Here is a 72,089-nt window from a genome sequence, read left to right as displayed (position 1 = left end):
TGACGCATGAAAAAATAACTGGCATGATGAAATGTTGTGCGACTGAAAAAAATGTTTCTGCTTTAGTGCTGGGAACATCTAGTGGGATACATCATCCATGTGCGAGCTTGGATTCCAGACTGTATCCCCCACATCCAACAAAGTCTTCATAAAAGAACGGGGTGAAGTCTGAACATATTCTGAAGTCTAAAGTGTTACTGAGGAGGTTTTTCTCACAGAGACAAAACACTCAGAGGACAAGGTTTAGCATCCATTTTTATGACACGACTCTGGTAAGAAAAACGAAAGACTTATTTCTGAACAAATAAAATCTTTAAACCCCCAAAAGTATTGACAACTATTCCATAGGCTAGCACTTAATCAAGCTACACCTGTACAGAGTAAGCTAACAGGATTGGTGACATGAAACATTTTTCTATCTATCTGTCTGTCTGTCTGTCTGTCTGTCTGTCTGTCTGTCTGTCTGTCTAGCTACCTGACTGAGAGATAAGTGGCAATTTCTTATTTTATAAAAAAAAAAGAGAGAGGGAGAAAAAAGTGAAAGGAGCAAAACAACTAAATAACAAAAATAAAAGCAGAAATAAATGAGCTTATAATATTATGTGTGTACACACAGAGTTGGAAATATTTAAATGGTTAGATTTTTATTAGAAAAGGTCAACTATGGCACGTTCTTAAAAAAAAGCCAGACAACTACTAAAACCCCCAATCTTTCCACCAATAGATTTTCTTCCCTTGGCGACATGGAGAGACTCCAAGATGGTCAAAAAATGAGAATTAATCACAAACGTGCAAACCATGAAGCACCATGTTTCACTAATACACCAGCTACCACAGCATCCTGGCTTTATCCCCACGGATAATCTTTGGGAATTCCTGCCAGATGCTTTACTAAAAGGTCCAATTCTCCACATATCAAAACAAGATGTTGGTGAAAAACTAATGACATTTTAGACTTAAATACTGTACAACTTCTGCTGTTGCAAAAACTTCTTAAAAGAAGTTGAGGTAAATGCAGGGCAGAGCTAAAGGTGCTCCAGTAACATACATTTGGGCTCGGCAGTGAATCTCTGCAGACCTCATAGGCCATTTTCCTCTAGATCAGTGGTTCCCAAACTTATTTAGCCGCGCACCCCCTTCTATGTCCCGACCATGTCGACGCACCCCCCCCCTCCCACGTCGGGGCATGGCTCTCTCTCTCTCTCTCTCTCTCTCTCTCTCTCTCTCTCTCTCTATATATATATATATATATATATATATATATATATATATATATATATATATATATATATATATATATATGTATATATATATATCAGATGTCAAGCTAAACAGACAGGGTTAAAAAAATTCCCCATCACTTTCATTTTTTAAATAGTAATTAATAAACATTCGATACATTACAATTTCCTTTGATTTCATTTTAAATAAATATTTAGAGTGCCCAGGTAGCACATCAACAATGCAATTTAACGGTTTTCTTAAAGTAGGAACGTTTAACCTGTGCGGCCAGAGCGCTCTCCTTCCTTCTGCTCTGCATAAACCTGAGCTGATCACCTACTTGTGCGTAATCAAATGTCAATAGGGGACAAGATATAGCCACGATGTTCACTTTTACCTCAGACCGACTTATTGCTGTTTTATGGTGTGGCTGAATCTGTGATCCGCTGTCATGCGGACTGGAATAACAAATGCTGCAGTAACGTGAGATGTGGTCAGGTTCATGAGGAGTCACTGGCTGGAGCGGACCCGACTCATCCCAGAAGCTAATATCTTAATTTGACCTTGAATGAAAAATAACCTCTTAAAAGTTTTTATCACGGTGGAGGCAGCGTTCATTTCTGCCTTCAGTCTGATGGCGCGCCGGAGTTAAAGCAGCATGTGCGCTTATTGAATCTGTGTGTGTGTGTGTGTGTGCGCGCGCGCGGCACAGCCACTCAAGTCACCGCGTCTCGCGCTATTTAAACCAGTGTTGTAAAATGACTTCTGCCCAGCCCAGATGTGCTCACTTGTGCACCCGTGAGCCGTGGTTCAGCCGGAACGCGTCTGACCTCTGACAGACGCACTCTGAACTTCAGATCGTCAGCGCGCTGTTAATAGCCTGAATGGGAATCATTTCTTGTTATTTTGTTACATCCACAATGTTCTGTGTGTGAGGTTTACAATCAGAACACCTGCATGAGACAGGTGTTAATTACAATCTGCCAGAATGACTCACCACCTTCAGATTTCTCCAACACCGTTAAAAATGATTAAATACGGAACATATCGGCGTGCGCAGGCCAGAGTGCTGAAGCTCGGCGCATTGTTATTATGAAGCTAGGGAACATGTGGAGGACACGCACGCGCACACGCAAAAATATACTTGTTTTCAATTACATTTATTGTGCCCACTTACTTTTTCTTAGGCCCACCCACAAATGAGTTTCTACGCTAATGGTGACACATGACAGACTTCTCTGAGCTCCGCAGCCATTACACTTTTCACCTTGCGCACCCCCTAGCGGCAGCTCGCGCACCACACTTTGGGAATCCCTGCTCTAGATCAACTGTTTAGCTCCACCATGTAACTGCAGCAGCCACTCGTGTGTGTGTGTGTGTGTGTGTGTGTGTGTGTGTGTGTGTGTGTGTGTGTGTGTGTGTGTGTGTGTGTGTGTGTGTGTGTGTGTGTGTGTGTGTGTGTGTGAGCAAGAGAGAGGGAGAACCTCAGCCAGATTTTTGATAGCGAAGGATTAATTCCGTATCTGAACAAAAAAACCATCAAGGCTCAATCCCCGATCGTCCCGAGCTCTCTGGCCACAGCTGAGTGGCTTCCTGCTGTGTGAAAAAGGATTAAACTAATATGACAAATCTTTTAATCATTTATTTTCTCTCTGGTCAATTAAACTTAAAGCTCCCTCACAAGACAAAACAAATCATATCCTAGCAATGGATCATAACTCAGGAGACACAGATTAGGATTATGATGCTTTTGATCTCATCTGATACTTTCTGACACGTTTCTCTTATTTTGAACTGAGTTTCAGCTTTGCCATCTTTTCCTTGGATCCCATTCTCTGAAGCCACGGGCCATGTGTTAATGGATTACTTTGATTAAATATTTCAAAGTTTCAACTTGACTAAGACTTTAAATGACTTCTGCAGCTACAGGCAGAATCATATTTTTCACTGCTGTTGGTGCGTTATCTAAACGCCTGGCATTCTTCTGGGCTGGAAAATCAATTTCTATCTGATGGGGTCATGTAATATGATACTGGTCAATTATCAGCACACGGGTATGATTAGCATCATCATTGTTAACCTCTCAGCTTTCAGCTGGTGGGAAAACGCCAGAAATGCATTGAATATTTCAGTAGTGTGCCACAGAAATGCAAGGGGAAAAAACTCATTTAACTTCTTACAAAGGGCCATATCTCACTTTCTCTGACACTGGATTTGATGCTCTAATTAAATATTGAGACCACATTACACAGCTCACATACTACGGTGAACCACCTGAATACTGTTATTATTGCCCTGCTGATAATATGCATATTAGCAACAGCTTCTCAGTTTAGGAAGATGCAGATATTATTATTTAGCATAATGGCATGAATAAACAAAACTATGGGAATAATAAAAAGGATGAGGAGGTGAATTTGAGGTGAATAGAAAATGTTTTTTTTTTACACCGAGTAGTAGGGAAGAACATAAGATTTTTTGTGGTTATAGTGAGCGACTGATCATTTCTGAGCAAACAAATAAAAAATCTGTTGTGTGAGAAATATTAATATAAAAATGCTACTAAATCATGAAAATGATTAAAGGTATTGAAGACGTGCTTAAATCAATACATTAGCAGTGGTCTCTGGTAGGAATGAATGCCTTGTAAGTCGTACTCAGGAGAAAAAAGTCTCACATGTGCCTGAATCAGGAAGTACAAGTCAGCTGAAGGAGAAAGTAGCTTCAGAATTTGGAGTCTTATTTCCGGATATTTGGACATCTCACCTCAAATTGGCTAGGAGCAACACGACTCTACCACTGACTCCATTTGCTTTTTGATGTTGATGTTTCATCTCCACAAATAACACAAGTACGAGTGAGTTCTACAGTATGATGGAGTTGTCAATGCTAACGATTAGCTTCCACTAGCCGAGACATTCTCTGCTGTTTCCTTGGCGCTAAACCAACAACAGCCCTACCCGTCGTGAGTCAAGATGGGTGAGTCAATGAATGTTAAGTGACAGTGTGATGTAGATCTGACAGGATTTTCTAATCCTAGAGTTTCACTGTGTTTTTTTTCTATCAGAAGCTAATGCAGGAGAAAGGTGTAGGAGACTGTTTTCATGTTCTGCATCAGGTTAAATACAGAGTGAGCAATTATAATCAGAAATTATTATAAAAAATGTTTATTTTTGGTGTTTCACACCTTTAAAGTACATGGAGTAAGAATAACATGAGGTCAAACACGGTTACTGCAGTCCAAGTATCAAAACAAACAAGTCCGCTCCTCATGCCAGGAGCCAGAGGATTCTAGATGATAAGCAAATAGTCATACAGAGCAAGTGGATAAGTATAAAAATACATTTCACTGTAATATCAAGTTAGTAGCTTGAGATATGTTAGAGCCGACTACTTTTTTCTATTTCACCGTTAGCATTGTTGGCTGCTGCTCTTTGATGACCAATGTTGAATTATACGCACAAATTTGGCAACCTCACAGGGTCACATAAGTCTTTTTTACAAAACAATGCTATCAATTTGCCACAACGCCGTAGCGGCATCAGGGAGCTTCAGGTCATTTATAAGTGGTCAGACCGTGGCGGCAGTGTTGCGCAATCGTGTCCTTTTAACAAAACATTACGCAGTTGTGGAATAAAGGGGGCATGGGGCGGAATCAGTGCTGCCGCGGACTTCTATTTAACTTGGACATAACTTGATTTTTATTGCGATCAAAGCCTCATTCATTAAATTTTTTTATTTAATAAATTTTGTCCTCCACAATCCCTGTGCAGTCTCTGGTGATCTGACCTCCAGCTCTAACGGAGAAAAGCTCCAGATCATCATCTCCACTGATTCTGTATACAAAAGCAAAGCTTGACGCCCATGTTTTCATTTTCAATATAGTTGCAGGCCGGAGTTCTGCAGTAACTCCCCACGTGATTATGACACCACCCTCTGTTGAGCTAAGGTGCAATCGCCGTTTTAAATATTGCTACCAAGCAAGGAGGAATGTCGCAAAATTTGCGCTTCACTATGCCGGGACGTTTAGAAGACACACTGTTGCGGTAATATTACGCTGATTTGCTGGCATGGTGTGTCTTGTAAAAAGAGCTATATAGAAAGGAGAAAAACTGAAGAAGATCTGTTTTAGTGGACCTATCCTTGCCACATGATTGAGACATTTTACTTTTTTAATGATGATTTCACTGTAAAAGTTGTACTTATTGCACCTTTAAATTTATAGAAAATATTTCTGCTTTTTGTTATGTTATGTTTAATAATAGTCACCCAGTTCTTGTGCACTGTCCTTGGTTCTGAAAGATTATAAAATGGTTTTTGAAGTGTGGAAATAAATATTCAAATTTTAAAACTTATGTGATTATGTTCTTTTAAATTTTTTTTGTGCAGACCAAACACAAGTGTTAGTATGAAAATAAAAAAAAAAACCAAGGCAGCCTGTATATTGTTCATGAATAAAACGTATCTGTTGAATCTTGTCTTTCCATTCCCAGTGTAGATGTTTCTAACGGCCTCTGCCAGCTTCTCAAAGGAAGCTGTTATAGCTTCAACTTTTATGCATGTAATGAAAGCCTTACAAATAAAGCTTTTGAAAAATGACACATTACCCTGTTCAACAAATCTGACCTTAAATTTTAAGCTAAACTTGTAAAAGTTTGAGAATAAGATGATTTGATGAACAAAAAGCATAAAATATGCTCTATGCAACGTTTGACAAATGTGATTGAATATTTCAACCAAAAACATTTTCTAACATAGACAACGAGCCTCCTACTGTTACAAATAAAGCCTTTAAACTCCAAATGCACAACTATGACTCAGTGATCTCTATTATTCTTTAATTAAGTGATAGTCAGTCTCAGTTCTAAATGGGGTTTTCAGATTTTTGCTGGAATTGGCCCAGATTAGGTAAGTGGTGAAGTATATGAAGAACATTCTACCTTTGCCAATGATGCATCAGAGTAATACAAAGGAATCAAGGCTGGACCTTTCATCGGTGACAAACAGTGGCCATAAAACACTTCTTCACAGGGTAATGAATCTTTCAGGGGTGGTTAAACTTCATACCAGTGTTTAAGTTTAAACGAGAGAATTCAATGAAATTCCTGACCTCAGCACATTCTTGCTTTCAGTAATTCCAGAGTGGGGTCTGGAACAATAAAGAAAGAAATCTGACAACACTCAAAAAGAAAAATGGGTAATACCGTAAGTTGTTTTGCTGACCGAACGGCTTCTTGTGTTTCCGCTGTTTTCCTCTGACCAAAGTCATCGAACATCATGCTGCGAGTGAAGCTGCGTCCAACTCTGAACATTTCTGCCATTGCTTTTCATTCATTATTCACCACGGTTATAAAAGTGTAAAATGACTGCTCCTCAACCGTTTTCACACAGTTCTACTCAATTCTTTTACCTTTCCCTGACCCCAGTTCAGCTGTCGGCTCTGGTATAGTTGTGGCACAGGCTGTGTTAGAGGTGCTAAATTTTCTATGTGGCATATCACTGAAGGTGTCTGGTGCCACTTAAATGTTCGCACCTCTCAATGTCATGGTGCACTTCAGTCTTTTCCCACCAAAGGGAGAAGAGGAGAGGTCAAAGGGAATCGTTGTCCTGTTTACAGAGAAGTGACGCCACCCCTGTGTAGCCTCAAACCGTGAGCCGCAGAGAAAAGTCAATACAAAGTCATTCACCTGAAGAGTTAGTCGTGTCAACTTCAACGAGGGCTTCTCCACCTGCTATCTTTTTACTGCTTTATAAAGCAATATGCCTCTGTCAGCCCTACATTTTACTTTTAGAACATCCGATTAGACTGCAATAATAATAAATGAAGTTAGTCAGGCAGAGTTTAATGTGGTTGTGTGGCTCATTGATATTATTTTGTTTACTCATGAAAACCCTTTCACGTGACTGTGTACGTTTAGATCAAAACACTGGTTTGCTGTGATATAAAAGGCGTTTCTATAGATATCCAAAACACAATTCACGTATTCTTTTAATAAACACTGCCATCAACAAGTCTCCTTTTCAAAAGAAGATACATTTTTAATCCATTAAAGGTGTGGTTAACTGAAAAAACAATTTTAATGATTATTTCAGATTATACTTGTTAGGGCTGGGGGTAAACGATTATTTTTAAAACGATTATTCTGACGATTATTTTATCGAATAGTCGACTATTCTAATGACTATTTAGAAAATTAATCTAATGATTATTTTTCTATTGCACAATTAACAAAAACCAGAAAATCTCAAATAAATTCCTCAAAAAAATTGATAAATTCTTACTGTAAGAGAATAAACACTACAGGCCTTCCATTTTGTATAACACTGCTTTTATTGTGTTGGTTGGTTATGTTCTGGTGACGTGTAGAACTTGGGAGTGCAGGCTGCTGCCTGAGAGGTGGTAGAAGATGGAGTGTCTCCATGCTGCTTTGTTTTGGTCACTTATGTGCGTGAGGCGAGTGGTGTTACGGGTTAAACCAAACTCAAGGTGATATTTTACACTAAACCGAAAACCCACAACACTCTAAATGTAATAAAAGGGAGATCTACACCACAAAAAAGATGAACTCTAAACCAAAACTTAACAGCTTATCCCAACGCAAGAAGCTGTTAGCGAAGATGCTAACAGTAGCTTTACCAACGTTAAGTTCAAGTTACCAAGTTTAAATAAACCAAAAACACCCAGCAGCAAACAGACCAGCACGGAGGAGAGACTGCTACCACCAAAACAGCTCTCCTCATGTCTGAAAGAAGCTCCGTTATGAAGGGAGAAACGCTCCCGGTGATTTTCTACATCTGCAGTAGACACGAAGCAGCGCATCTGACCCCGGAAGTTGTTGTCCGTTGCCGGGAGACGAAGGCAGGCAAAACAGGAAAATAATCTAGTAGTGGACGGACGTTGTTCCGGGTCTTCGGTATTTGGCGGAGATGTTAGTGAAGGCGGAGAAGAGGGCGAGCTAGAGGAAAAACAGGCAGATTCCTCCTTATTTACAAACTCCTGGGGATGCAACAAGTGGGCGCGGTGCGTCGACTTCCGGATCTGACGTCGACAAATTTTTAGAATCGAGCCGTCGACGTAGTCGAGGCTTCGCTACAGCCCTAATAATTGTCTTCGTCTTCGTCTTCGTCTTCCTCCGCCTATCCGGGTCCGGGTCGCGGGGGCAGCATCCCAACTAGGGAGATCCAGGCCGTCCTCTCCCCGGCCTTGTCCACCAGCTCCTCCGGCAGGACCCCAAGGCATTCCCGGACCAGATTGGAGATGTAACCTCTCCAACGTGTCCTGGGTCGACCCGGGGGCCTTCTGCCGGCAGGACATGCCCGAAACACCTCCCCGGGGAGGCGTCCAGGAGGCATCCTGACCAGATGCCCAAACCACCTCAACTGGCTCCTTTCGATCCGGAGGAGCAGCGGTTCTACTCCGAGTCCCTCCCGAATGTCCGAGCTCCTCACCCTATCTCTAAGGCTGAGCCCGGCCACCCTACGGAGGAAACTCATTTCGGCCGCTTGTATCCGCGATCTCGTTCTTTCGGTCATTACCCAAAGCTCATGACCATAGGTGAGGATTGGGATGTAGATCGACCGGTAAATCGAGAGCCTGGCTTTCTGGCTCAGCTCCCTCTTCCCCACGACAGATCGGCTCAGCGTCCGCATCACTGCAGACGCCGAACCAATCCGCCTGTCGATCTCCCGATCCCTCCTACCCTCACTCGTGAACAAGACCCCGAGATACTTAAACTCCTCCACTTGAGGTAGGACCTCTCCCCCGACCCGGAGGTGGCAAGCCACCCTTTTCCGGTCGAGAACCATGGTCTCAGATTTGGAGGTGCTGATCCTCATCCCAGCCGCTTCACATTCAGCCGCGAACCTACCCAGCAAGAGCTGAAGGTCAGAGCTGGATGAAGCTAGGAGGACCACATCATCCGCAAAAAGCAGAGACGAGATTCTCCTGCCACCAAACTCGACACACTCCACACCACGGCTGCGTCTAGAAATTCTGTCCATAAAAGTGATGAACAGAACCGGTGACAAAGGGCAGCCCTGGCGGAGTCCAACCCTCACTGGGAACAGGTCCGACTTACTACCGGCTATGCGGACCAAACTCGTGCTCCTCTGGTAAAGGGACTGAATGGCCCTTAACAGAAAGCCACCCACCCCATACTCCTGGAGCGTCCCCCACAGGGTGCCCCTGGGGACACGGTCATAAGCCTTCTCCAAATCCACAAAGCACATGTGGATTGGTTGGGCAAACTCCCATGCCCCCTCCATCACCCTTGCAAGGGTATAGAGCTGGTCCACAGTTCCACGGCCAGGACGAAAACCACATTGCTCCTCCTCTATCTGAGATTCAACTATCGATCGGACCCTCCTCTCCAGTACCTTGGAGTAGACCTTTCCAGGGAGGCTGAGGAGTGTGATCCCCCTATAGTTGGAACACACCCTCAGGTCACCCTTCTTAAAGATGGGGACCACCACCCCGGTCTGCCACTCCCTAGGAACTGCCCCCGATGACCACGCAATGTTGTAGAGACGTGTCAACCATGACAGCCCTACAACATCCATAGCCTTGAGATACCCAGGACGAACCTCATCCGCCCCCGGGGCTCCGCCGCTGTGTAGTTGTTTGACTACCTCAGCAACTTCTGCCCCCGAGATCGGACAGTCCATCCCCAGGCCTCCCAGCTCTGGTTCCTCCTCGGAATGTGCATTGGTGGGATTGAGGAGCTCCTCAAAGTATTCCTTCCACCGTCCGACTATAGCCTCAGTTGACGTCAGCAGCTCCCCATCCCCACTGTAAACAGTGTGAGCGAGTTGCTGCCTTCCTCTCCTGAGGCGCCGGACAGTTTGCCAGAACCTCTTTTGAGCCGATCGATAGTCTTTCTCCATGGCCTCACCAAACTCCTCCCACGCCCGAGATTTTGCCTCGGCAACTGCCACTGCTGCACCCCGCTTGGCTATCCGGTACCTGTCTGCTGCCTCCGGAGACCCACAGACCAGCCACGCCCTGTAGGCCTCCTTCTTCAGCCTGACGGCTCCCCGAACCTCTGGTGTCCACCAGCAGGTACGGGGGTTGCCACCACGACTGGCACCGGCCACCTTACGACCACAGCTAGCAACAGCCGCCTCGACAATCGCAGAGTGGAACAAGGCCCACTCGGACTCAATGTCCCCCACTGCTCTCGGGACGTGGTCAAAGCTCTGCCGGAGGTGGGAGTTGAAGACCGTCTTGACAGGTTCTTCTGCCAGGCGTTCCCAGCAGACCCTCACTATGCGTTTGGGTCTGCCAGGTCTACGCAGCATGTTCCCTTGCCATCTGATCTAACTCACCACCAGGTGGTGATCAGTTGACAGCTCCGCCCCTCTCTTCACTCGGGTGTCCAAAACATACGGCCGCAGGTCAGATGATACGACTACAAAATCTATCATCGACCTGTGACCTAGGCTGCCCTGGTACCAAGTGTACCGGTGGGCATCCTTATGTTCGAACATGGTGTTCGTTATGGCCAAACTGCGGCTTGCACAGAAGTCCAATAACAAAACACCGCTCGAGTTCTGATTAGGTGGGCCGTTCCTCCCAATCACACCCCTCCAGGTCAAGCTGTCATTGCCCACGTGAGCATTGAAGTCCCCCAGCAGGACAATGGAGTCCCCTGATGGAGCACTATCTAGCACTCGTCCCAGGGACTCCAAAAAGGGTGGGTACTCTGAACTGATATTTGGCCCATAAGCACAAACAACAGTCAGGACCCGTTCCCCGACCCGAAGGCGCAAGGAAGCTACCCTCTTGTCCCCCGGGGTAAACCCGAACACACAGGCAGAGAGTCTCGGGGCTAACAAAAAGCCAACCCCAGCCCTCTGCCTCTCACCCGGAGCAACTCCAGCAAAGTAGAGTGTCCAACCCCTCTCCAGGTCTCGGGTTCCAGAGCCAATTCAATGTGTCGAGGTGAGTCCGACTATATCTAGCCGGTACCGCTCAACCTCTGCCACAAGCTCCGGCTCCTTCCCCGCCAGCGAGGTGACGTTCCATGTCCCAAAAACTAGTTTTCTTGTCCGGGGATTGGACCGCCAAGGCTCCCGCCTTGGTCTGCCACCCGATTCGCATTGCACCGGACCCTTCATGTTCCTCCTGCGGGTGGTGGGTCCACAGTTGGACGAGCCCATGTATCCGGTTCGGGCTGGGCCCGGCCGGGCCCCATGGGCGAAAGCCCGGCCACCAGGCGCTCGCTCACGGGCCCCAACCCCAGGCCTGGCTCCAGGGTGGGACCCCGGTAATCCTCCGGGCCGGGTACTCCGACTCTTCGTTTTAACCGCCATGAAAGATCCTTCGAACCGTTCTTTGTCTCAACCTTCACCTAAGACCAATTTGTCATGGGAGACACTACCAGGGGCACTAAGTGCCCCAGACAACATAGCTCCTAGGATCATTAGGGCACTCAAACTCCTCCACCACGATAAGGTGACGGTTCAAGGAGGAGAGATTATAATTGGCCATTCTGAATTTTGCTTGGAGGCTGAACATGAAAAATGTCTACCTATCTCCTGCGTTTGCTTCTGATGGAAAATAGACAGAGAAATTCTCCCATATGTATGTCACACTGTGAATTTGCATTCATGGCCTCGCCCATATTGGCTCACTTCCGCCCACATAAGGCTTTCTTTTGTTGCAGCGAGGAGAGAGAGCGGAGAGTGGGTGTTTCTCAGTGCCAAGGAACCTCGCCTTGATGTCTTGGCCCCGCCCCGGTTGCCTAGGAAATACGTCATCAGGAACCGCCAAGACGTGTTCCAATGTTCATGTTCTACCACGGCGTATGTTCTCCGTTTGTTAGCCGTTTAGCTAGCTGAGAAAGGATACACGGGAGGTGTCTTGTAGCCTAGCCTTGGTCAAAATTTCCCAGAATACAGGTATTTTAAAAAGGATGGCAGATCTGAAGCCGGCAGCTACTTGGGGGGCAAATTTCAAGTTTAAAAGTAAGTCAACTAATTAAAACGATTTTTTTTTAGATCTGAAGAAGTTATCTATGGTTGGTTAGTTGCTTATTAGTTGCAGCTTCGGTGGCTAGCGGGTAGTAACTTGCTTACATATTTAATTTAACAAACATACACAATTTAAAAAGTAAAATGCTTGTTATATATTTATATTGAAAATAATACGTATAAAATTTAACGTTATCTCTCGTGTCACATGGCATTACATGACCACCATGGAAGCCGCGATCACGTGATGCAAGTCTGTTCCATTTAACCGTTTTCTTTGACCAAGGAAGGACAGTGTCCTCGCAAGGCCAGGCGCCTTGACATTGAGAAACACCCAGTGTCTTTGTGATAGTGACTTTGCAACATGGCTGAACACATTCTGTTATCCAATCAGAGGAGAGGTGTGTGCATATCATAATAATAATAATGAGTAATCCTGCTGTTTTCAGTTCACTTTTGCACCAGCAAACTTCTGCATCTCAGAACAGGAACATCATAGACTGAGTAGGCATTGATTTACATTAGGGCTCTTTGACAAATCATTGGAAAAGTAAACTAATTGCATAAGGCTCTCTGAATAACTCCATCTAGAAATATATTTGAATTCAGATGGGATTGATGAGCTAATGGCTAGTTTGAGTAAGGCTGAGATCAAAGTGAGATTTTTGAGATGAAGTTTAAAGATGGGGAAACAAACTGTTTATGCAAATGTTTATTAATATTAAATGGTAAAATGGTAAATTGCCTGTATTTGATATAGCGCCTTCTAGAGTCCTGGAACCCCCCCAAGGCGCTTTACAACACAATCAGTCATTCACCCATTCAAACACACATTCACACACTGGTGGGGATGAGCTACAATGTAGCCACAGCTGCCCTGGGGTGCACTGATAGAGGCGAGGCTGCCAAGCACAGGCGCCACCGGTCCCTCCAACCTCCACCAGCAGGCAACGTGGGTTAAGTGTCATGCCCAAGGACACAACAACAGCGACAGACTGAGTGGGGCTCGAACTTGCAACCTTCTGATTACAGGGCGAGCACTTAACTCCTGTGCCACCATTGCCCAGGTCTGTATTACCTTTTAATCATATTGCACAGGTGGTAACATAGGATTTTGGTTTCTTTGCAAGCAACAGTTGTGGCATAAGCAGCAGCTAGTTGTAGCACTTCAGGTATAACTGGCAATTTCCGCAAGAATTTTCTAATATGTTTAATCAAGGATGGTAAATGCTTTCAAGTCAACGTTCAAATGACCTACTCTGGAACTTTGAGGATTAAATCTGTTCAACACCTTTGGTTTTGCCCTCATTTGGACTAGCTGTTAGCTTGTCAGTCTGGTCATAACCAATTCTTTATTTTCCCACACTGAGGCCTTCAGATGATTTGCTCATCGTTAAATAAGGGTGCATCATCAGAATAATAATAACAAACACATAATTAGTTTTCATTAATATTCAATTTTAAAATAAAAGCCTTTATTACATTTGAAAATAAAGTTCAGTGAAATTATTTCAGGTTGTTAAAAAAATCAACTCATGCATAATTATAAGAACAAGAAGTTGAATATATTTAATGAAATGAGGTTAAGAAATTGGAAAATGTTACATTCAGGTAAATGAGTGACTGCTTAACACAATAAAACTGTTGAATCAACAGAATGTTTTGTTATTATTTTATCAAAATGTTGTTTCCGTCTGTAGATCAAAAATTTAATGGACAAAGTTGAACCTACCGAAGCCAAATTCCTTGTAAATGTAATTTTACTTGGCCAATAAATCTGAAATCTTACCTCAAAAATAAACAGTTTAAATAAACTCTGAGATCATTTTCTGAAAAGCAATCAAATACACTTAAACTCCCCTTCATGTGAAAACTGAGTTTGCAGCATTCTTGGACCATTTTCCTTTAACCTGTCCTGCTAGTTGTGTTTATTTATTTATTTTTTGCATTAATGAGTTTTTTTCTCAGTTTCAAAACTTCTCTCCAGAATGAAAACACCTCTTTTTATTAATCAATCCAGCTTATTAAATGACATTCAGCTCCCATTTACCCATGTTTAATTAAAAGGACTTCTGATATTTGCATGGCTCCAATCACATACTCACATTTACCAATATTTATTTATATACTTATGGTCTGGTGTAAAATACTTTTATAGATGTGCATAAAGAACTTAGTTAATGAACATGTGTTTAATTTATGTTTATTCTTGTGATTGTTAGAAATAATAAAGTTCTTAATTTTTTAAGATTATTTACCTAAATTAATCTGGAATTACAACAAAAAATGTAAAAATAAGATTATTAATTTAAAGGCTTTGAATTGCATCAATTTCAAATGAATTGGCAAATTATGCTTATAAATAAAAACAGAGGTTTTTGTTCCCATGATGACATTAATTTCTGCATGGCACACAATTCCATGACTTTCACAACCAATGGAAAAGGGGCTGTAGATGTGAGTGCACAATCCTCAAGATGAACTAGATAAACTAGATTCCAGTACATCAGCTGTGGAATTTCAACTAAAATTACAAAAAACGTTTTAAAAGAACTGAATAGAAAGAAAAATTATGTGGCCTAAAGGTTTGAGTGCATAAAATGTACAAAAGACCGCTCCTTACTAGAGACTGGACCAGTGAGGAATCTATCCATCTAAAGCAATAAATTATTCATTTCACTCTGTCTTCCTGCAGCCCGGTTACAAGACAGAAGCTCTCTCTCTTGGAGTCGCGGTTGAAATCGAAGAAAAGTTCTTCCCTCAGTCTTGACATCTTCCGATGAAGAGCGGGTACAGGTCTCTAATAAGCCTCTGCTGCAGGAGCATGACCTAAACTTACCAGAATAGACTGAACATCTATTAGTCAACTTAACGACTTGAAAGGAAATATATGCTCAACTTTGCAAAGTGCTCCTAATGATAGTAGGTTCAATAGACACCATAACTTTGCATCAGCGCCTGAAAACCAGAAGCCTAAAATGTAGGACTCAAGCAAATTTCTCCAAACGGATCGATGCGAGCCCACGGCGGGTGAAACACTGCTGTATTATTCATGAGAGATAATGACTGCTCAGGCCTATCATGTCAAGCTTGCAAAATATGAATTTATGTTACGCTGCACCTCCTATCAATCAAACAAGAATAATGATGCTCATTGCTGCTCATCGTCAGACCGCCCACTTGTATCTGACACGAGCGTGCTTTCACAGTCAGAAGCCAGTGGTCATTATCTTAACCGCCACCGAACTCCTCCTCACGCCGATCCTGCTGCTGCTGTGGACATGATTAACACAGCCCTGCTGGATAATCCTTAATAGATGAGGTGCTTTGCTTTGTCATTGTTGTGGGGAAGCAGGTGAGTCCAAACATGCGACCGAGAACTTAACGATAATCAGACGAGACATAAAAGTCATTCCTACTTTAATTGGCATTTCAGACAGAGAAGTTAATCCATTTTCGGAGAGACATTAAAGCTTTCCAAGGAATTTTTTCTTTCTCTATAGTAACAGGGCTTCACCTGATTAAAACTGACTGGAGATATTAGCAGGACTGTTTACTCTTGAAAGGGAAATTAGTCACGAGCACTTCTGCTTACTTAGGATAAAAGGCAAATGATCACCATTTAAACTCCCATGCTGTATGTGAAGTATTGGGTGCTGTAAATACGACAGTCAAAAGCATCCAAACATTCCAGAGTTGATTTGGTTACAATAACAGATAAAGCATCCCTCACTCATTGATTTAGGCCATCAGGAAGCTGGAGAGTCTGAAAAACAAACCTAACATTCTGGCGACTTTTAAAACCAATCATACTCAGACAGAAACGGGTCATCCACAAACAGAAGCTGGGTGCTGTTATGCATCGAGTGTTTAGACCTGTGTAGAGGAGATACCCAAAAAGCACAGTGGAGCACACGCGCATCAGCTCAGGCAAAGACTCAGCTGTCCACTGATGTCTCAAGAACAAGAGAAACTCTTTTGAGGACAGTACCGGCCATATTTTGAGAAATCAATGTTTTAAAAAGCCGTTTTTCTCAAACAAACAAAAAAGTTACTTATAAGTGTAATGTTAGATAAATAGTATGTTTGGTTAAGTAAATTGCTTAAGAGCTATTTATATTATTAACACTACTTGTGACCAATAAGTGGTGATACTCTATTGAACTAGAATATCACCTGCTTGGTCTTATTGTTTTAGACAGAAGATTCTAGGATTCTTTTATTCATTAAGGGATCGTACACACTTCGTTTGATTCAAGAAACTCAGGTTTATAACATTTAAGAATTTGTTTTACAAACAATTAAGACTTGACAAATTGGTTAAACTATTATACTGTGAGTAGATGGAACTAAGGATGGTGTCTGGAACTTATGTGTGAATATAATGTATGCAGAATCTCCATATTTCAGAAATCTGAGTTCTGGATGGAAAGAATTTGGTTTGCAAGCTAGAAAGATGTTATTATCAAAACCACATACAGACACTATCTCGCTGTGTTCTACCTCACCCGTTCTGAAGACCCCCATTTGGATCCGAGATGTCAAGGAGCCCACGACCTAGGGATGGGTACCAATTCGGTACTTTTTAAGGTACCGACCGAATTCCATAGTACCGACCGAGCACCGATTCACGTCATTTCAAACGGTGCCTCGTTTCGGTACCCATCCTTCATAACGAGAACTTGCCTAGACAGCTGCGCATGCGCAAGAGCATTATGCCGTCGGTCCCTGCGAGCGAGTTGTAAACAGAGCAGCATGGGTAGAAAGAACGCACGCTAACGCTTGGGTCCACTTCACTAAATGTGATGGGTAACTGGGTGATGATGAAACCAGCAACAGACAACGATCTAAGTGAGACATCCTCATCTTAATCTGCTCCGGTAGGTAAATAATATGTTTAAGATAACGTTACCTTGATATGTTAGCTTTCATTTCACTAATGGTGCATTCACTTTCTCCTCGGAACTCCGAATTTCCAGCTAGAAGAACATGAACGTGCTCTAAAGTTTGGCTTCACTTTACTAAATGCGACGGGTGATTGGGTGAAGATGAAACCAGCGACAACGATCTAAGTGTGAGGCATCATTATTTTAATCTGCTCCAGCAGTTAAATAAACTGTTAAAGATAACGTTAGCTTGATATGTTAGCTTCCATTGCCACCGTTGTTATCAGCTAATGGTGCGTTCGCTTTCTCCTCGGAAATTCTAACTTCCCAGTAGGAAAAATCAAATGAAAAAAGACGGCAAAAGGAATGAAGATACACAGTAAATTTAGTTCACAGTAAAGATGTTTGCTTCAGTTTAATTATCAGCTTATAAAACTACAAGGACGATGTTAAAATACAAACAGTTAAATGTTATTTATCGTGATATTTATCAAATATTGTTATATATTGAGAAAAATATATATTTAATTATAAAAGAGAATTAAAATAATAAACACTCAAAAGTATCGAAAATTGGTACTGTTAAGTACCGGTATCGATTCGTAGGTACCGGGAATCAGTACCGGATCGATTCAAATGTCAAAGGTACCCATCCCTACCACGACCCCACTGCACGTGATTCATAGAAAAAACCTTGATGCGACCAAATCAGTCTTGGGATGTCTCCGGGTCACAACGATGGATGAAACTGAGCGTCTTAAAAATAACTCTGAAGGAGTTCGTGTTAGCTTGTACTGCAGATACTATCTTGTTGTTCTCAGCTTCGCAGGTGCAAAAAAGGTTTAAGGTTTTGACAACGTGTCAAAATCCTTCTGGTTAAAGAGGCTTTCGCTCAGATGGCCGGTCTGAAGCTTTTCTTTAGAACCCACGAACTGTTGAACTGTTCGAACTGAGGGAAAAACCAGAGCTGGCTAGTTTTAATAGATTGATGTTATGAATGACTAGCCAACCACAGGTTGACAAGTTTGAAGATATTACCAAGCATCTCAGAGAAGCGTAAAAGGTTAACTGTCATGCGCTAACTAAACTTTACTTTGTTTTTCTATGAGTGTGCAACTGGTGATGACCTCATCCAGTAAACATGCTAAGCATATATCATTAAGCACAGATCAATGAACATTTCATTGTTTATAATAATAAATAGCAATATTTAATGATTATCTTTAATTATAAAATCTTCTTTCTTCTTCTTCTTGGAATAAAGGAGTTTATTTAAAATAGTTCCTCTGTGATGGACCTTGGAGGAGAATGTTATTGTTTATGTTTTATGTGCTGTGCTGCTTCTGTTGTTAGACCTAACAGCAGCCTTCGACACAGTTGACCACGCGATTCTACTCGATCGCTTGGAACGATGGGTTGGGATCAAAGGGTCAGCTCTGGATTGGTTTAGATCGTATCTCCAAAACAGGACATTCTGTGTTAAACTGGGTGATGTTTTTTCTTCTTGGGAGGGGCTCCGCTGGGGGGTCCCGCAGGGGTCGATCCTTGGTCCTCTTTTGTTTGCCATTTATCTGCTACCTCTGGGGTCAATCTTTCGTAAACATGGCCTATCATTCCATCTGTGTGCTGACGATTGCCAGATTTACTCTCCATTGTGTCAGGAGAAAGGTCACTCTATTCAGTCCTTTGTCTCCTGTGTTAATGAGGTGAAGTCTTGGCTAATGTCCAACTATCTACATCTGAATGAGGGAAAGATATAGCTCATTGTTTTTCACCCCAACAGCAGGAATGTGGATCGTTATGCTGATCTTGGCCCTCTTTCTCCCTACTCAAAACCAGTTGTTACCAGTTTGGGGGTGAAACTTGATGCTGGACTTAAATTTGATGCTCACATCAATTCTGTGATCCGGTCCAGTTTCTTTCACCTGAGACGCCTTGCTAAAATCAAGCCTATGCTGTCGAGAGCCCACCTGGAGCGGGTACTGCATGCCTTTGTTATTTCTCGGCTTGACTACTGCAACTCTCTATATGCAGGGTTGTGTCAGTCAACACTGCATCGCCTACAGGTTGTGCAGAACAGCGCTGCCAGGTTCCTGACTGGGACCAGGAAACGGGACCACATCAGTCCAGTTCTGGCCTCTCTGCACTGGCTTTCGATTTGCTATCGCTCACAATTCAAAATCCTCGTCTTTGTTTATCATTTCTTCCAGGGTGGTGGTCCCCCCTATCTAGCCTCACTCCTGAACAAACATTCCCCATCACGCACTCTGCGCTCCTCTGACCAAGGCCTGCTCGCTGTCCCTCGGTCTAGGTGTCGTACCCGTGGGGACCGGGCTTTCTCAGTCCTAGCACCGTTACTCTGGAACCAGTTGCCACCCTCAGTTAGGCTGTCCCCTTCTCTGCCAGTCTTTAAGAATCACCTAAAAACACACCTCCTCCGCTTGGCGTTTCCAGAACATGTTTGATTTTGGCCCTCTATTATGTTGAAACCATTCCACAGTTTTCATTGGTACACTCAATCCATCCACTCAATCCAAATGTGTTTCACACATTTGTCCTTTACCAGAATGTTTCATCTATCTTGTAATTTCCATTTTGTATTTTGTAATTTGTATTTTGTAATTTGAATTTCTTTTATTGTTGATTTATTCAATATATTTACATACAACTGTACAATGTTCAGCGCTTTGGGCTTCCTGACAGGGTTGCGGAAGGCGCTTTATAAATAAAGCTTTGATTGATTGATTGATTTATTATGTCTCATAGCTGCAGTCCAGCTGGTGTGAAGAAGGCAGGCGCTGATTAAAGGGACTATGTGCAGACTTCCAGTCTCCTGTGAGGGGAAAGTCTTGTAGGTTGTGTCATAGCCAGGTTAAGTTGACCTGGCTGTAGATCTTGACCTGTGGGATCTCAAAATCAGGCCATTTTGTTACGTTACATAAGACAAAGTCTCAGGTTTAAACTTTACAATGATGGCGTATGCTACAGTAGCTAAAATTGATCATGCCATAAAGGTGCAATGCATTGTGGGATGTAGCCCTAGACAAGCATGCATGTATTTTGCATGCCTGTGTAATACCTGTGGATCTGAGTCGCTCTGCTCGTTTCAAAGTTGTCTTTTTGTCTCCTATGTTCAAAAGGGAAGAACCTTAGCACCGCTGTAAGGGGAGGGGCTAATAGAACTCTAGATACCAGAGGTGTGGACTCAAGTCACATGACTTGGACTGGAGTCAGACTCGAGTCATTATTTTACTTGACTTGATAAAATCTACAAAGACTTATGACTTAACTCGGACTTTAACGTCAATAACTTGTTACTTGAATTGACTTGCATCTGTTGACTTGATGACTTGAGCATTTTTGATATTTTAGCACAAAAGTGGCATGACATGAACAAAAATCAATCATTCTTCGTTCTGGGTTTGATTTTGTACTGCTGAATGCAGCAGCACTTTGTTTATAATCAAGTTCAGTTTCTGCTTGTTTGAGCAAATAAATTAAACTTTTAGAAGCTTTAATTCTGGAATTTATTTATTATCACTGTCATTAAATTGAAATTGGACAGATGACTTAATTATGACTTGAAAGTTCAAAATTAAGGACCTAGACTTGACTTGGACTTCCACATCATTGACTTTGGACTTGACTTGGATTTGGTTGTCTTTGACTTGGACTTGACTCAAGACTTGACTGGAAAGACTTGTGACTTACTTGAGACTTGCCAAGCAGTGACTTGGTCACACCTCTGCTAGATACCCAGATCGGATGTCAGAGGGGACGTTTTTTTAATCCATTTTCCAAAGTCTGTGACAACATGAAACGGGCCAAGCTAAATACAGAAAAGGCAAAGCAGTGGCAGTATGTGTAAGTGTGGATTTTCACAGTGAAGAGCAGATCAACAGGAGTGAGTATCAGTGGCGGCTGGTGAAAAATATTTTTGGTGGGGCTGTGCCATTTTCTATTTTTAAACAAACTTGTGCTTTCTGAGCTTTGTGCACTACTCCACTATTTCCTGAATTAAGCACAGCTCTTTTATTTCCTGTCTTACGTCATTGGACAAACTGATTCATCCAGGTGTGTCTGACTATTGGCACGCTGCCTTGCGGATCAAGGTTGAAAAATACTGCATTAAATTGCACATAAAATAACGTGACCATAAATGGTAAATAGGCAATGCAAGAGGCAAGTAACAAAAACATTTTGTTTAATTTCAACATTTGAGTGAACACGAAAAATTATGAGCAGGTCACTGTTGCAGTAATGGTAGTAAACACTACTTAGACAAAATGCCAGAAATTTACACAGTTAAATATTTCTGGAGTGTTTGCAGTGGTTCCCAACCTTTTTCCCAAGGGACCCCGTTTTTTACCAGTAAAATTTTTGATGACCCCCTCCCATTCTCTCTTCCAGTACAAACAGTATTAAGAAATAATAAAATTGTTCAAGCACATTTTAATATGCTTTGATTTAATATATAACAGTAATAGTAGGCTCCAGTACAGAACAGTCATTAACAAAACCAAACAGAGCATAATGTGCTTGACAGTTTGTATTACTTTTCTGAACACATTGTTTCTTGTAAACACTGACAAATCAATCATTCCTTTCAATAAACGTTTGACGCATAAAAATACACTGAGCAAAATGTACTTAAATGTGTTTATTACTGTTTATACTAGATTATTTACTATAAACGCTGTGATTAATCAACCAGTCCTATCTTTAATGAACTTTTGACACTTGAAAATAAAACAGTGAGCTGAGCAAAATGTTCTTAAAAGTGTGTTACTTTTTCTGTACTAATTATTTCCTGTCTTAATATCAGTAAACTTTTCACTCATGAAAAAAAGTGAGCAAAATGTAGGCTATAAAAAAGTAATAAATGAAGTTTTAACCCCTTAAAGTGGAGAGGTCCTGGCGACCCACTGAGAGGCTTTGGCGCCCCCTTGTGGCGGTCGGGACCCCCAGGTTAGGAACCACTGTGCTAAGGTCAACTTTATACAAAGATCAAGTGGATGCATTTGTGTGTGTGTGATACCTCATTTGTACAGAAATTTTGCCCTTCTGTCCTTCTGAGTGGCAAAGCTCTCGATCACCTTTTTATTGAAGTCAGGAATGTTTGTAACAAGCTTTTTTTTCCATGGAGAGCATGGCAAGAGCATTCAGCCCATCCTGTGTCATGGTGTTCCTCAGGAAAGTCTTAATCCTCTTTAAAGTAGAGAAGCACCTCTCTGATTCGGCTGTGGTCATGGGTGTGGTGACAAGAATCTTCAAAAGAGTGACAGTCTCTGTGAACGTGCTTTGAAGATTGTTCTCCATGAAAAACTGGAAGAGAGTCAGTGCACCACTGCAAGCCCTGAACTCATGGTACTCATAGAGGAGGGATAGCGCTGTTCTGAGCTTAGCTTTGTTCAGCATGAGGTAGGCCTCTACAGTGGTCGCCAGTGCTGCATCTGGGAACTGTGCTGTGTGTTGCACAAACAAGTCACTTTGTAGCAGAGTGGCAGTAACGAGGTGCTTGGTAAAAGAGAATTGCTCTTTGCATGGCTCAGGATGGTGTCACAAACCTATCATATGATAAATAAAAAACAACAGATAAGTACATAGGAAACACTTTCATAGGGAATAATGTCATCAGTATCCTCTTACAAATGTCATATTTCCCAGTTTATGGGAAAATAAAACATTTCAGATTCTCAATGAGATGTTTTTACTTCAAATGTAAAAACATCTCATTGAGAATCAGAAATGTTTTATTGTCCCAAAAGCTGGGAAATTTGTTTGCTGCAGCAGAAGTGTAACAAGTAAAATGGAATCAGATTGATGTATGTACAAATTTACATGAAATACACATTTACATGATTAAATATGTATGATAAGTTTGTGTGTTGAAATGAGTTTGTACAGTTATTGCACATTAAACATGTTATTAAACAAATGTCCCTGTTTGTGGGACAACCAAGGACTTCTGATTCTGATTGTCTTGTTCACAGAAATGTAATGTACAGCTTACCTCTTCACCCAGCTGCTGTTGTTCTCCCTGTCCAAACGTCCTCCGTTTCTTCCGTTTCCCTCGTCGAGCTGCATGGCAACGTTAGCTCTGCCTAGCATGGCTAGCTTCACTGTGTTGTCCATGTGTGCCCGGGATGACTCGTGTGCTCCAGTGGTCAAGACCGTCGTGCTCAACCCGAACATCAACTAACAGCCTTGGGCGGTAGCTCTATCGCTCTTCGGGCTTCCGAATCGACGACGCTGATTGGATGCATTCCCATTCCTATGAGTTTGATTTTCTTGTCAGCAACTGGCTGGCTGCTTCACTGCCGTTTGGGCGATCTTTCTGTCGCCTCCACCGCTCGGCAGGGAGCTTCTCACCAATGATATATATATATATATATATATATATATATATATATATATATATATATATCATTGGTGAGAAGCTCCCTGCCGAGCGGTGGAGGCGACAGAAAGATATATATATATATATATATATATATATATATATATATGATTTGTTTTTGTTACAAAACACACAATTAACTTAGAATATGTGATTATTGTTAATTTTATTTATTTATTTATTTATTTTAATAAAAATTAAAAACACTGGGGAAAACTGGGGGGGCAGCACCCTATCGCCCTCTAGTGGCCAGCCGCCACTGGCGAGTATATTTGTTCCACACACTTTGTCTGTGGGAAAGGGTCCTGCGTCCGAGAATAATGAGCCGATACTAACAACACTCTCAGATGTGGAGTTATCGAGGAAGCAGTGGTGTAAAAGACGGGCTCCAGCTGAACGTCTCATTCCAACAGCATCCAAACATGGGTGAAAAAGACTTTAGACCAGAGGTGGGTGGTGTGTTAAAAGTAGTGACACAAAGAAAAAAGGGACTTAAAGAAAATGTTACTTGACTGGTTTGTTTGATTTGCACTAGCACCTCGCAGCGCTTGCATAAACTGCAGAACCCGTTATTGAAATGTGGGTTTGACCGAACTCCCCAAATCATGTGGAGGAAGAATTTTTCTAATGAGATGCAAACGTCTTTAAAAACAAAAAGAAGTCCATGAGAATGAATGTTAGATGTGTTTGGGCAATTTTCACACTTGATGAAGAACGAAACATAGAACACTTGATTTCAGTTCTGCCCCTAAACCAAAAGATTATATTAACCTTCTCTGATTCTCCTGCTATAGATGAACTTCACAAATTTTAGTTGAATCTTTAAATTATTTTGATGGTCATGAAAACTTCTGTAAACTTCAGCAATAATTTACACAAGATTAGGTGAAAAAGTGCCAGGCAAGGAACTGTTTTCTTTCCTCTAAGGTTTGTGATCATAATTAGTCATTTTAATGTGAGATGAATTAGTTATCTCTGTTGGATTAACGCTAGACTCGTAGATTTCTGCCATTTTCCCTTTTTATCTGTGTGTCATGTGAGCTGGAACATCCGTATCATTCCTGCTGATTCTCGGTCCTTACTGACTGCTTGCATAATTTATACACGTTGTGGTCAAATATCAGAAAACAGTGTTTAATCATTGAAGGGTCATTGATTGCAAATCACTGCGGCTTACGTTTAATGAACTCCATCCAGCTATTTTAAATGAGATGTGGTTTGTGATCGTTTTGCATGTTGACTACAACAGCTGCTTGCAAAGGTCATCGTCAGCTCAGTCATTAGTCTTGGTTGTGGACAGTAATTGATGCATAACGTAGTCCACGACTGTTTTGACCAGCCAGTTTCAAAAACCTTTACTAGGCAGTTATGGGCTCGACACACGGGAGGCGACGTCGCCTCTCTTCCATTCATTTTCAATGAGACAAGCGCGACAAAACGATAATCACGTGTCTCCCTCCTACTAAGGGAAAACATGCGTGTGAAATTTTGCGCTCGTGCACGTGTCGTGCACAGGCGACCCAACGACGCGATCCCAGAAAGTTGAAATATTTTCAACTTTTCATTGCTGTCACTCGGACGAGGACCAATCAAGGGAGGTTTCATTCACTGACCAATGAGCGGACAGGATGCTCCGTACACCTCCGAGCAAACATGAAGGAGAAGTTGATTATTATTATGTTCTATATAGTAAAATCAGAAGTAAGATTTCACATAACTCTAGCAGCACCTTGTGAAACATCCTATCTACAACTTTTTAAACTCTGAACCGCTTAAATAACCTTAATTCCCTCCAACCTGACACAGCCAAACAAAACAACGGAAGTTTCGATTTCGCCATGGAACAGAATGCGTAGAAGGCTTTGCCGCTGGCCGCTGCCGCGAATCGCCTCCTGTGTGTCAGGTAATAAAAGCGATGGCGACAAATTTTGCTGATCGCGGTCGTTTGTTGTCTCCCGTGTGTCAAGCCCTTTAGACTCCTGCAACATTTCAACTGTCATTGTCACAAACGAATGAATGATTCCAGGTTTGAGATGTTCATCCAATGCCAAAACATTTATTTAGCTATGCTGGTGGGTTTCAGGTGTGATGACCAGCAGTTTTTGAAAGCACCTCCTGCAATAACAAAAACAGTGACTCAAATGGATGTAAAGATTACATTAAATCAGATGGATGTGCTTTTTTTGTCATTCAAAATTGACATTATATATCCATTTGTCCATCCATCCTTTTGCATCTGCTCATCCAGGTCACTGGGTCAGCAGCCTAAGCAGGGAGGTCCAGACTTCCCTCTCCCCAGCCACTTGGGCCAGCTCCTTCGGGAGAATCCTAAGGTGTTCCCTGGCCAGCCAAGAAACATAGTCCCTCCAGCATATCCTGGGTCTTCCTTTAGGTCTCCTGGTTGGACGTGCCTGGAAAACCTCACCAGGATGGTGCCCCGGAAGCATCCTAACCACATGCCCGAACCACCTCAACTGAATCCTCTTGATGTGGAGGAGCAGCAGATCTACTCCGAGCCCCTCCTGGATGACCAAGCTTCTCATCCTATCTCTAAGGGCGAGCCCAAAGCTCGTGACCTTAGATTATAGATCAACCGGTAAATCGACATCTTCCCCTTCTGGCTCAGCTCTGTCTTCACCACGACAGACCGGAGCAAGACCCACATCACTACAGATGCAGCACCAATCCACCTATCGATCTTGCGCTCCATCTTTCCCTCACTCGTGAACAAGACCTTGGGATACTTAAACTCCTCCTCCCGACCTGGAGAAGGTATTCTCCAAACTCGCATTTAGAGGAGCTAATTCTCATCCCAGCTGTTTCACACTCTGCTGATATTATTTCATCTTCTTCTGGCTATTATAAAACATTCTCTTTCCGTGATCTAACGAAATGCACCAAGCTGTGGCTAGAATGAAGAGATGTGAAAATGGTTTTTGTTCTCAGTGTGAAAAAAACAGTAATGAGCAGGATTGTGCATCAGCCTTTTTACATGAGGATGTCTCTGTGAAGAAGAGAAGCTGTTAACTCTGCATCTACATCAGTTGAGGAACATTAATCCAGATGGATTTACATGCAGGAGCCATTACAAGTGGATTGTCGTTGATTTAACAGTAAACCAACCAACCCTACACGTTGCTTATTGCCCTTGATGGGACATTAGGAACATTAAAAGAGATTATTTTGTTTGAGCCTTGAAATGTGGAACTCGGCTCTGGTTTGACAGGTCTTTCCTCCAACGCCTGACACTGTCAGTGCAGGTTTTTCATCTACGCATCTGCTCTGACACACCGATAGAAATGCATATTTTTAGGACTCATCAACACTTCTCCTGGATCCAGGTTACAGGATCACACTTTATGCAGACCCCCAACCCTCTTCAATTAGTGACCTCTGCAGGCTCTCCGAGTGGAGTGCTGAGATTCTCTTCAAATCCACATGATCAAAAAGTATGATTAATGCTCGCTATCCATCGCAGCTAGGACTAATCATCCAAATATTCTCAAAGCCATTAATACCTCTCAAAATACTGGCTGGAAAATCAGCTTTACAGAGCATTTTATTAAACCCTAAGAGTTCCACAGCCTGACTGCAAAGCATTTCATTACAGACACAGCCAAGCAGTTTTGAGCTAATTGAACCTATGTCTTAGCAGCTCTGTAGCATCTAAGTTATCAAGCTTTTTTTTAAAGAACCACAGAAAAGGCTCATTTAAGGAGGAAAACCTATCTATTTGATGTTGCCATTTCTTAACGTGGGCTTCGATGGTTGAATTTAGCAGAAGAAATGAAGATCATGCACTGAGAACATGAGTTACAGTTCTGGAGGATCTGTGATTGCAGTCCTCATTTTTCTTCTGGGGGCCTAAGGCTCCATTTCATTTGGTGAAAGAACAGAGTGGCCCTCAGAACACTTGGACTAATCACCCATCTGTGGCCATTGTCTACAAGAACCTTGTGTGAATGTGATTTTTTTAAATAATAATGAGGATGAAGATAAGTAGCATTTGATTACTTCCTCACAAACAAAGCAGAGTGCTGCATGTGTCCAAGTGCTTGCAGATGACGCTGTGCACAGATACTGAATAGTAACCCTAAGCCATCCTTCCTTGACAAAAAAAAACACTAAATAAAAAATTAAATAACACTCGGACATCACTGCCATGTAATTTACACAAGTATGAGAGAGTCTCAAACTGAAAAAATTTGAAATCCCCTTTTACCATCTAATTTTTGCTCCAGATGTGATTTGCTCTTTCCACTGCTTCTATTTTCTCCTCTACTAGACTTTTCCCCAAAGGAGTACACAACCACAATGGTTTTCCATTGCTTTGTTCTATAAGGATTCTCTACAGAGGGGAAAGTTGCATCTGAAGAAAAACACTACCCACTGTGAAGTATGGGGGTGGAAACATCATGCTTTGGGGCTGCTTTTCTGAAAAGGCGACAAGACGACTGATCTGTATTAAGGAAAAGATGAATGAGACCATGTATCATAAATTTTGGGGCAAAAGCCTCCTACTGAGAGCCCTGAAGATGGAACGTGGCTGGATCTTCCAGCATGACAATGATCCTAATCACACCACCCAGGCAATGAAAGAGTGTTTAAAGCATTGTAAGGTTCTGGATGGCCTAGCCAGTCCCCAGACCTCAATCCAATAAAGAATCTGTGGGGCAATTGAAAGTTTGTGTTGCTCAGTGACATCCCCAAAACATCACAGCTCTAGATAAGATCTGCAATAAAGAATGGGCCAAAATACCAGCTACATGGTGACCTACAGGTAATGTCTGACCTCTGTCATTGCCAACCAAGGTTACATTACAATACAAAGTATTGAGGCGAACTTTTGCTATTGACTGTGACAGTGGATCACTGCCACACCTAAATACTGGACAGCTCTACTGATCTTATACTTATAATTGGAATGGGACACATTCATGAGGTATTGAAGGTGTTTATTTGTATATTGATTAGCAGATGACCCGGTAAGATGGGAAGTATGGTATTTATTGACGGAAAGAACTGAACAAGGAAAGGGCTGTGGAACAAACATTTGTATTGTGGGTGTATGCTTACCTTTCTTGTTTCCTGCCAGCAGGTGTGAGCAAAATAGTCCTTGAGGGCATGTGGATCTTTTATAGGTTCCAGAGGGATATACCAAGAGGAGGATTGGAAGAGTGATTGGGTTATTTTAATATGGTGAGAAGTATTGATGTATGTTAAGCACTGGATATTTATAGAAATGAATGTGGAATGTAGATATTTTAAAGTAACTATAATTGTGTATATATTTATTAGCTTTTACATTTAGTGTTGAGGTTTTAAGTGATGGCTTATCCCAATTAGAGAGATGTCTAAAAGCTGATGTTTTCACTGAGAAGAGGTGAAGTGTGTGGGGGATGTAGAAGTCTGCGCAGCAAAAAATAAAGACAAGAACACCATTCTCATGTCCTCTGTGTAACGTGATGAAGGAGCTATTCCTCCAAGGTTATTTAACCTTTTCCACAGTTCCCTTTGACACAGCGCCAGAGTGCATGAAACAGCCTCAAGATCATGCATTCGCTTCTAAACTGTTTACTTTCCAGCAATGAAGACAGAAGACGAAGAGACTCTTTTCTTTTATTAAATCAAAGAACTCTATTTTCAATAAAGCTAATCAAAACAACTGTTAGTCAATAATACAATGTGACCGATCTGTGAAATCACAATATTATGATTAATATGTTTTAATAAGTAATATGACTTAATCTAGTTCACTAGACACACTGACACACGTAAGGAGAACAATCACATGACACATTGCTGTACTGATCCAATCAGAACCTTCCTAGTCTGAAGCGTGACAGAGTCTCTGTTGTGTTTATAAATCTGTCGGCTTTGATTCGTCCAGAATCAAAAACATCCAGATTAATAAAACAGTTCCAACGCCATCTTAATTTCAGTTCTCAAGATCTCGTTCTCAAGATCCCATGAAGTTCACCGCATGTTAAGTGAAGTATTGGACCGGCCATCTGTACTTTTCTTTTTAAGCTGAGAACCATTCAAGCTGGGAAAATTCTGTTGTTTTGTTACCAACCAAGCAACAGTACCTTTCAGAATAAAAGCTGAACTCGCTGATCCAAGGAGGGTGCCTTTTTGACGCTGTCAACCACCTGTCGCTTTTTACCTGGAGACAATACAAGGACTAGTTTGTCGTGCTGTGATGCTGGCTCCAGTACCGTAAGGAAGGTCAGAGGACCTGGCATTATGCATCCATCGTGGAGGTCTCACTAAGGGTATGTGGATGCGACATAAATGGCGTCTCATGTGTTTATGACTACGAGTCTCAAACTCTGATCAGTTAGGAGCAAAACATCATCTCCCACTCAGACTTTGTTTCTCCGGATGCGAGGGTTCTGAATGACACTCATTCACATACACCAACCATCTCACACCTCATTCAAACAGAACATCCATCATTAAAGAGTTAGTATTGTTAAATTGTTTAAAATTATTTAGAAATAAATTTCCTTAAACGTTTGAAGGTCTCTCTCTCTCTCTTCTCTTGTCTCTCAGTTAATACAAAGTGTTATCTAAATCCCTGCAATAAAAAGATCCAATCTTCTGATTTAAATAAACCAGTGTCCATAAGATGGAATTCATACTCGATATGGTTTTTTTAATGTCTTATGGTCCTTAATTAAACGTAATTGACACTTCATTACATCTGGTTTGTGATGTTAACCTGCTAAATGGATTGCTTCTAAGGACCGGTCGGCCAAGATAGCACTGACCAAATACACATTTTCTGCACCATTATAGAAATAATAAATGAATTTAAATGACAGTGTGATTTTGGTTCAGATTCTGAATGTTTTACCCAATATAGTGTGTATATGACCAAAAAGGTGACATACTGTTGTATTTAGAACATCTTGGAAACATCAGTTATTAACAAAAACTCTATATGTTGAAATTTTCTCTACATTTTGCATTTTAACACCTTTACATCACAGAATTTTCCCTTATGACACACGTCTGAGATTATTTGCAAGCAGCAGCAGCTAGCTAATGCATCTTTTCAAAACAATGGTGCAACATGAAATTGCATGAACAATGATGAATTTTGCTAATTTGAGCTATTTTTTATGAAGCCCAGCTGTGCTTAGCTGCTAGCTTGTCAATCCCAGCAGGACTAATCTCTATTTTGCTTAATTGTTGTTCAGAGATATTCAAAACAGACACCTGATCATCTCTACCCATTATACAGAGCCCCACTTAAAAACATGTGTATGAAAATCAGCAACAAGAGATCTGCAGTATGTTTAAAATACCAGGAGCTAAAAGTAGCATAGCACAACTGACAAGAGCATTAAAGTCTTTGTTTCATCATGCAAAACTCACTAGGCAGATCTCTGAACAAAGTACACCGTTTCTTCTTGAGCTGATTAAAACTGAATGTCACCATTGTCACTCTGAGGCTCAGAAGACGCCCATTAAGGATATCCATTAAGGTCTGTTTTCATTGAATCTGGAAGATGCTTTTATCGAGAGAGATTTAAATGTTAAGACACAAAGATGAGTCGTATATGTCAGCCACTTTAGGGCACACGGTGCACCAAGTGTCAGAATAAATAGCTCAGAAATAATATTTACTGTTGTTTTTCCGTTGTTTCTCCTCGAGGAGCTTCGAGGAGATTCTGGTCCACCATCTGGCACCTCAGGGGGAAAAAGCAGTGCACTACCAACACTATCTATAGTGGGGACGGTGTGCTGCTGACCTCTACTCAGGACGTTGTGGATCGGTGGGCAGAATACTTCGAAGACCTCAATCCCACCGACACATCTTCTAGTGAGGAAGCAGAGTCTGGGGACTTTGGGTTGGCCTCTCAAATCTCTGGTGCTGAGGTCACTGAGGTGGTTTAAAAGCTCCTCTGTGGCAAGGCTCCGGGGGTAGATGAGATCCACCCGGAGTTCCTTAAGGCTCTGGATGTTGTGGGGCTGTGTTGGCTGACGCTGCTCTGCAATATCGCATGGACAATGGGGGCAGTCCCACTGGACTGGCAGACCGGGGTGGTGATCCCCTTATTTAAAAAGGGGGACCGCAGGGTGTGTTCCAACTACAGGGGGATCACCCTCCTTAGCTTTCCTGGTAAGGCCTATTCAGGGGTTCTGGAGAGGAGGGTCCGTCAGATTGTTGAACCTCAGATTCAGGAGGAGTGATGTGGTTTTCGTCCTGGCCGTGGAAAACTGGACCAGCTCTATACCCTTAGGGGGATCCTGGAGGGTGCGTGGGAATTTGCCCAACCAGTCTACATGTTTTTTGTGGATTTGGAGAAGACATTTGACTGCATCCCTTGGGGGGGAACCTGTGGGGGGTTCTCCAGGAGTATGGGGTACCAGGCCCTCTGATACGGGCTGTTAGGTCCCTGTATGACCGGTGTCAGAGCTTGGTCCGCATTGCCGGCAGTAAGTCGGGCTCATTCCCATTGAGAATTGGACTCCGCCAAGGCTGCCCTTTGTCATCGATTCTGTTCATAACTATGGACAGGATTTCTAGGTGCAGCCAAGGTGTGGAGGGCATCCGTTTTGGTGGCCTGAGGATCAGGTTTCTGCTTTTTGCAGATGATGTGGTCCTGTTGGCTTCATCAGAACATGATCTTCAGCTTTCGCTGGAGCAGTTCGCAGCCGAGTGTGAAGCAGCTGGGATGAGAATCAGCTCCTCTAAATCTGAGACCAAAAAATAAATAAATTCTGAGACCATGGTCTTGATTCGGAAAAAGGTAGAATGCCTTCTCCGAGTCAGGGATGAGGTCCGGCCCCAAGTGGAGGAGCTTAAGTATCTCGGGGTCTTGTTCACGAGTGAGGGAAAACTGGAGCGTGAGATCGATAGGTGGATTGGTGCTGCATCTGCAGTGATGCGGGCGTTGTACCGGTCTGTCGTGGTGAAGAGAGAGCTGAGTCAGAAGGCGAAGCTCTCGATTTACCGGTCGATCTACGTTCCTACCCTCACCTATGGTCATGAGCTTTGGGTAGTGACCGAAAGAACGGGATCACGAATACAAGCGGCCGAAATGAGTTTTCTCCGAAGAGTGGCTGGGCTGTCCCTTAGAGATAGGGTGAAAAGCTTGGTCATTCGGGAGGGGCTCGGTGTAGACCCGCTGCTCCTCCACATCAAGAGGAGCCAGTTGAGGTGGCTCGGGCATTTGGTCAGGATGCCTCCTGGACGCCTCCCTGGTGAGGTTTTCCGGGCAAGTCCAACCGGGTGGAGACCTAAAGGTATCCCAGGACATGATGGAGGGACTATGTCTCTCACCTGGCCAGGGAACGCCTTGGGATTCCCCCGGACAAGCTGGCCCAAGTGGCTGGGGAGATGAAAGTCTGGGCCTCTCGCCTTAGGCTACTGCCCCCGCGACCCAACTCCGGATAAGCGGATGGATGGATGGATGGATGTTTTTTCTCATTTGAAGTGCATTACTTATCTAGAAACGCTTTGAGCTCAAACCTCTCAAAATTTCACCGCTCCTCTTCATCCAAAATGGCCATCGAGTTGTTTTTCATCAAACGATTCAGTAAGACTCAGCCAGATAGCTGGAATGATGGCAGATCAGTCTTCGTTAGGGACCAGCACAGTGTGAAATGAAGTGTTGTTGTTGGATGCTACAGCATTTAATACTGTTCTTGGCTGCTAACCTCTGTTAGCTTATCAAGTCATCATAAATATTCACATATTCAGTAATAATGTAGCATGAACATAGTGAGCGATGATGTTAGCATGTGAAGCCGTCCATTAATGTGTTCTCGGGAAGAATGTGGCCGTTTGTTGGTGCTTGATTAACAATAATACTGATTTGGAAATTATTAGTATTCATATAACATATAACATTCAGTATTTTTAAATAGTCTCTTAAAAATCCCCCAAAACATGCTCAACTCATTTAACGTATGTAGGTGTTCAGAATATTAAAATTAATCAGCTTTATGAGCTTGGCGGAAATGTGGAAAAAAATATTTTTAAGGTTAAATTAGCCCGGGGAAATCTACAGCTCATTACATTATGATGTCAATAATCACAGCAGCGGTCAAAGCAGCTGTTGATTTTTATTTAAATTTCTTTAAATGATAACTAGAATAAAAAGGGTGGCATCAAATGCTTTTAATCTGAAGAGTAAAGCCAACACAACTCTTAAGAAAATATATTTATATTAAAGATGAATTGCATTAAATTCATCCACATTTTCCTGCATGATCTGTAGATAATCTAAATAAGCAAACAGCCACTGAGATTAAAAGTATTCCTGAATGTTGTAAACATTTATTAATCAACATGATGCCACATGATGAAATAAATATTAACACAACTATTCAGCTGCTGATTTAATTCAAACATTAATCTTTAACATTCATGGACTCACCCATATTAACTCGCGATGGGGAGGGCAGTTGTTGTTTTAGCATCCAGGAAACGAGCGTCTCGTCTGGAAGCTAGCAGAAGTTGACCGTCAGCCACTTCACCACACAGCAGAAACTCCTCCAGGCTTGTATTATTTGTGGAGATAAAACATCGATGTTTCAAGTCAGTGGTAGAGTCATGTTGTTGTTAACCAATCAGAGACTAGATGTATCATATTTGGCCCACTTTTGATCAAAAGTAATAAAATACTAGCCTTTCCCGCTCTTTAATTAATAAAAAAGTTTCTTTTTCATCAGAACGGAGCTATGGTGCTTTAATTTTGATAGTGGGTTAGCTAATTAGCATTTCGAAGATTGTGAAGAGTAAAACCCAAAACACACAGCAAAATTTACAGTTTACACACGATCATTTACAATAACAGACAACTTTATATTATTTTATTTGTATTTCTAATATAAAACATTACAGTTATGAGCTTTGTCCTCTACCGTTCGGAGCTTAACGGTTTGCAACGTAATGTGTTATGAGAAACTTTGCTTTCCCAAGTCCGCAGGAAGATGCATCCTCAACAATGGTCGGAGCACGAACACATCCGGGATCTTTGAGCGAACTTTCCTTCACGCATACCTAGGACTGGAACGGTCCTTGGGCTATCGTTGATGACGTTTCACAAGGACGCGAGCACACAAGTGTTGTGAAGTGGCTTACTTCTACTTACTGGAAATGCTGCACTTTTGCTTTTTGCCCCTGAATATGACTTACAAGGCATTCAATTCTACTAGAGATCACTGCAAATATATTAATTAAACAAATGTTCCACACCTTTAACACATATTAAAGTAGCTTGCCCTATGTGATAAACATAATTACATACATACATTTATTTCTAGGTTTAAGCAGCACAGTGAAAGCTTAAAGCACCGTTGATGTTTTAAAGTGAACACAGCCATTCTTCAATTTGTGGAAAACAATTTTCTCACTTCTATTGTAAGAACTTTTATTATAAGAACGACTATATGAGCAGATGTGCTCCAGAATGCTTCTTGTGAGTTACAGCAATTGAATAAAAAGATATAACTTTTTTCCTGAGGATGTTGAAAGTTTTAGATCCTACCTTCGCTTTTGAGACGCGTATATTTAAAATGTCACAACTGCACTCAATACAATACATTTATAGCATTTTATTAAGCTTAGAAAAATGTACAGAAGCAAATGCTTTTGCTCAGTGGTATGCAGACAAAAGGAACCAGGAAGAGACGTAGGAGAAAGAAAAGCCTGAGCTAGCTCATAAAGTTGGCAGAGGGAAGAAATATAATCTCTTTTGTTTAATCTCTTCAAAAAAGAGCATTCCCATTCATCTGAAACTTAAGGGAGACAACATTTCACACAAAAAAATGTCCAACTGAAAATATACAAATGAACTATATGCAAGTACTTCAGCAGTTTTTTTTATTTTTGAACAATTAAACACAAAGTTGGACCTTTTGTTGGGCCTCATGTTTATAAAACCATGGGAAAATGAACACAGCTTTTAAAAGTCAGAAATCTGTAAATATTTAGCTGCTCACATCAAAATTTTACTCTGCAAGAAGATTCATTCTTCATGTTAAAAGCAGTAAAATTTAGTGAAATGATGAAATGACAGCTTTTGCTTCTGCTGATTCAATAAGCATTTATAATGTCTCTGACTCAAATCACCCAGCAGTGACAGGAGACGCACGCAGATTCAGAAATGATCTCAAAGGGAGACTTTTGGGCAGCAGGTGGACTCAAAGTAGAACTTGAGGTCAGGAAAATAAACAAGACTTTGCAAAAATCTTCTCTTGAGCACAATTATATAGAAATCGAGTATAAGAGCTGTAAAGACAGCACCTTTGTGCATGTGGAGAACACACACACACGAATAAAAGACACACACTGTCTTAAAAAGAAGCTCGTCTTTCACAGATATGAAAACATCATCTGACAGCTGTGTTGTTAGGATATTTGCCTGCCATACATGTAGGAGTCACCGAAACACACAAAGACTTAGAATTTATGAAAATATAAAATCACACTCTGGATCAAAGCTGCTAAAAACCAACATATTAAAGTCGTGGTTCACTGGAAAACCATTTTAATTATTATTTCTGATTATAATTGGCTACTGAGTTTAACATGCAGGCGGAACATGAAAATAGTCTCCTACACCTATCTCCGGCATTAGCTTCTGATAGAAAATAGACAGTGAAACTCTAGGATAGAAAAGCCTGACACATCTACGTCAAGTAGTCACTTGGACTCACCCATTCTAGCTTGTGACGGGAATCAGCAGAGAACATCTCGGCTAGCAGAAGCTAACTGTTAGCATTACCAACTCAACCACACCTCAGAAGCTCCTCCAGACCTGTGTTGTTTGTGGAGATGAAACATCTATGTCGCAGAGCAAACAGATTTAGTGGTAGAGTTGTGTTGCTGTTATCCAATCCAAGGCAGGATGTCCAAATATTAGGAAATAGGATTCCTGCTGTGTTAAACTCTCCTCTGACGTGGCGGACCTGTCCGTGCTGATGTAAGTGTTTCTGTGCTTTTTTTGCCCCAAGTACTGTTTGCAAGGCATTTATACTTACCAGAGACCACTTCAAATAAATTGATTAAACAACACATTTTCACACCCAAAGCGGTTGAAACTGACGAAGGGTGACCAAGCGTTTGTTTCTCCAGAGCTTCCCTTTCCGACACCCGCGGTAAAACAGAGATTTTAGCGAATTGTGACCTTTACACTTTTACTATTTAACTTTCCCCTCAACCCAATCCTAACCTTAACCCACTTGCGCATGCAAAACTTTGTTTGTCGTGTCGTTCCTCTCAAACACGGTAAACGGGAATTTTATAAAGAGAAACTGGGTTAAGGTTAAGATGGGGGTGAGAGGAAGGTTAAATTGCTAGAGGTTAGATGTTAGATGTCGTCTTTGGTGTGTTCTTACTGTGTCTAGTTTCTAATTCCATTTTTGGTTCTTTTTAAAACACAGGAAAGGTTTCTCTTTACCTTGATAACATTTTGTTTGCTGACTGCAAAACATCCTCAGAGCTGACGCTGATGATGGCGTCACTTCCTACTCAGTTTATCTGCTGCTGCCTTGCAATAAGAAGGCTCCGGGTCCGGGTACTTGGGCCTTCTTCCCACAGTCCATAAACATGACTGTTAGGTTGATTGGTCTGTCTAAATTGTCCCTAGGTGTGTGTGTGTGTGTGTGTGTGTGTGTGTGTGTGTGTGTGTGTGTGTGTGTGTGTGTGTGTGTGTGTGTGCGCGCGCGCGCACGCATGGTTGTTGCCTGTGCTGTGATGGACAGGTAACCTATCCAGGGTGTGCCCCTCCTGTTTGGCTGGAGATGTTGGAGATCCCCCACAACCCAGTGCGGATAAACGGACGGTTGGACAATAATTATGGGGTTATGTAGAAGGTGCTGAAAATTCTTGAGCAGCAACACAGACTGGCCAACAGTAATCATCATGGAATCATCAAGCTGCACACTGACGGACCACAGACCATCCCAGCCGGAAAAACTGTTGCCTTGGAGGGGTTAATTTTCGGACGTTGTCTCCAGGCCAAGAAGGCTGTGTTGGTGGAACATCCGGCTTCATTGCCTCTGCCAGGTGGCTTAATGGTCCCGTCTTGTGTCATGGATTTCCTTTCTCATCCGCCGTACCACTTACCCCTTCTTTCCACCGGAGCCGTCGGCAGCACGTTACTGCAGCAGCACATCCTGCTTGCGTAAGCTGCTGCTTGGCCCTTCCCACGAGACGCGAAGCAGCAGGGGAGCAGCTGTCACCGACAGAGCACGAAGTCACATGAGTGACTTTGTCAGTAAACACAACAAGCAAGAGAAAACTACAACATGGTTTGTGTTTTATGTTCTGTCCGTTTTATAATTGCCAATACGAACCTGAAAAACAAAGGAGACCGCTAGCTAGGTGATAACTTCTCACGGGGCCGCACAGTTAGTAACTTTTTTTTAAAGTAAAGCAACCGGAAGGCAGTACGTTCTGAATTCTGAAAATCTCCCGCGTCTGATTTCCTGTCTTTCCTTCCCCAAAAATGTCGAACTTGACCCGTTTCAGAGGCGTCGCACGTAGAAAATAGAACCGGCGCGTAAGGGCCGCAACATGCTGCTCCTGAGACGCGGCCGACTCGCGCTGCTGACAGCTCCGGTGGAAAAGGTTCTGTTGACCACAGCGGTTCCAGCAGCTATGACATGCTGCTGCAGTAACGTGCTGCTGACGGCTCTGGTGGAAAGAAGGGGTTACCTGTGGTGATCTGCAACCAGTCTGATCATGATGTAACCCTCCCAGCCAAAGCCATCATTGCGGAGATCAGTGCCATTCCATTCAGTGTCAAGAAAGGAGTCATGACAGTATGCCTCCTAACCTTGTGACTTCTGGATTCAACTTCGACTTTGGTAACTCCCCCTTAACACCGGAATGGAAGAGTCGTATTACTGAGAAGTTAAACGCCCTCCATGATGTCTTTGCCAAACGATCTGGACTTTGGGAAAACCGACAAAGTGAAACATCCAATCAAGCTCTCTGACCCTACTCCCTTTAAACAGCGCCCAAGACCAATCCATCCTCAAGATCGGGATGCCGTGCGCCAACACCTGGAGGAGCTGGTTGACTCTGGGATCATCAGAGAGTCGGACTCACCATTTGCGTCACCCATTGTCATGGTGCGAAAGAAGAATGGGAATGTGCGGCTCTGCATTGATTACTGGAAACTAAATATGCAGACCATCAAAGATGCATATGCATTGCCAAAGTTGGAGGATACCTTTACAGCTCTCGCTGGATCAGAATGGTTTTCAATCATTGACCTTAAATCTGGTTATTATCAGAATGAAATGGAGGAGGAAGACAAGAGCAAAACAGCATTTGTATGTCCACTTGGATTCTATGAGTTCCACAGAATAATAATTTATAAATAAAGCTTTGCTTTGATTGATTTGATGAGTTCAACAGAATGCCCCAGGGAGTCACAAACACACCCAGTACCTCCCAGCGACTAATGGAAAAGTGTATGGGAGAAATGAACTTGAAAGAAGTCTTGGTCTTCATTGACGACTTGAAATAGTTCTTTAAGGAGCCCAGCTGGTGTGAATGATGAGACCAAAGACTACAATATCTTGTGGCAAAAATATATTGAATAAATGCACAAATACAAACACAATAGTTAATATAACATACACATAAATATATGACCAGAACTGAAAATAAACCAATGTGATCTTTCAGTGCATTCCTTTTTGTTAAGTCTTTTTTTGTTAAGAGTCCTTTTGGTCCTTTGTTAAAGTTTCCTTTTTTTTCTTTCTTTCTTTTTTCTTAAAGTTAACTTTTAAGGTATTCCTCCTTAAGAGTCCTGCTTCATACAATGGGGGAAAAACACAAAGAATGGTCCTACCAGCGCGCCACTTCAATATGAAGAAGATCAGTTCAACATGGGGAAAAAAAACCTGACCTGTAGGCCAAAGAAATGTTCATTAGCGCATCAAGTTCGATTCAGTTTACCGGTAAACATATCACAAATGTACAACAGGTCAATTAATTAATCATCTTGGCTACGTAGCTCAATCTATACATTCCAGTAGCGTTTGCAACAAACAAATACAAAAACAACAATAAAGGAAAACAACTGTCTGACAGACAGCATAGCCGAATTCAAGGCAACACATTACAATAATCATTCGATTGCTCTTGGTTTCAAGTTAAGCCCATTAAAGTGCTTAAGTAAATGTTTCAAAAACAGCGTTTTTGAACCGGAGTTCTGCTCGCGGTGGGAACTCTGCCGAACAACGTCATTTTTTATAGCTAAAACGATCGACTGGTCACTGACAATTAAAAGGGTGTTATTGGTAGATGTTAAGGACACTTACCGCTGAGGTAAAATGAGTGTATAAATAAATTGAGCGGAGAAAAACGCTTTGTTTTCCAACGCCGTTCTACAAGCAACAAGCTTACAGCCACAGCAGGAGTCAAACCCGGAAGTATTCCCCCACAGCCGGCTTTCATGGTTGCCGCGACGTGGAAAGAGCCAATCAGGAGAGGGACCTCAAATCAGCTGACGTGGGTCATATGACAGGGAGTAGTTGATATGGGTTACAATAGCATTCCTTGAATGAATGCATTTTTTTTATTTCTTACCAAAGATCATTTCATGTTGACAAACAAAGGAAAAACACCTTTTTTTGGTTCAATTTTAAAATAAAGGTAAAGTTTTATGTTTATGTGTTCTAATCATCTCTGATCTACAACCACAACAAATGTTTACTCAATAAGTTTAAAACTGACCATCTTTTGTGTTTCCTTAGACCAGCTGGCTGTGGCAGCCATCTTGAATTGGAGTCAGCCAGTTACAGATGAAGATCTAGTTATTAAATCATCGTAGAGATCTGTACATACACGCACGCTCGCACGCACGCACACACACACATACACACACACACACAAGATTAAGGGGAAATTTTTTATGATTTTTCAGTCACTTTTCAGCTGAGACAGAAGTTTCAGTGAATAAATTATTTACTGTAATAAAGAAACTAGTGAATAAACTGACATTTCTGTTTGGTAACAAATCCAAATTTGGATTATTTTTTATACGGTTGTCTTATGTCCATGTTGGCACCAGCTGAGAGATTCAATTCAACCTTTCCACACATCTTCAAGAGTGTGTTTTGTTTTGATTGTGAGGAGGAAACCGAAAACAAGCTGTTCATCCACGGCGTTACCAGCAAGATTCTGTCCTCGGCATGCATACCACTGGATGAGATCCGACTGCTTCTAGTGCAGTCTGGTCTCCGCACAGGACCAAATCTGTGTCTAGATGAAAGATGTGTTTTGATGAGGGCTGTATGGGAATTTAATGAGGCAAGATGGGAGTGAGCCCTGGAGCTACAGCGGCCTATTGATGTGAGATGTTTTAAGGGGATTCCTCCTCCTTTGCCTTTCGGTTGGATACGTTTATGTGAGGTTTTGTAATAAAGGAAGTATATTGCAAATGGGATTTTTATATGATTTGTCTTCTAAATGGAAGCATGTGGAGTTCCCTGCGACCCTGACTTGAACTGTTTCAAAGTCGTTATTTGACCTGAAAGAAGACAACGCAGCTAACAATAATCCAAAAGCAGCACACCGTCACTAAATCCCCAAATCCATCTTTAGTTGAAAGGAGCGTCTGTTTAAAAGACACCCCAATGCTCGTCTTAAAATAAAGAGGAATTAGCTTCTCCAGCTACTGTTTCATAAGACACCCTGCTGTTAAGGCTTGATTTCTTAATGTTTAGTTGCCACAAATGGACAGAGTCCTCCTTTGGGACGAATGTGTTTTGTAATGTGTTCTTCTAATGTGCTTTCCACTCACTTCCTCACATAACCCTTAATGTTTCTGTCAGCACACAGGCATCCTCTCCAGTCTTCCAGTAACAGGTCTCCTAGAGGTCAATTAACAATAATGAGGCAATAATGTGGTTTACTCCAAACCTGATTCAGCCAGGGGCTCTCACATGTCTCATGTAAGAGGCCAAACTACGCATATCATTTCCTGGGTGGTTTTTCTTATGTGTTCTGGACAGGAAGTGGGCTTCACAATGCTTCAAGATGATCAGTCACAAAATAAATTGACAAAGACATGATGCATGAATGTTTTCATTCTTATTAATAAACTGCTGTGCTTAAGTTGTAAGGCATGACCATGTGATAATGCATCTTTAACGTCACACTCAGAATGTTAATGTTCAACTTTCCAATCTAAACGTTCTGGTAAACTCAGCACATAAATAACATACAAGGCAGGATCAATGAGAAAATCCATGGTGGTGCAGGTGGTAGCTGCATTTACTGCGAGAAGGTTGCAGGATTGAACTCTGGCTGTGGCCTTTCTGCGTGAAGTTAGCATGGTCTCCCCGTGCAAGCGTGGGTTTACACTGGGTGCTCCAGTATCCTACCTGAGGCTAACATTGTGCATATTAGGCTCGGTTTAAGATGCTTTGGATTAACACATTGTCACAATGGAAGCGTCGAAAATTGTCGCTGGGTGACCAAGTGTTTGTTTCCGATGCGTCGGCTGTGCCAGAGTGTCAGCTTCTGACGTCTACAGTAAAACGCCCATTTCACCAACATTTAACCTCATGTTATTTAATTAATTCACTGCCATTTACAACAAAAGTCGTCATTTTTAATTCCAACCGTTCACATTTGCCTTCCTTTACTCTGTGGGTGTCGGAACATGCCACACACTCTTATTAGCAGAGAGGTTTATGCCAATGGAAATACTTCATTGATGTCACGGGGGGGGTCATATTCTACTGAAGCGCAAACAAATCAAAAAAGGAATAAGGTGCAGAGGTAGACAGACAGCAGTAGTACAATACGGGTGGAAGAAGAAATGCATCAAATAAAATGTAAAACAAGCAAGGTGATCAATGACCAGGAGCGTTACGTGTCATTGCTCAAGATTTGGTTCAGCTGGGGCAAACGACAGTCCCAAGTCGTCTTCTGCTGGTTTAATTCAAACAGATGAAGAGAAACAAAAGTGATGCTTTAATATATATTCAATCAGATGAAATATTTCACAACCAAATCTTCAAACAACTGTGACAGTATGAGCGTCCTGTCACTGTGACCCAACTGATCGTGCGTCCTGGCTACTTGGCCAAGGGGATGTCCCTTTGGCTGACTGGTAATTGTGCATGACTCTCGCCCGGGAGTCTGGGGATCGAATCCTGCCCAGGCCCTTGTTTCTCCACCTTGTCACACAGCCATTGAAGTCAACTGTTGAGCTGCTGTGTGAAAACATGCTAAAGCGTGGCGTCCATTTTTCACTCATCATTCCACCACACTGAGCTGGAAAGTTATCGCACTCGAGGGGATTCCCAGCCACAACCCTGGCTCAATGCTCGCCACATCCATCCCACGATTGAGCAGGACCGAGGTTCTTTCCTGGCGATTTGTGCCACATTGTTGCAATGAACTAGGAGGGATGTTCTGTTTGAAAGTGAAAATAAACAACAAAGGAGCCGATGACTTTAGATATTAGCCAAATTCAATCCGATCCATTCAGAGCTAATATCACAGACAGGAAATTACACGGTTCGGGTTCACGGAGAGCAGAGTGGGAATGTTTCCTAAACGCCAGTGCTTTTGATTGGTTGGTTCTTTCTCTCCTCAAAGCAATTCTCTCCTGAAAGATGAAAGGACAATTTCCATGTTAAGTGGACCGCTTCCCTCAGTTGTGTCGATGCACCGGGAGCATCCGTATGTGCTCGTGTGTGAGCGAGGGACTTTTCAGCTGCTCAGATTTGATAAGCTTTTGCAACTATTGGATTTCTGCAACTCCAAATGTAATTCTTCCAACTGTACTCTCTACATACAGTTATCTCACCCTTTCCACATCTGGAGATGACGATAAGGCAGTAATCCCCGTGCATTGTTTATTACCATACATATGTATGCTTTGTTTTTTGTCAAGAATATTCCTGGAAAGCAAAGAGATTGGTGCATCTGAGTGACTTGATTTTTGTCACGTCAAAACGTTGCAGATGGGAGGCTGGCTGCAAAGTTTTCTTAGTAAAATCATCAATCTGCTTCAGCAAAGTCATAAAAGTATTAATATTTCTAGATCAGATATTCAAAAAGACCCATTTTCTCAGCGGCACAAAAAATAATTTAAAAAGAGGTCTGCATTAAAAATATATAGAATCAAAATGATTTATATTTGAAAACCATAAAAAAGCATTTGCTGTTCTATTTATTTCAGAAGTATTGCAACACCAGCTACAGCTTAAGTAGACTACAAAGAGCAAGTCAGTAACCTCTTCCTCTGCTTCTCGGAAGGAAAACTTGTCTTTATCTCCCTCTTTCAATCTGGTGGAGAGAGTTGTAATCTCAGCCATTTCATCCATTGCTCATATAACTTTACCCAGTGCTGTAATGACAGTTGTTTAAGTTAGTTAGTTAGTTAAGTTGTGTAAGTTTAGTTTTCTTTCCTGCAGCCTGTCGGGGGGGGGGGGGGGGGGGGGGGGCTGCTATTTCTTATCTTCCTTGTGATTTGTTGTCTCACTGCTCAGCGAGTCAAAGAATGGACAACTGGTTCCAGTGAGAGGAATTTGAAATAAAATGCAGCTGAAACTGAAATGTTTAATTAGGAGAAATAAAAGAGGCAGCCTATAGGGTGAAATCTAAAACAAAGTGATGATAAGTGCCATGATAATGGTTCTGATGTTGCTTTGCTTGCATAAGTTTTCCACACAAAAAAAAGACATCAATCAAGCGAAAAATTCTGAAAAACCAAACATCTCTCAGGGTTTCATCCAGCTGGTCACTTTATTAAAAAAGAAAATTTTATGGAGCTTAAAGCCCCCTTTCCACCAGAAAGCAACGCACAAGGTAATGGAGGCGGTTTTCCCACGAGCTCCCTTCCAGCCGCGAGAGTTTCAGACACGAAACGGAAGCAAAAGCATTCCACGCTGCTGGTCCCACAAAGTCACTAAATCACGAGAGATTTGCAACACCACGCGTGATTTCAGAAGTCCACACATCAACAAGCAAGGAGAAAGACATGTCTCCAAAAAGGGCTGTGGTTTATTTTCTGTTCTGTTTACATCGCCTACAGGGGTTTTAACAGGAAATGATGTACGTTTCATCTGCTTGACTTTTATTTTAAAAGTTTCTGGATGTTTTACATGTTGTGTTCAGTGACCATAAGTCAGTTTCTTTTCAGATCAACTTAAATTCTGAATCTCTTTTACCAGTCTCTGCTAAGCAAAGACGTATTATCAACAGTTCTACCATTTTAAATTTCTCCTCCCTCTTTGACTTTGTACCTCCTTCCTCTGATGACGTAGAGCTCCTTACTAACTCATTTAATGATCACTGCCTCAAAATTCTAGATCAGGTCGCACCTTACAAAACCAGCCGCAGTTCCAGTGCCTCCAGTTCACCCTGGCTGAACAACCAGATTCTTGATCTTAGGCGCTCCTACAGAAAAGCGGAACGACGGTGGAAGAGGACAGGTCTGGTTGTTCATCGTGAATATTTTAAAGTACTTCTAGAGTCATACAACAAAGCTGTAGAAAATGCTAGGTCGTCTTTCTTCAGCAACCTCATATGTCAAAATAAAAATAATCCTAAGGTTTTGTTTGATACCATCTCCAGCATTGTGTCTTCTCCGCAGCAGGCTCAGCTATCTTCAGCTGATGACTGTAACACCTTTCTCCACTTTTTTGAAAACAGGGTGCTGAATCAGAGATCCAGCATTCCACCAGCCCTCGCCCCCTCAGGAGGGGAGGCCCCCCAGTGCTCCAAGTCTTTCACCTCCTTCTCCCCAATTACACTAAAAGACTTAACCTCAATAATCAGTCAGATGAAACTCTCATCATGCTCATCAGATATCTTAACTCCCTCTGTTTTAGTCGGGTCCCTTGCCTCTATCAGTCCATCTCTGTTGACTATAATCAACAGCTCACTGAGCCAAGGCTGTGTTCCATCTTACTTTAAAAATGCAGTAGTGACTCCTCTCTTAAAGAAACCCAACCTTGACGCCAGCTCCACCAGTAACTTTAGGCCCATTTCTAAGCTACCTTTCATCAGCAAAGTACTTGAGAAGGTTGTTGAAACCCAACTCAGATCCTGGTTTTCTAAGTCAAAGATCTCTGACCCCTTCCAATCTGGCTTTCTGAAGCAGCACTCAACTGAGACTGCTCTAGTAAGGGTGCATAATGACCTCCTGATGGCTGCTGATGTAGGGAAATGCTCTGTCATGGTCCTGCTAGACCTCAGTGCAACTTTTGACACTGTAGACCACAACGTTCTACTAAACAGGTTAAAGGCCCTGGCTGGGATTCTGCTCTAGACTGGCTCTCTTCTTATCTCACCAACAGAACATTCACAGTGAAGTCAGAAACCTTCTCCTCAGACACTGCCTCTCGAACATGCGGGGTCCCACAAGGTTCAGTTCTAGGGCCTCTATTATTCGCATTCTATATTCTTCCCCTAGCTGGCATCATTCAGTCTTTCCCAGACATGTCCTACCACATCTTCGCTGATGATATTCAGCTCTATATGCCCTTTATGCCACACCAGTTGGACAGGCTGGCCACACTTGTACTCTGCCTGACCCAGATCAGTAACTGGCTGTCCAGCAACTTTCTTGTCCTCAATGCTAACAAGACAGAGACCCTGATCGCTGCACCCCCGGAACTTCAGCCAAAAATCGAGCAAGAAATTGCCTCTTTTTGCCCATCAGCCAAGGCCAACAGAAACCTGGGAGTTATTTTTGATCCAGCTTTAAGTTTAGACTCACACGTCAAAACCATCTCCCGCTCTTGTTTCTTTCAACTGAGAAACAAAAGTCCGTAAACTGGTTTCTACTGCAGATCTGGAAAAAATCATCCATGCCTTTGTGTCATCATGCTTAGACTATTGTAACGCTCTTTTTACTGGTCTCAGCAAAACCTCCCTCTCACGCCTTCAAGCCATCCAAAATGCAGCAGCCAGACTCCTAACCAAATCCAGCAGACAAGCTCACATCACTCCAGTTTTACAGTCCCTCCACTGGCTCCCGGTAGAATATAGAATTCAGTTTAAAGTTTTAGTCCTGACCTATAGAGCTCTTAACAACCAGGCTCTAAGCTACCTATCTGAGCTGTTATCCCCACACACCACCTCTCGGAACCTTAGATCCACATCTGAAAACCTCCTGGCTGTTCCTCGAACCAGACTGAAAACCAAAGGGGACAGGGCCTTTCAGACTATTGCACCCAGACTTTGGAACAGTCTACCTTCAAATCTCCGTCTCTCCAACACTGTAGAGGTCTTTAAAAATCATCTAAAAACTCACCTTTTCATCCAGGCGTTCCCTCCCTAAATGTTCTAAAAGATGGCTTTGTTCGGGTTCACACCTTCACTTTGTTTATAGTCATGATTTTATTTTCTACGTTTATCACTGCTATTGTTTTTCTGATGTTTTTATTGGTTAGAGGTATTTGCCCTGATCTTTATCATGTTGTACAGCACTTTGTGATTTATATCTGTGTAAGGCGCTCTAAAAACAAAACTTTTACTTACTTACATTGCAGTCATGTTTGACTTCCTGCCTGGCCCGATCTAAACAATCAAGTAGACGTATTTTGGAAGCGTAAAGCATAAAAAACTGACTCAAAATTTAATGATGGCATCCCTTCGCTTCTGGGACACGTCCAAAATGTTACACTTTTCTGCCAGTGGACAGGAACCCCTCCACTATAACAAAACATCATGGATTTCACATGTTTTATCACTACGAAAGCGCAAAGTTACTTAAGGTTCTGTGTGAAAACATTTAAAGGACTCCAACTGCTTGCCTCATGTGATGTCATCAAATCACACAAGGAGAAGAAAACAAGGCTGAGTTTTGCGAGCTCCGCATCCTTCTTCCAAAGACCGAGCGTTAAAATAGTAAAAGCCACTAGTTTTCTTGCCACGAGCTGCTACAGGGGAGAAGATGTTCTACGGTGATGGGACGTATGCAGGGCTGGACTGGGACAAAAATTCAGCCCGGGCATTTTGACTGGAGACCGGCCCATCACCTGTTTTTTTTGGAAAAGACATTAAGCCTTACGCTGTTTCTGACACACACCAACGTACACTTTCTTATTGGTAGTATTTATGTATCAATCTAATAAACGTAAACCTACACCATCCTTCCTATCCTGGTATTCTAAAAAGTAGGGTTGGGGGTAACTGATTATTTTTAAAATGATTATTCTGACGATTATTTTATCGAATAGTCGACTATTCTAATGACTATTTAGATGATTAATCTAGCGATTACTTTTCTATTGCACAATTAATAAAAACCAAAAAATTCTCAAATAAATTCCTCCAAAAAATTGATAAGTCATTACTGTAAGAGAATAAACACTACAGGCCTTCCATTTTGTATAACACTGCTTTTATTGTGTTGCGGTTGTTTATGTTCTGGTGATGTGTAGAACTTGGGAGTGCAGGCTGCTGCCTGAGAGGTGGTTGGAGACGGAGTGTCTCCATGCTGCTTTGTTTTGTTCACTTATGTGCATGAGGCAAGTGATGTTACAACCCTTCCTGGGGAGTCACGTGTTTCTCCTATTTTAACTGTAAATCCTTCTAGCTGTTATATTTATAACAAGAAACAGATATTCGGACAGAATATTTTCACGTTTATTCGAATATGATTGTGGAACACACCCAGCATCATAATAAATGAAGTAATATTTATGCCAATTTAAGCCTTTATGGGTGACCAGGACTCTGTGTTTATGAATGTGGAAGACACCCAGCATCCTGTGATGTCACTAATAACATCAAGAGATAATAAATAAGGTAATATTTAGGTCAATTTAACCCTTTACATGTGACCAGGACACTGTAATCAATTTTTGGCAAGGGAAATTATCTTCTTTTCTTTTTTTTTTTTTTTGTGCCATTTTTGGGGTGTTTTTGATGACACAGTAGGCAGTATGAGTACAGTAACATCAACAGATAATACATAAAACCCTTATTTGGTCAATTTTAGCCTCCATGAAAACTTAGTGATTCAATCACTTTTTGGCAAGTAAAATGCCATTTTATTTGTCTACAATTAAATCATCAATAAAGAATTTAAAGATATTTTGAGGCATTTCTTATTGGTAAACGGGAGGGTGTAGTTTATTTGGCAAGTGACAATCTTAATTTTATGTGCTGAAGTGCTTTTATCTTGTTACTTTTAAATAGAGCAACGTAATGTATAGATAGTAACCTACACAGTGTCATTGTAAAGCCAAAGCTTGATCATTTTAAATACTTTTTTTCAAGTAAAAATGTGCCCCAAACTAGTTAACTGTGGCTCCATGTCAAGTGGACTAAAGAAAGGAAGGGGAAAAAATTAAATCGCTGGAGAATTGTTTATTTCCATTTATACAACGTTTACATTCAATACAGGGTACCATTTTACATTGTTTATTTATTTTTTTATTATCAAGGCTGTAACATAAAGAAAGCCAGTTCTTACCACAAAGTTTGTGGCACAAACCATCTTTCAATCGCAAATATTGCAAAAAGGATTAATATATCCTCATTGTGAACGTTTAAGATAAATAGCAACACTTAAAACAACTTCCGAACTGGAAAAACTAATGTGGCAAGGTGCAGAAATGAGTGCCCAGGCGGGATTCGATCCCCAGACTCCCGGGTGAGAGTCATACGCTCTAACCAGTCAGCCAAAGGGATATATCTTTGGCCAAGTAGTCAGGGCGCATGATCAATCGGGACATTGTGGATGCTCACACTGCCACATCTTCCTCCCTCTTTCCACAAGCACGTCCTCGTGCTCCCGCGCAGGCTGCCACAAACACTGCCACACTAATATCCGCGATAAACATCTGTTTAAGTACCGGAAGAGGTTATCTTTGCTTTCTGAATGTCCATATTGCTAGATATGCTGAGTTTTAGGGCGAAATCCTGGGGAATTTTGTCTAGAAATGCAATTGCCTAACCGTGCGCGATCCCGCGGTGGCTAATCATTTTTTGGCAGCGAGTCAATTTATGGCACAACACCGGCTCGGTTTTCTCCTCCTCCTCCCTCTTTTCTTCTCCAACCTGTCGCTGGGCTGAGGCTCCATCACTTCCTAAATTGATTTTACTTGAACCTTCACTACCAAACAACTGTGAGATTTTAACACAAGTGCCAGCATCAGCCTGAAGGGCCAGTTTCTTTTTTAGTCGAATTTTCTCCGCTCCTCCTTTCCGTTTTTTGTTCTCCATTTTGTTAAGCTCGTCTGTCTGTTTACTGAGATTCACAAACAACTGGCGGGTGCATCAGACCTCTGGCTATTGGTCCAGCCCAGAGTGTATTATTACCAATTGGCCAATCCACCAACTTTTACGAGGCGTCGCGTGGGGCGGCGCGGACAAGTTGTCCGCAACAACTAGAGGCCAGGAGAAAAAAAAAAAAAAACAGACACCGGCCCATAAAAGATGAAAGGGTCGGCCCAGCGGGCAGTTGCCCGCTATGCCCTATGGTCAGTCCAGCACTGGACGTATAGGACTTCTGATTGTAGTCATTTTACTACAAATTTTCATGAGCAAATGTTTCTCAAATTACCTGATGGGCATTAAACGATTTTTCCGTTCAAATTTAAGTACAACATGTGTGATTCAGGGTTTAAAGCGTCTTTCTGGAGTATTTCTCTTATCCGATGGCACCATCTAGTGGCTGACAAGCATATCACACAAAAAGTCTGTTCTTGTTTTAAGATGGCGACTTCACGTTTGTGTTTATAAATGTGCTTCTGTAGCCGACAAACAGAGCTAAAACACACTGTTTTACGAGTATTATTCTCATGTCATGTTGTGTTCTCATATATTTATATTTTAAAGTCTTACTTGTCTGTGAAAAGTTCATCAACTCAGCATCAGCCGACGTATTCCTTTACCCTCTGGAGTTAGGCGTTGCAGATTTGCAACATTAAAACCTACCTACCTGGTTACTCCACATCTGTATTTCATGAGCATTTTTTACACTCAGAAGTACCCCTGAAGGACTTAGTTGTTCGTCCTTTTATCAAAACCTATTTTGAGCCTGAGAGGGTTACATTTGAAGCATCTAAGCGGTAGTCTAATGCTATTGGTTAGTTCTGGGCAGCGCTCAGTTTCCTATTGCACGGAGCTCTACGGGGCAGGGGGCGTGCCTGGCCAAAATAAATAAATAAATAAAGACGTATTGCTTACATTATATCACAGTACATGATAAGATAATCACTTTTACGGATTTCTTATAAATCATGCACAGCTTCTGAAAGGGGAAAACTCCGGAAAGCTGCTTTAAGGTTACAATTATAAAGTTTTAAAACCACACCAATTTACCAAAGTGTCTTACTAGATTATTTAAATCAGTGTTATTTACATTTTACACAATTTGCAGCTGAATTAACAGAGTTTAGTAGGCTTCTCAGCCATTCCAGAAAAAATAAACCCAGGCACACATTGCATGATGACTCATTCTTCATTTTGTAGCTTTAATGATAAATTCTTTCATACATTTCATTCCTGCTACAGTTGTAGCTTTAGTCAGCCTCTGATTGGGCTGTGGCTGCTGGCTGCAAACATTGTTCTTGAAAAAAAAAAAGGATACTGGCCATTGCTTTCCTTCCCAGTGCCAGGGCGTTGAACTAATGCCAATGGAGTTTTGAGAAGGTGTCTCAAATTTGCCTGAATTTTTCACAACGCAGTGGTGTTGGATACCACGTTCAGGTGAACACTCCAAAAGTCAGGCTAGCAAAATTAAGCATAAAGCATGTACAAAGACTTTTCAACAAAACATGAAAACAAGGATTATGCCACTGGTGACTGGATATAACAAGGATCTGACACAAGTAAGTGAAACCAGAATGCTTATATAGTGACAGAGGTGATTACTAAATACGGACAGGTGTGTAATCTGGAAACAGGTGTGCATGATTACTGACTGGAGAGTTTACCAGAGATGTAAGGAAAGCCAAAACACAAAACATTAATCTAAAAACCAGAAACAAAACAAAAAAACACTAACCAGTTCATGACAGAGTAACATGGCATCTTGATCTTTTTTAATTTAGCGTTATCTTTTAGTCCACCATCCCTAAAAGCTGACAATTTTTTATGATGCATGTTCACTTTTTTGCCTTTCTAATCTGTGAATTAATCACATTTCCAGTCAAATCCAGTGTGACGTCAATAATGTGATCATCCGTAAATGCAACTCAAGTTAGATTAACCCCAAAATTCTACTACCTCCGCTCCGCTCCACTCCGGCACAAACTCTGCAGCAAAATCGGTCCCGTTGTAGTCAATCAGAGCTGTTCCACCACTGCGGCCGTGCGGCGCAGTGCGCCGCCCGCCGTTCCGTCATCCAGCAAAAATAGGATCGATTCTGTTTTTGCCGGACGACGGAGCACCTCCGCAGTCAATGGACAGAAATCACAACCGCCCAACAGGAAAGGGAGCAAGCACAACTTCCGTTATTTCACAATAAATCGGTAAACAAAAAGCGTTTTTTGTTTCATATGCACAGGTTTAACATCTTTTAACAACTATCAATGGTGGCTGAAGTTTAAATGCACAAGAATAAGCCATAAATACAGTTTCTACTATCAAAGTAGTCACACTTTGTTGATCCAAACACTGCTGATCTCTCAACACAAATGATGGGCAGATTAAACAGTTCATTTTGATGCTTCTCCCACACAACGGGTGTTTGGATTTAACTTCCGCGTTTATTGCTCGGACTGTATCGCAAGATCTCGAAAATCCCGCGCATGCCTGTCTGCGTACCTCAGGTCTCCGCACCGGAGCGGAGCCGTTGTAGAGCGGGTACCAGTAAAAATTGAGTTCGGAAGCAAGCGGCTGTGGAAGGCGGGGGCAGAGCGGAGGTAGTGGAATTTTGGGGTAAGTTTGAGGCACTGTAGAAGAAAGTAGATAGTTTTCCAGGCCAGGCCTGAGCAGAGCTGCACCAGAGCAGGTTAGGATTTCAGCCTCTAATGGCGCTTACACATCAGCGTTGGCACGGTCGGGGTTTGGTTGGGCTGTATGATGTGAGTTTGGTCTCGAACGGGTGGTGTGGTGTTCACATATAAATCCGAGGGACATCTCAGGAATGCGGAAATCCCCGAGCCTGTGGGCGGCGTTTAAGACGCGCGGGAAAGCCCGCTCCATAAAGTAAACAAAAGGCGGACATGAGCTGTGTTGCTTTTGGAGACTCAGAACCACATTATTTTGTTAATTTGCTGTGTGTGTCCTCATGATCTTGTGTCACACACACACACACACACACACACACACACACACACACACACTCACACACACAGAGCTATTCTCTTCTCCCGTTCCCACACTGATCGGCAGCTCTGGAACGGCGGCTCCGTGCTACAGACAGAAGTTTACTCAACAGCATCCAGCATGAAAATGAATCGCGCATGCGGGAAAGCCCCCGCTGTCTCATTCTTCTCGCGGATCGGAGGCGGCAGGCGTAATTTCAGCTGGCCAATCAGTCAGTAGTGTTGCCTCAGTCCCACTCTGACCGCTGGGGAAAAGGTCTGAGAAAAAGAGTTGCCTCGGCACCGAAGACGCAAATCAGGCCTGTGTGTGAAACCAAATTCTGGTGCCTTTCGATACCTTTTGGGGCCGTGTCGACGCTAATGTGTAAGCACCACAAGCTAATCTTGATTTTCAGTATACCCAACAACAACGTAATAGCAATATTGGCATATTTATAATACCTCACTGACATTTCCAATAATCCCCAAAGTTAAGGAACACAAAAGGAAAGTTTCTCAGCAAACGCTGTTTACCTTTTGACCTTTGAACTGTGCTTCCCCTACTGTCGTTGATCACCGGGAGGAGCTGCTGACACAAAGAGCATAATTTATTCAGCATGAGCCTAAAGCAAAGTAATCAAGGTTGAAAGCGAGTGTAACTGCGGCTCAGACACATCAGCTGTTTGCCAGAGAAACAATTCTCAGAGGCTATAGCAGCACTTTGAATGTCAGCCACTGTCCTGCTTTAGCATCATGGTTAAATAGCAGAAATGGATTAATCTTTGCATTCATCTGTCTGTCAATACAGAAACCCATCTCTGAGAATGATAAAACTTCTTTGAGACTGGACACAGCTTAATATTTCGTACATGTGGCAATCAGAAACTCAGTAATAGTCTATAGATTTCCTGCAGCTCCCCACTTTTGCATTTTTCATGTAATTAGAAAAGTCATCACTCAATATAGTATGTTGCTCTGCTGATCCAGAGTCATAACAAGTAATGTGTCGAGCATAAAACATGATTATTTTGGCCCACCGTGAAACTACAACTCCAGTTTATTCAATTGCACCCAATTAACTTCAGCACTTCAGGCATGAACATTTTGCAAATGGTTTTTTCCCCCTCCTCTAATCTTTCAAAGTTAACGTGAGTTTACGCTGATTACAGTTTTCTGGGAGATAAAACTGACAGAAGATGCTAATCTCTTGTTTTACATTCAGACACAAGTTTTAAAATAGTATTTTATGAGTTATTCTGTAAAAATTGGAGAAAAAAAACTTGTACCCTCTTGTGTTTTTTCTCCTGCCTTTGACACACCTGACCTTTGTTTGCTTATTGCCTCTCATCTGGTTGTTATTTGTTCACTCAGTTCGTATTCTGTCAGCTTTTTCTTTCTCACTGGTTCACAGGTCTGTCTGTTTCCCAATAAGGAACTTTTTATCTGCTTTTCTTTTGAAGTTCTGTAGAGTTGACGAAATAAATTGGTTTGCCTATCCTATCCAGCAGAGAAGAAAGTTTTCCTCCCATCCTCAATCCATCCATCCATTTTCATCCACTTATCCGGGGTCGGTTTGCAGCTGGCAGCATCCTCAGCAGAGAGGCCCAGACTTCCCGACCAGCACCTCCAGAGAGATCCCGAGGTGTTCACTGGCCAGAAGTGAAACATAGTACGTCCAGTGTGTCCTGGGTCTTCCTTGAGGTCTCCTCCCGGTTGGACGTGCCCAGAAAACCTCAACAGGGATGCGTCTAGATCCCCGAGCCACCTCAACTGGCTCCTCTCGATAGAGGAGCAGTAGATCTACACTGAGCCCCTACCGGAAGCTTCTCACAACTGTCTCTAAGGAGAAAACTCATTTAGGCCACTTGTATCTGCAATCTCGTGACCATAGGTGAAGGTAGGAATGTAGGTCTACCGGTAATTTAAGGAGTTTGGCTTCCGGACCAGCTCTCTCTTCATGGCAGGCCGGTACAACTGCTGACGCAGCACCAATCCCACTATCAGTCTCACGTTCCATCTTTCCCCTCACTTGTGAACAAAACCCTGAGATACTTAAACTCCTCCTCCTGGGGCAGGACTTCGTCTCTGACCCGGAGAAGGTATTCCACTCTTTTCTGACTCAAGACCATGGTCTCAGATTTAGAGGAGCCGGTTCTCATCCCAGCTGCTTCACACTCGGCCGCAAACCGCTCCAGCAAGAGCTGGAGATCACAACAGGACCACAAGCCAACAATCTGCAATTCTCTAAGTTATTCAGTTATTTATTTATGTACCAACGTGCACGTTGAGGTCAGCTGACCTCCTGCTGCTTTGCGTGCCCCGGATGCGATACAAATGACGGGGTGAACCAGCATTTGTACATGCTGCCCCAAAGCTGTGGAACTCTTTACCCATTTTAGTTTGGCAGGCTCCATCATTGGCGGTTTTTGAATCTTGTTTAAAGACCCACTTCTACGATGTGGCTTTTAGACAGTAACTCATTTTAGTGTTTTATTGTGTTCTTGTTTTAATGTGTTCTTAGTATTCCTCATGTTTTATCTGCTTTTGATTGGTATTTTTATCTTCTGTTTTAGTTGCTTAAATTAGTCGTGTTTTGGTTTAGCCTTTGCAGCACTTTGGGCAGCTCCCATGCTGCGTTTTAAATGTGCTATATGAATAAACTTTGGTATGGTATGGTATGGTATGGTATGTAGTCTGGTGATTAACGTGTGGCTTTCCTTAATTTATTTTTCATAAAAAGGACGTGACTGAAAACATTTCCTAGATACAACAGAAATGTTATACAATTAAAATATATCAAATCAAAAGCAAAACAAAAGAACCAGAAGTTGAAACAAAGTCAAAGGCTGCTTCTGGGGTGTTTTTATGCAGGTCATATTTCATATGTTTGAATATGGTTTTCTATATAAATGGAAATGCAGTGGCGGCGTGTTGTGGGTTGTTTGTTGGTAGCACTGGATGGAGCTGAGCACGAAACAACGAGAAGATATTTGCCAGCTTGGCAATAATTTAACCTAGAAACAGCTAATAACGTGAGATCTGACTGCTTTATTACACCATTCATCACCATGTGTCCCGAGTCAGTTTTGCAACAAATTTATTTACCATTTGGACTTTTTTCTGGCCAAAGTGAAGCAGCTGGGAAACAATAATGTTTTCTACATTTAAGCATCATTCTGACCTCATGAAGGCACAGATACCGTACAGACTTATGTCAAAAGAACTCTTAATTTAAGATAGAAAAAAAAACCACATTCTTTCTGTGAAGGACGAACTGTAATATCTTACATACGCGTTTAAATGTTTCTGTATTTCCAAGGAAACAAGTGCTGCCTGAGGCCTTGAGCAAACATGGAAGGCAACATGTTTCTTCTGTGACTTTCCCCCCAAAATTATATTTACGTATTCTGCAGAGGCCACAATTTTTCTTCAATTTCATCACTAAGCTTATGCTCTTTATATCAGACCTTGAAGGAGTCAGTTTAAGTCAAATACAAAGAAAAGGCAAAATCCCAGTTTCTGAATGCTGCTGCCTCATTTTAGATTTGTGGACCTCTAAAGAAGAACGTCTACCAAGACCAAAGTGTTTATGAAATTGTCACAATCCTCCACGATGATGGTAAATTCTGAAAGGCTCATGCAGATAAAAACGTAGCTTGTGTAAAAGAATTCCCTATGGCAGATGTTGCTGCAAACATGAAAGATTGTTTGATTTGGTTTACAAAAGGGTGCTGGACATGTGGTCCACCCAAAATGAAAACAGCATTACTGCTAATGTCCAGCTGAGGGATACACGGTTTGGATAGTAAGCCAGACATTCCCAGGTGTGAAAGTAGAAGTAGCTTTGCCTTAAGTGTTTTTTTAATGATCCAAGATACTGTCACGCTGACAGGCAGGAGGTTCGAACCCAAAATGCAGAACACCAGATCACTCAGACAGGAGCGGAGGTAAAGAATTAAATTCTTTATTATTAAGGTGGTGTCAGGTTGAGAACAGGAGGTTAGGACCCAAGATGCAGACCCAGGATGACACGAGGCAGGAATGTTAAATAAAGAGGAGTCCTTTATTGTGGATGACAAAATAAAAATCCAAAACGGGGCAGGAGGCAAAAAATCCAATAACAAAATGAAGCAGAGAAAAATCCAAAAGCTCACTTCATGAGCAGAGAACCAGAGACCAGGAGGGAGAGGCAAGAACAACGCTTGACATAAAACAACAATGGACCGACAACAACAATGAGACAAGGAGGGCTTATATAGACAGGGAGGAGCAATTAAGGAAACAGGAAGCATGTGTGTGGAGTGAGGCTGGAGGGAAGGCAGGTGACAACAATTATCTGGATGGGGAAGAGAACCAGAGGAGGGCAGATAAACCTAACACTATATAAAACACAAAACTAAACCTAAAGACTAAGGGAAGGACTCACACAAACACATACACATACTGACACACACAAACTCACACACACATACAATGAACTGGGGAACAAGAGGCTGGGGCTACAACTTAAGACACACAACAGAGATGCAGACAAAGGACACATGAGGGCGCTAAGAGAACACAAAAGGAGAACCTGGAGTGGGAACTGGAGGAGCTGGGGAACAAAGGGACACAGAACATGACAGGTGGATGCTTAATCCAGCGGTTAAAACACAAAAACTGAAGTTCAAAAACAGGAGCAAGGACTCAGGCAAAAACACGGGGAGGGAACAGAAGAGCACAGACACATACAATGGACCGACAAACACCGAAGGACAAGACAGGGTTTTTAAACACAGAGGGAGGTGATCAGGGGTACAGGTGGCAGATGTGCGTAGTGAGAGCTGGAGGGAAGGCAGGTGAATACAATAATCTAATTGAGGGGGAAAGAAACAAGCAGGATGACAGAAAACCTTAACCTATAACACAAGGATTAAACTAAACCTAAAGACTGAGGGACAAAAATAAACAACTAATAACTAGATGGATGAGGAGGACTAAATTAAGATTGACTAGGAATGGGGAATGATAGAAGGACACCTGAGGGAAGTCTACAGAGGGCTGGGGATAATAATGGGACACAAGAGGAAAACATGGAGTGGGAACTGGAGGGGCTGGGGAACAAAGGGACACAGAACATGACAGGTACTTTATTTCTGAGTTCATAAAGTCTGTGTTCAGTCTTGGTAAATGTAAGGGTTGTCCCTCCTGGGGATCCCTATATGCTGCCAGCGAGGATGTAAAATATTGTGTTTCTTCCTGTAAGTTATGCCCAAAACACCAGAAGGCATCTCAACCACCTCAACTAACTACGTTTGATATGGAGGAGCTGTGGATGAACTCTGAGCTTTTGCAGATGATTGAGGTCCTCACCTTTTCTCTAATCCAGTGGTGCCCAATTCTGATTCTGTAGGGATGGTATCCAGCAGGTTTTGTGGGTCTCTGCGCCAACAAACTTGATTCTGTGATTTAATTACCTGTGTGCCTGTGTACCTGTGTGCCAGCTCATCAGGCTCTGCCAAATCAGGTGTGTTGAAGCAGGGTTAAAACTAAAACCTGCTGGATACCGGGATTGGGCACCCATGCTCTAATCCCTTCTTTCCACTGGATGTGAAAATGGTGCGTAACATAAAAGCTGCGTTTTACCCACAAACTCAAACCGGGAGTGTTTCAGATGCGTGGAGCAAAAGCGTTCCACACAGATGATCACAGAAAATCACAGGAGGATCGCCACATCACACGTGATTTCAGAAGTCCACTAAGGAACGAGCAAGGAGAAGGACAGCTGCATGTATCCAAAAAGGTATGGTTTATTTTCTGTTCTGTTTACATCAGCCATGGGGGTTTTAACTGGAAATGACGTATGTTTACCTACATGTGCCTTTTGTTTTGAAAGTTTCCGGAAGTTTCACACTCCTTTTGTGTTTGACTCCCTATCTGGCCTGAGCTTTTTCATGTATTTTGTATAGATAAAAAATGGATTTGAAATGCAATGATAGCGTCCCTTTCCTTCTGGGGAGTGCCCAAAATGTTGCACTTAGCATGCTGGTGGAAAGGAATCCATCCACTATAACAGCGGCTAACTGCGGCATAGCACGTTTTGCGGTCGTTTTCTGATGCTTTCACATCCGCAAAGAAGGGGTGAGGCTCAGCCTGACCATTCTACTATGTAATTCAAGTGCCGCAGGAGTCCAGGCTAGCTTCAAAGCGTTCAGGTCACCCGCAACCATTTCTTTTGTATTTTGCAGTCCTTTACCAAGGAAATTCCAAGAAAAGTTTTTATCAAGCCGTATGTCCAGAACTCTCGCTCCTAAACCCGACATCCGAGCAGAGCAGCAGTGCCCTGTAATTTGGCCTTCATCACCTCGCAGCTCTCCTATGATGAATGATAAATGACCCACACTTGTTTCAGAGTCACAGGACCCCAAAGTGCTTTACACTACAGTGAATCATTCGTCCATTCACACACACATTTACAAACTGATGGTGATGAGCGACGATGTACTCACAGCTGCCCTGGGGCGCACTAACCCACCTGCCCCTCCGACCACCACCAGCAGGCAAGGTGGGTTAAGTGTCTTGCACAACAGCAGAATTCTCTGTCCGGAGCCGGGATCAAACCTGCAGCCTTCCGATTTCTGGACAACCCGCTCAAACACTATCACAAAGTAAATAATAAATCTTCGTGCCAAGGCTTGCTTCATTTCCGATCTGAACACCACCGAGAAGTCGGATTTCAGTGTCTGAAGCATTTCAGCCCTCAGCTGCGACATGTCTGCGTCGCTATAGAGCCAACCAACTCCCCCGCGAACCTTCCTGAGCGTGTTATCGCGTCCTGACAGCAAGCCAGTTTGTGTGTTTACTAGCCACCCAAAGACTCGCAAATGCATTCAAAGATGTCAAGATGCTCCTTTCAACAGATTAAATAAATAAAACTGATGACATACTGCAAAATCAGAGAAAATAACGGAAACATTTTGTATTAAAGGGCTACTTCGCAACTTGATTTTCTTTTGCCAGTATGTGCTAAAACGACCCTTTAGATGGTTAATGAAAGTCCACCCAGTCCCTATCACCCCCTGTAGCCAGACTATTCCTCTTGCAACTTCAGACTAGCAGGCCACTCTGTTGGACAAACCTGGTGCTGCAGTCTGATTCCAGTGCATTTCCTGCATGTTTTAGATCATTTGTTTAATTTAGTCGTTAATCACTCCTGCAGAAAGTAAGGAAGGCTGGGGAGACATTTCAGCTGTTATCTTAAGGTGTTAAAAAGACGAACGCACAGCGAGAAAATAAGATTTTCTAGAAACGAACACTAGGGGGTGCTAAAAGCAAGCCAGAATTGCCTAGTTTTTGTCTCCTTCTACATATGAACATTTGAGTACAGGAAGTCTATTATTATACCATCTTGAGAAATGATCCAAGCCAGCAACTGTGATTGTCAAGCAAAATCCACTTAATACCCTTTTTTTTTGTGATGCCAATGTTTTCATTTCAATCTGAGAAAGCAGAAGCCTTTCCTGAGACAAAACAACATGAAACAGGACTTTAAATCTAGCTTCTTCTTCTTTTTTTTTTTTTTTTTTGGAACAAAAACAAACTCAAGTGCAGCATTTCTGCACAGGAATTAATTTTTCTAACAATGGGATACTCTAAGAATATAATAGGATTTTCATGTGCACAAGCAAAAAGACCAAAACCAGGGCAAGCAGTAGTTGAAGAAATACAAATTTACCCCAAAGCACCATGGCTCCATTTAAAACAAAATAAACTTGCTAACTGTGTTACAATTTTATCAGATGGCCCTTGTGGGGTCAGAACAGTCACAGTGGAGCTAAATAGATGGTTCAAACAGAATTTCTTCCATATCATCATACAGCTATGGGTAGAAAGAAATACCCCACTGAAGAACAATTACTGATGGTGTGCTGTGTTTACTGAGGCAGAGGAAAATAATCTGCTGTCCACATCAACTAATATACACACAACACTGTACGTTTCTATTTACAACAAAAAAACATGCATTTCAGTCATTTCCAAAAACAGAATTCAGCATGAACAAATACAGAGAAAGGTCTTATTTGTATAATCAGAACAAAAATCTTTTCCTAAAACTGCTAAACCAGCTGTTTACCCTAATCTGCTGTTGGCCTTAAAACATTTTATGGGTGCCTCATTTAAAATTTTTTATTGAATATTGTAATATATTTATATAAACTGTTAAGTTATTATGGGATATACAAAAGCTGCAAAGTAAATATAAAATACTTTTGTTCTGGTATTAGTGCACAAAAGTAAAATTTAAGAGTTGATCAGATTTCAAGAATTTTACTCCAGATGTTTTCCGATACATTATTAGACCCACCAAGTTAATTGTAGTATTTAACATCTCAGTGATAATCTCTGTTTTAATCCCATGCAACCCTCATATCTAATGCTACTTTCAGATTATGAGCAGTCTATAGAAACATCAAATTTACTGGTGATGAAAAATGTTTCCAACATTTCCCCTCTGAGGGACAATAAAGGAATTTTCTAAAATTGAAAAATATTCTTTTATCCTAAAGCTCAATGACAGTTTTTAAATTTGATGAGTGTTTTCAACACAGCAGCTACTTTTCTGGTAACAGTGCTGAGTAGAGGTTGTTGTCTTTTGGTCAAACCAACATGGTTAATGGATTTTGACAGTTTAAGAGAACAAAAACACTGATACCAAAATTAACTCTGCTTATTGATCCAATGCTGCACCATCATATTGGTGCAGCCAGTCCATATAATAAAGTGCTGTAAAGTAATTTACAACACTTTATTAATTAGTCTTAAGACCTATTTTGTTATTGCAACTGTAACACAACATATATATATATATATATATATATATATATATACATACATACATATGATTGATTAGTATTTTAAAGTGACTGTGTATTTTCCCTAGCGATAGGGGTCAGTACATTCCTAAATTGTTGCAAGCAAGCAGTGTTTTTGTGTTGGAGTAAGACCTTACCAAGAGATTCCCATTCGGGTCAATAAGTATCGCGTCAGACCCGTGTCACAACCCGTGCACGCGCATTGGGTCCACAGCGCACGTGTGAACGGGACTCGCGAGCGCAAATATACATGGCAGCGCGCGTGTGAACGGGACTCGCGAGCGGAAATATACATGGCGAGAGGTCATTTGTGCACTGAGAGGGAGCAAACTGTGTCTGTGAGCACACAAGGATGTGCACAAGTGACAAACCTGCGTGCGCGCGTTGCCATCGAGCACACGGCAGAGGAAAACGTGCGCGCGCGGCAGTCTCTCTGCGCGCTCGGCAGCCTCTGTGCGCTCGGTTCCTAATTCCGCTCGCTCGGCTGTGAGGAGTTTTGGCACTCTGGAGGCGTGGCCTGTGGCAGATCTTCCCTATCCTCTGATTGGTTAGTTTACCCCGCACTTTACATTCTAGCTATCTATACAAAAAAATCTGATATTCAGTAGTTGATGGCATAGCTCAGCTGGGAGAGCGGGTGACTCTCACTCTGGAGGATCCAGGTTCGAGTCCGGCCAATTAACATGGAGTTGGTGTCATATTATTCTTTCCTAATTCCTGTGATATTATTTTACAGTTGTGACCGTTCAACTGTCATTAAATGTCCGAATGTTTGCTGGGCAGTGTTTTAAAAAGTGCACATAAGCTAGATGGTTTAAACCAGGTAAAAACAGTGTTGCCAACTGTTTTTGACTGAAAGTAGCTGAAGTTCCCCCCGAAAGACGTTAGATGTCACCAGATGACGTCACGTGCTCATTTGCATAAGACGTGATGACGTCACCACGTCTGCGTCGTGACGTAATCGGTCTTGTAGAGTAAATCAATCAAATAAAACCCACGTGATTTTATAAAAAATGTATTTAATTTATTTTTTAATATTTTATTAAAATGAAAAACCCATAGAATACAAAACAGCACCTTTTTATAAAAGTTTAAAATGTGCAATGTTTATGAACTCATCATAGAGTTCCAATGTTCCTGTGCGAGCATCGACATGGGTGTGAGAAGCCAGCAGCCATGTGCGATAGCGACGCTGCCCTGCGGTCAGCCTACCAGTGCCAACTGAGCTCAGCTGCCGAAATGCGGCAGGATGGCGGAAGGAGTGGTTGCCCTTTATCTAGCTCCGGTGGCTATCTTAAATAATGAACTTGTTAATAAACTATTTGCATGCGAGAGAAAAAAACTCACTGGTCATATTATATCACCCTTCACAACCAGACGAAGGAGTTTCAGCAAAACGTAAAGTGTGTGTGAGTCAACAAAGGAAGAAGAAAATGGCTAAAGCTAACAACAAAGCTAACAAAGCTACTCATGACGACTACCTCGCCCCAGCGAAGATGAGCACAAACTCAAAAGGTAAGAAAACTTATCATCACCCTGCAAAGCTGTAACTATTTCAATATTTACACTATTAACAACAATGAAACAGTTTTATCTATTAGTTTCAGTTCAGATGTTTTATTAACAATAGATTAACTATTTAACATATTTATTTAAAGGCCAACCACATGAACTATTGACATATTTACAGTATTAACAAAAAGGATTTTTTATTGTAGTTCCAGTTGATATTTTTTACTTACAATAAATTAGCTATTATACAGCTTGATTTAAAGGCCAATCACATGAACTATTGACTTATTTACAATATTAACAGAGTTTTTTTTAATTGGAGTTCCAATTTATTTTTTTTAATTAACATATCACATAAACTATTGACAAATATTTACAAAGTTAACTAATTTTAATGTTTTTTTTTTAAATCTGCTTACTCTAGATCATCGAGGGCCCTGAGGCAGAACTCCATGTCCTCTATACAAGCACTATCAGTGCTTTCCCTCTGAGAAGCAGTGCTGGATGACTGCATGCTTGGACCTGGACAACTGTCTGCTTTAAAAGAGTAGGCAGCAGACGTGGCAAAGAGATTTAGCACCTTATCTGGCAACTTGTGCTCATAACACGTGTTCCCAGCTAGTCTTAAGCCATATCTTATGTGGAGGATGGAGGTGAGAGTTTGGAGGGACATGCGGCTTCTTAATTTGTTTTTAATGACACCCATTTGGCTGAAGAGTCTTTCTACTGCAGCATTTGAGTGAGGCAGCGAAAGAACTGCAACTGCTGCAGACGCCAACTCTTCAAATGGGTTAAGGCCTGCTGCATCCCTGTGCTTTTTGACCTCAAACCAGAACCCAGTGGTGTTGGCTGTTTCCTCCCATCTCTGAAAATGGACACTTCTCCACTGATTAATTATGCGGTCAGTTGTTTCAGGATCATATCCTAATAAGACCATCAGCTTTGCCATGTCATCTGGGTTCTTGTTTTGTTTCAGGGTCTCTCCGACGCTGAACAATGACATGTGCTGAAGAATTTCCAGACTGTCCGGAAGTCTTGCTCGAAGCTCATTGGCTAGGGCAACGGTGTAACTAATACACCTCCGTCTCACACAGTCCTCATCCTCAGGGGAGATGGTAAGCTCTGCTGTTTTGGACTCAAATGCAAAGCCAAGATACGGCCTGGGTGAGATGTGGTTCTCTATTGGGTCTTTCAGGATGTCAATTGTAGCCCCAGGATGAAGAACTCTGCTGCACACAGATTTAATTAGTAGAATTAAACAGTCCAGGAGCTTGAGAGGATCTGTTTGCTCTCCCTCAAAGGCCTTCACTGCAGCCTGCACCTCACCAAGGATTGATTTCAGGTAGGTCAAGTACAGTAGGTTCTGTGGGTCAGCATACATTGAATGCAAAACGTCTGCCATGTAGCAATGCTCGCTTGTCTTGGTCAGACTAAAATGGAGCTTTAGCTCCTCCCACTGACTGAGTAGTCTTGATACAGCAGGTTCTATTGAAAGCCAGCGTGTGGCACAGACTCTTGTTATGGCCAATGGCCTCTCGCCACAGTTTATGGTTTCATAAACTGTCCTGTATGCTTCTTTTCTTTTAGGGGAGATGGAGAACCAATTGTAGGTTTCCCTGACCAGGAACTCAACACTGCGAGGAAGAGTGGTTTTGGAAGCAGAGCTGACAGCCAGTTGCAAGGAGTGACATACACAGCGGATGAGAACAAGGTGTTTTATTTCTTCTTTAAGAATTTTGTGAACACCATTGTATATCCCTGTCATTACTGATGCATTGTCTGTTCCAATGCCAAGCAGGTTCTCCTTCTCAAGGCCAGACTGATGGAGAAAGGAGAGAACTGCCTTGGCGATGCTCTTCGCATCCCCTCCCTCCAGCTCAAGAAGGCCAAGGAAGGTGTCCACCACGTGTCCCTTTCCCTCACTAAAATAGCGAACCACAATGCCCAGATATTTGGAGACACTGACATCTGTGCTTTCATCAAGCAAAAGGCTGTATTTGTTACTGCCAATGTCAGCCACCAACCGCTGTATGAAATATGGAGCCAAAACACCATTTATCATCTCAGTGCATTTGGTACGGTGCATCCGAAAATTTTGGGCAATAGTAGAATCAGGGAAAGCTGCTTTGCATGCTAAACCAATGTGGTCACATGACAAAATTGAGCAGTGATCACTGATAGCCAAAGCAATTGTGGCCTCTGCCTGCTTCAGTGTGTCCGTTTTTTTGGCAACGAATGTCAGTTTGGGTTGGCTTGCCTGATTGTAAGGCTTAGCCTTCTCGATGTGCTTCTGGGTAGCTGCATGCTTTTTAATGTCTGACAACTTTGCATAGAGGTCTGTTTTGCAGTACATGCAGGTAGCTCTAATGTCACTACCTGCATGTGGTTTCAGCCAACCTTTAAATTCAGGTAGTGACTCCCATTCTTTGCGGTACTTTTGGAAATAGGATTTTGGTTGTGTCATTGTTGTAATGTATTTACTTTGCCAATTTGTCTAATAAAATGTTAAATGTCTGTTTTTTATCGAAATCTGTGTCACTATGATGAAGGGAAAACAAGGAGGTGGGACAGGATGAAAGAAGTAAAAACAATTTTTTTAATTTTGAGTTGGGGAAAATGTGAGGTGAACTGAGAAATTAATAAATGGTAAGCAATAAAAAAAGGCTGGGGACACTTTAGAAAGAGGAAGGAGAAATAAATGTTTAAAAGATGAAAAAACGTATATAGGAATTAAAGAAATTATTGCTTTCTAAGCAAAAGTAAACAGTGTAAAGTAGCCTTTAAAAAGGCTGTTTAATGTATGTTCAATTCTCTATAGAACTGATACAAAGTCTGAAAATAGGTGGATATCTGTTGGTGGGTGGCCAGTGTGTGACTAACAAAAGGAAAAAATTGGTCTTAAATACTTGGATATTTCTTTTGTACAATTAAATTTATTTTCTCTGTAAAACAAATTTATTAGTTGGAGGGTGAAAACCCACAAATGGTTTGATTGGTCAACGGGGGTAGCATGATCATGCTGCATGCACATGCGCAGATCATTTTCTTTCTGATCATCTGGAGGAAGGACACGGTCCTGTCGCTTCAAATGCATCTCTAATCTGCAGGTAAAGTCGGCATCTCGGCAACAAAGTTGTAGTCGAAGTAGCTGAGGAGGGTCGGAAATGTCACCAGAATTGTCGCTAGTCGCTTTTTTGAAAAACAGTCGTTAAGGGGGTCTGAAAAGTCGTTATAAATGGTGACAGATTCGCTAAGTTGGCAACACTGGGTAAAAATAGACTTGTGGGTGTAGGTATGTTCAAGTTTAAAAAGTTCTTGCCTCATTAATGTATTGTTTATTTTTTTCAGCATTTAATTGACAAATTATCCTTTCAAATAATTAATTGATGAGTTACATAATTGTCCATTTAGAATTGTTGAATGGACTGAGTCAAGTTTGGTGCACTTTATATATTTCAAAACATGTTTTTTTTATTATGCATATAAATAATTTAAATGTTAATTTATTGAAATATTTCTATTTTTTCATTACCTCACCCTTGTTTTGACAAAAACAAGACCTTGCTGGATAATATCACGGAGAAACTATTTGTTCACAGTACTTGGCTCAGTGAGGATCTGTATACCAAAGGAGGAGATGCTCAGAAATCTGTCTGCAGATTGTTACAACCCAGACTGGAAGTGGTGGGCTGTAATAAGAAAGGAGACCAAACAGAGGAGTGGGGGTTCAACAACTGATTTATTTAACCAAAGTAAGGATTTACTAAAGCAGATCAGTGCAGTCAAGAATTACTGGTGTTTGGGTAGTCCTGAACGTGTTGTGATGCCCCCACCGTCTCATTGGGTTTTCATTTGTGTTTAATTGTGTTTTTCTTCTGTTGTAGGCAGCTCGTTAAGCAGCCTTGGAGGCACCTGGGCTCAGGGTGTGGTGCTGCCTACAAAGCCTACTGTTTTTCTGCTTTCACTGGGTCTCTCCTGTGTGGTGAGGAGTCCTCACTGGCCATTTTCTGTTCATTAACTTGCTTTAGTAAATTCTTCTTCGTCTTCGTCTTCGTCTTCCTCCGCTTATCCGGGTCCGGGTCGCGGGGGCAGCATCCCAACTAGGGAGCTCCAGGCCGTCCTCTCCCCGGCCTTGTCCACCAGCTCCTCCGGCAGGACCCCAAGGCGTTCCCGGACCAGATTGGAGATGTAACCTCTCCAACGTGTCCTGGGTCGACCCGGGGGCCTTCTGCCGGCAGGACATGCCCGAAACACCTCCCCGGGGAGGCGTCCAGGAGGCATCCTGACCAGATGCCCAAACCACCTCAACTGGCTCCTTTCGATCCGGAGGAGCAGCGGTTCTACTCCGAGTCCCTCCCGAATGTCCGAGCTCCTCACCCTATCTCTAAGGCTGAGCCCGGCCACCCTACGGAGGAAACTCATTTCGGCCGCTTGTATCCGCGATCTCGTTCTTTCGGTCATTACCCAAAGCTCATGACCATAGGTGAGGATTGGGACGTAGATCGACCGGTAAATCGAGAGCCTGGCTTTCTGGCTCAGCTCCCTCTTCCCCACGACAGATCGGCTCAGCGTCCGCATCACTGCAGACGCCGAACCAATCCGCCTGTCGATCTCCCGATCCCTCCTACCCTCACTCGTGAACAAGACCCCGAGATACTTAAACTCCTCCACTTGTGGTAGGACCTCTCCCCTGACCCGGAGGGGGCAAGCCACCCTTTTCCGGTCGAGTAGTAAATTCTTACTTTTGTTAAATAAATCAGTTGTTGAACCCCCACTCCTCTGTTTGGTCTCCTTTCTTATTACAGCACACCACTTCCAGTCTGGGTTGTAACAATCTGCAGACAGATTTCTGAGTATCTCCTCCTTTACACAGATCCTCACTGAGCCATGTACTGTGAACAAATAGTTTCTCCATGATATTATCCAGCAAGGTTCCGTTTTTGTCAAAACAAGGGTGAGGTAATGAAAAAATAGAAATATTTCATTAAATTAACATTTAAATTATTTATATGCATCATTAAAAAAAACATGTTTTGAAATATATAAAGTGCACCAAACTTGACTCAGTCCATTCAACAATTCTAAATGGACAATTATGTAACTCATCAATTAATTATTTGAAAGGATAATTTGTCAATTAAATACTGAAAAAAATAAACAATACATTAATGAGGCAAGAACTTCTCTCTCTCTCTCTCTCTCTCTCTCTCTCTCTCTCTCTCTCTCTCTCTCTCTCTCTCTCTCTCTCTCTCTCTCTCTCTCTCTCTCTCTCTCTCTCTCTCTCTCTCTCTCTCTCTCTCTCTCTCTCTCTCTCTCTCTCTCTCTCTCTCTCTCTCTCTCTCTCTCTCTCTCTCTCTCTCTCTCTCTCTCTCTCTCTCTCTCTCTCTCTCTCTGGAAGCCCCACTCTAAGGGAGTTTGCAGTGTATTAGTGAGTCATATATTGTACAACCACAGTCATAAAGTTTTCAACCAGTAGTTTTATTTCAGTATGTATTTTTCCAGTATCACCAAAAATGTAATTTTATATGGTTAAAGCCATCTAGCTTATGTGCACTTTTTAAAACACTGCCCAGCAAACATTCGGACGTTTAATGACAGTTGAACGGTCACAACTGTAAAATACCTGAAATTAAGAAAAATTAACATGACATCTACTGCATTTTCCTTGCCTGGACTCGAACCTGGATCCTCCGGGCCGAGAATCACCCGCTCTCCCAGCTGAGCTATGCCAGCAACTGCTGAATATCAGACTTTTTTATATAGATAGAGGGTAAAGTGCGGGGTTAACTAACCAATCAGAGGACAGAGAAGGTCTGCCACAGGCCACGCCTCCAGAGTGCCAAAAGCCCTTACAGCCGAGCGAGCAGGAGTCAGAAACCGAGCGCGCAGAGAGGCTGCCGAGCGCGCACAGAGGCTGCCGCGCGCGCACGTTCTCCTCTGCCGTGTGCTCGTTGACAACGCGCGCACGCAGGTTTGTCACTTGTGCACATCCTTGTGCGCTCACAGACACAGTTTGCTCCCTCTCAGTGCACAAATGACCTCTCGCCATGTATATTTCCGCTCGCGAGTCCCGTTCACACGCGCGCTGCCATGTATATTTGCGCTCACGAGTCACGTTCACACGCGCGCTGTGGACCCAATGCGCGTGCACGGGTTGTGGCACGCTTTAAACGCCATAAATAAGCACTGGGGAGTGCTAACTTTGGCTAAATAACAATCACATCAGGCTCCCTTTCATCACTGACAAAATTGAACAGGTAAATGTGTAAAACAACGTTTAAGAATGACAAAAGTTTTGTAACCGATTGTTACAAATCAGTAAATGTGTTTTGTCCTCATGATTAGAAGGATACATGGCAACTAAAATGGAATTAGACCCGCTCCCATGTATTTTAGACCTGATTTTTATGGTTATATGTTTCGAAGTTGCCAATATTTTTCAACAACTGGGCATCATTCCATTCGTTTTCAACAACATCTTGATGGATATTTCCAGAAATTCATGGTAAAAACTACACATTGTCTCTTTAAATGCTTTGCCTTTTGTGTTTTGTAACCTGTTTGCACCAGCTGATAGATTTGCTTCATAATCACATAGCAGGTATATTAACTAGCACCAAATGCACACATGTCCTTTACTGCAAGCATGAAGGTATTTTCTGTTATACTATTTTTTTATTCTGTCTCACTTTGTGGAAAGAGGAGTGCATCCAAAATAACCTTATTTTCCTCCTTTTGTATTATGCTTTGTTGGGTTTTTGCCTGATTACCTCCAATTAGGTTTTCTTTTCCATCACTGCATTTGTTCTAGCCACAGTATATGCATTCCTGTGAAAGTGTGTTTAATCAGACAATCTGTTTGGTTAGTCATTTTCATATGATTGACCTCTCAGTCCACAAAGAGAACAGCCTAAATTGGATAGTGTCTCATTTTGGCTTCGAACTTTCTTTCAGCTGCATAATAATGAACAGACAGGAATTAATTTGCAGAGAGTGGATGGGATTTGACAGGGAGCTATTTCACCAGCCAGTGTTATCCTAGTTGTCCAATCCTACAAAAAAGAAAACAATCAAAGAGTTGACTGCAAAATATCTAACTTTTTTCTTCTTTCAAACAAAATTGCATCGTGTAGAGATCACGCCCCAGACTCTGTTTTCTGCAGATTTGTTGAAAGTTTGAGTGAAGCGCCAGAAGCTTGATGATTTTCAAACTGCTCTTGTTCTGCAAGAACAGGCAGAAAGCCTCCAACATGGAGAGCTCTTTTCTTTGAAACCCACAGGTAAACCTTCATTTAGGATGGTCTTTTCTTTCTTGCTTCACTCTCTTGCAGTCACCCAAGAGTTTTATAATGCTGCATAGAAAAAAAAAATCTGCATTAACAAGTTCCTGTTCTCACTTGTCTGTTGATCTACTACTGGTTGTTAGTATACATTGAAAAACAAATAAAAATATTTTCAGAAATTTGATAAATTGGCTTCAACCCATCAGATGGATATGAATCCTGCAAACTGGTTCAAATTTGGTTTGCTTGTTTATGAATGGTATGTAATCTTGACTAACTTACAGCAACATTTTTTTTACTGCAAGAACCTCAAAAACAAAAGTAAGTTTCCAAAAACTGGAGACACTGCAGAAATAGTAGTCCTAAAAGTGGATTATGCTCAGCTGCACAGAAACCGCTTCTCTGTCCTCTTCATTTCCTGCCTTTAATCCAATCATGTCCCAATTACAAAAGCACCAGACGAAGTCAGGCAAACACAGACTTAGGACATTAAAATATAACTGGGTATTTCTGGAGCCGCTTTTTTGACAGAAGAGTCGATGACTTCTGGCGGTCTGTATTTTCTCAAATCCTTCCAAAAAAAAATACAAAGGTGAACCAAAAATTTGTTTTTCATTTATTTTAAATGGTTTTCTATTTACCCAAAAAAAATCTATTTCAGTCATAAAATTCTGTCTCAAGCTGCACATGTAGTGACTCATTATTATTAGGCAGGACAAAACTGGAAGTGTGCATTTGTGGACTCCAGAATGTAGCTGGAAACCATAAATGCCCATTTCAAGCTGGATTTTGCTAATTTTGTTCAGGCACAACATCAATATCTTCAATTTGTTTGTCCCAGTCCAGATGATTTCCCTCTTTCCTATTCACTCACTCTCTCTCTCTTTCTTAACATTTTTTTAATCACAATAGTCTATTTTTTTACTCATTTTAAATATATTTTTAACCATTTTCTAAATTCTTTTTTATAATTTTACATTTTTTGTTTTTGTGAAGCACCTCGTGATTTTTATCTTGAGAGGCGCTATAGAAATGATATTTTCTTCTTCTTCTTCTTCTTCTTCTTCTTCTTCAGCCTCACAAACTGTGGTCTGTTTGTCAGGAAGTCTTTAATCCAGGTGATAGTTGAGGCCCCCACCTGTGTCTTCTGGAGTTTCTGGCTAAGTACATCAGGCTGGATTGTGTTAAATGCACTGGAGAAATTAAAGAACATGACCCTCACAGTGCTGCCTGCTTTTTCCAGATGACAGTGGATTGGTCAAAGCAGCTGGATGATGGCATCTACAACTCTAACTCCATGGTGATAAGCAAACTGCAGCGGGTCCTGATATGTTCTAGTTTGCTTATTCAGGTGGACCGACAGAGTCTCTCCATGACCTTCATGATGTGGGATGTCAGGACAACCGGTCTGTAGTCGTCACTGACTGATGGGCAAGTTTTCTTTGGAACTGGAACAAAGCAGGATGTCTTCTACAGGACTGGAACCTTCTCCTGGGCCAGGCTGAGGTTGAAGAGGTGCTGCAGAATCCCACAGAGCTGCTCTGCACAGGCCTTCAGTACTCTGGGGCTGACACCATCTGTACCTGCAGTCTTGTTTCCTGTTCAGTCTCTCCAGCTGCCTCTTCACCTGACAGATAGGTGGGAGGGGGAGGTAAATGGGGCAGCAGCATCTCCTGACTTGGTTGAAGACAGATTTATAGAACCAGAAGAGTCCATGACAGCATTAGAGGACAAAAGTGCTGGTGTGTGACAGGAA

Source organism: Nothobranchius furzeri, chromosome 11, assembly GCF_043380555.1.
Source record: "Nothobranchius furzeri strain GRZ-AD chromosome 11, NfurGRZ-RIMD1, whole genome shotgun sequence".
In the NCBI taxonomy this organism is placed as follows: domain Eukaryota; kingdom Metazoa; phylum Chordata; class Actinopteri; order Cyprinodontiformes; family Nothobranchiidae; genus Nothobranchius; species Nothobranchius furzeri.
Note: the sequence above shows the minus strand (reverse complement) of the source record.